This window comes from Numenius arquata, chromosome 3, assembly GCF_964106895.1.
Source record: "Numenius arquata chromosome 3, bNumArq3.hap1.1, whole genome shotgun sequence".
Taxonomy (NCBI): domain Eukaryota; kingdom Metazoa; phylum Chordata; class Aves; order Charadriiformes; family Scolopacidae; genus Numenius; species Numenius arquata.
The window spans coordinates 57200394-57272482 of NC_133578.1; the positions used below are offsets into that span (position 1 = coordinate 57200394).

At 38.8% G+C, this 72089-nt stretch overlaps 1 protein-coding gene across 1 annotated transcript; it reads right to left on the minus strand.

Annotated features, from left to right (window-relative positions):
• Positions 1 to 354: 354 nt before the first annotated feature.
• On the minus strand, positions 355 to 48524 carry LRP12 (LDL receptor related protein 12). The gene is made up of 7 exons (XM_074145299.1): positions 48446 to 48524; positions 21493 to 21549; positions 14241 to 14376; positions 12479 to 12681; positions 7887 to 8988; positions 7135 to 7267; positions 355 to 3572 (listed from the first exon to the last, which is right to left on the minus strand). The coding sequence occupies exons 1-7, from the start codon at positions 48522 to 48524 to the stop codon at positions 2709 to 2711; spliced, it is 2574 nt and encodes an 857-aa protein (XP_074001400.1). The 3' UTR covers positions 355 to 2708.
• Between the last annotated feature and the right edge of the window lie 23565 nt (positions 48525 to 72089).

Below are 72089 nucleotides of genomic sequence, written 5' to 3' on the forward strand. Positions count from 1 at the left end.
CAATAACCTACATTCCTCAAAGCTTTCAGATGAAAGTGATTTATTGCAGGAAGGTAATTCCACCGCGAATCATTCTGACTTTTCTTAAAAATGACCTAGCACTGTAGCACAGCTAAACCAAGAATCACCTAAATAAATCATTAACTTGAGTAGCTCCAAAATAAGAAATGAAGTAACACGACTCAATGGAAATCTCAGTAAAAAAAAAAAAAAAAAACAAACACCAAACAAAACCCAACACCCTCCCCTCCCCAAACCAACCAACCCACCCCAAAAATCCAAACAAAAGGAAACCTAACTTGATCACTCCCTTTAAATTCACTAAGAAAGAAATCACTGCAACAAATTAGCCTCATACAAATATGAATTTTATTTACAGTTTTCCAAATTCTCAATGAAATCCAACTTCTCAGTTAAACGTGTAGCATTTCTCCTTTAAAACAAATTAAACATTGTGTTCTTTTTACATCTGCAATATGGAGTCCATAGGTACATGCTATTTGGGGCATCTAACGGAACAAGGTTAGGTCACTTTATGTGTGTGTATATAACACCAAAGGTATTCTGTGACGACTCTTTCTTAAAAATGTATCTGCCTCCGGGACAAACATTTCCACAACCACTTTGTAATGATAATTAGTTAGGAAGGTTTAAAAACCCAGTATTTTATACCAGGACATACTGTTCACATATATTTCAGGGTGTGTTACCATGTTCATATTGCAAAGTTGCCTGCTCTATAAGCAATGCTACTGAAATCAGACTAAAGATTACCCACAGATTTAGATATTATTCAATGTGAATAAAAATGGCCATTGATGACTTCTACTTGGGTATATGTAATTATGGGCCAATCTGTACCTGATCTGGTACCAGTGTGATGTGATCGGTTCTGAAACTTAAAACCACATGGGTCATTATAATAAAATCTTTTACAACTGTATTGCACATAAGTTCCTCAAAAGCACAAATCTACATAACCATGTCCTGCACTCAGAATTTACCTGCTAACTCTCATGAATTAAATCAACCAGACGGTAAAATAGTTTTTCTCATCCCAGTGCCTGTGAAAGAAGAGGAGAGGGAGAAGGTATATACACTTTGGAATCCATTCAATTCTGCATGTGATTTGTACTTCAGAGATGAGGATTTTTAAAAAAGAAAAGAAAAAGCCAGACAGACCTTGGATTTATCTTTAAAAGTACCTCAAAAACATAACAAAAATTCAATTTAATTTTGATACATATTAAAACATTGTAGTCAGTTCTGCCCGACAGCATAACACGACAGAAATGCACAAGACTTTAAACATGCTTTAAAATGACATTCAACAAAGTATTTAAAATTTAATAAATAGCATACAATCACACACAAATACATTTCATACTGGATCTTTAAGCCTACTAAAAACAGACTGGCAAAGAATAAATAAAACAGTAGTTGACATTTTTGTTTTTAAAAGGTGTAGATTCTTGTTATCACGCTAGTAGCCACATATTAACCTGCTTATCACAAAATTGGAAGTTATGAGCTTTTTTCCCCCCCACTGGTCTTTTTTGCTCCACATGTAATATCACTAAAAAAATACACTGAAAGGGATTTTTTTTTTTTTAAACAACCAGTCTGCAACCAAGTAAACCAGTTTTTAAATACAACGAATAAATAGGGAATTAGTAAAGCAAATTCAATTGCAACAAAAATGCAACACCCCAAGAAAAGAGCCATGGAAATATATAGCCATTGCAATATTAGACAATAATAGTAATTAAAGTGATAGTGCTTGTGCACTAAGCTCATTAGAGACCTTAATATGATTTTAGTGCAAATCCCTTGAGTCCAAACAAGCTTTATACCCTACAGTATTAGGGAAAGATCTATTACCAGTTGGAACTTACTCTGTAGTGTATTTGTACATATCAGATATTTAAAGAACTAACAGGTATTGTAATATCTTCGGCCCTTTTTTATTTCAAATCGAAAAGACTAATGACTGGGGGTTTTTACACACTATTTGGCTGTACCATGTTAGATTGCAGTTTAGGAAAGTCAGTGCTATAAAAGCTTTTGCCATCAGTTTATCTATCCTATCTAAATTTCACAAATAATTGCATTTTGTACTTCTGATAAAAACAGAATGCTCCTGGAGTAAGTTTCTCCTCCCTTTAAATAAGTTCACATTATGATGAAATTCAAGAATATTTAGACAAAAGTGTTGTATAAACTCAAAGATAAGTACATATTTTACATTAACAATCCTTACCAGCATTTAGTATATTAAGTTACACGTATGTTGGCAATAATACAACAGAGTCAATTCCTAAAGGAAAATAATTCTGTACAAATTCACCTGTTAATATGGGGTTAAACAGGCAGTCAAATAAGTCTTGAGCAGCCATGTTTCTGGTTTGAACTACAGTACCAGGATAAACTAAATTTGAAACTAACTGGGATAACTTCAGTTTAAAGAGTAATCAGATTATACTGGACACACACATCAAGTATTCAGAGCCAATAAAATGTTCACTCTAATAGTTCCATAACGTCATCCAGTATAAGAAATGTTTAATCAACCACACAGGCTAAAACAGTTTTAACATAATCTTGTCCTGGATTTTTTTTAAAACTAAAAACTAGTTTTAATTGTGAAGTACAAAACAATGACAGATATTGCTCCAACTTGTACACAATCTTTCCTAAACAATCCGTACCTAGCAGAGTAATAATGCCTCATCGTCACTAGTTTCATTTTTCACTGTTGCTTCTAAGCAAGTGTCAGGTATCTGGGCAGTGTGTACGATGCCACAGCTCTCACAGGGGCCATCTCGGCTGCATGACCTTACACCGTGATGTGTTGCACTGTAAGGCTGTCTAAGCCCTGGTGCTTGATCTGAGCTGAGATCAAGTAGAGGTCTTGAACAGTCATTCATGTCAAAGTCTGATGCTACATCAGAGACTGGAATTAACATTTCAACATCATCATCCTCTTCTCTTCCACTTACCCCATTATCAAGCTGTCTCAAAGGACTTTGGTTCTGATTCACTGAGCTTGATCTCCCTAAAGTAAAGCGTACCCAGCGTAAGCCTTGAGTCATACGACTTAGAGCGCTAGAGAGCTGGTGACGTGCGGGACTTGTGCTTGGGGGCTCTACACTTGTCACTTCTCTTCCACTATCCGTGTTACCGCTACCGCCGCTCTGAGCAGAGGAACTCCCACACGCTCCCACTGTAGCTTCTATTGCTGTTGCAGGAGGGACTTTCTGAGGCAAGGTGGCAGCAACACCACCAACTGCTCCTGTTGTGTCTCTTCTTTCATTTTCTGTGTCTGTATCGTCAGATTCAACTGAAAACAGACTTCTGTGGGTATTATTTCTTTCAGCTTCTCTATTAGTACTTTGGCTGGCAACATCATCTCCATCCGCTGACACCAATGCCAATGATCCAGAATGACGTGACCTCGCAAAATTAAAAATCCTATTCCAAATGTTACTTGATCTGCCAGCAATAGGAAGTCTGATTGAGGTAAATCCAAGCTGAGATCGTACTGCCAGCCTCAGGTTTTCCAGAACTGAAGCCTAAATGAGGAGATAAGCAACAATCAAGTGTTAACAGTACATTGGCACTGTTCTAACAAAAGAACAACTATTGTGCAGAACGGCATATAACCACAAAGTTAAATGTAGAATCTTAAATATTAAAACAAATGTTGGATCTTTAATATTAAGGATCTGGTGTATGTAGCAATAGGCTATTTTAAAAACAAAGCACTGAAGTATACAAGATACATTTCTGCCAAAATCAAGGTCCTCTGAATAAAAGCAAGGTGAAAACCACTGCACTATTACCTGGATATGGAACACTGATTACGGAAAATGCACCTACAGACCCGGTGCAGACCCAGTACAGCAGGTGTGCAAGATCTGTTACATAAAATCTTACCCAGAAGATAAAGCAGTCACTGTGGATTTTAGAGTACAGTGTATAGAAACATGCCTCAAAAAGTTTAGGATTTAAAAAAAAACCTTCCAGAAAGATTTAGCAGAGGTGACCTTTCCTTATCCACTACCATGGGGCTGCCTAGAATAGAGACTAAATTAAATATCCTCTCTAGCAGAGGCTTGTAGTTTGATTTTTTCCCCATTCTGGCATAATAAGTTAATTCCAGTTTCAAAATGCTTTAATGCTCTGTTTAATTAAAATTATCTTATGTGTTCTGAACCATACATTTCCCAAATTCGGTATACATTTTCTAGTCATTCAGCTTTAAAACAATGCATGCCTCAATTTTTCTGCTTAAAACCTTGCATAATTTTTAAATTGTAAGGTAACAGAAACATATTAACACCTCTGACTTGGGGCTCCCTTACTCAAACTTACAGAAAACAGTGCCTCAGTTAAGTAGCTCAATTCTCAAATACTAGGGTAGAAGATCTGCCAGATGCCCACTATTCTGAAAATATTCACAGATGTGTTTAATTACAGGATGAAGACCGTATTTGCATCTTTTAATGAAGATTACGGCAAAAACGCAGAATAGCCTTTTTCCCCCTGTTAAACACCTAACATATACGCATATATTTCACTCTGTTTACAAACACCGAACTTCAGTGTTCTCATGTTGTTAACTCCAGCTCCTTTCCACAATCCTTCAGATGCCACAGGGCATACACAGCACAGTACCCACACAATACTTCATGCACAACCTACCTCTTCCCTTCCAATAGTTCACAGAATGATATCTGAATTCAAGCATACAAATACATGCGTTCAGTAGCCTTGCTTTCAAAAGCTACCGGAGAGATTGCTACCCACCCTTGAAAATCCAGCTCTGAAGGCACATATCAATTTCAGGTGGAAAGGATTACGTACTAACCAGAACCACCAAGATTCCTTTAGCTTGACACTACTAACTCCTAGGAAATCTCAATAGGTATCTTCAGTCTTACATAGATTTGCAATCTTGTGGTGTATACATTACTCAAAACAAAGCAAGCTGAACACATCCTGACTTAATACTGACTCCCTTCCCCCAACACTTAACCACATTAAAAATTTAATTTGAGCTTTATAATTTATAGAATACAACTTACATTGCCTCTTAAGCTTTTAGTCTTACTGATGTTCTCCCCTCTGGAAAACATTTTTTTTAAACAATGCAACTTGATTCACTAGAGTAAAAATTTTTTACCGTGGAAGTATCAATGCTCTAGGAATGACTTTTTCATTATTTTTGAAGGTGATGGCCTGCTCCTTACTATTTCTTAGTTAATTTCCCAGTATAGCCACTTAACTTCTTGAGGCCACAGTTCTTATCAGAAATAGTGATCTTCACAATGGGAATTTAATGACAGTCTTTCATTGTTCAAAGTTATTGTACATGCATCAGAGCATTATGGAGTATGAAATCATGGTTCCACAGAAAGATAATAACACAACCACATTTTGTTATATGTCACTACAAAAGACTGCCACTTTCAGCAAGTCTTTCAAATTCCACTATATTTTAGTTCTGAAAAATAATTTAGAATACATCCAAAGCAACAGTGTTTAATTCAAGTCAAACTGATGATAAAAAAATTTCAGCAGTTGCACAGCTTTTTAAAAGCTCCAGTACCAATCTCCAAGTGCAATCACTACATGGCTGAGTCTTCCAGAATTGTCCTCTCTATCAGGAGATTTCCTTTTAGTAAAAAAAGATCTTTAGGCCACCTTTGTGGGGTTTCATGATGAAAAATACGTCTGAGCAAGCTAAGTTTGTCTGACAATTGTAATGGTTCCTAAACATGTTCATGTGAACCAAACTGAAGTGTTCCATACGGGGTAGGGATGTGCAGGAAGCATTGGTTTGTTCCAAGTTACCCGTACCAGAGGACTTACACGTTTGGGCACGGCAACCGCCCTCTTACCACACTTTTTAAAGCTAACCCTACCTCAAAATGCTTGTGAGCACAGCTGCATCACAAACTGGTGAAGCTTAATTTTGGAAGAGAGGACAGCAAGCCAAAATTTTAAAAGTACAGAATTGTTTTTAAACAGAAACCTGTTGGTCTTTACTATAATCACGATAACCCATCCATTAAAAATGAGGGATTCTACAACGTTCATTATAGGCATTCATTAACAAGCTCATTAGTAAGTTTTAGCACTAATTTAGCTACTGAAAAATCTTCACAATGTCTTCTTTCTGATATGTTTTCGAAGTCTGTCATGCAAATTGCAACTTATTTTTCTCTTTTCCTTTGCAAAATCCTGTCCTGATCACAGCTGCTGCTTGTGAACGTCTGGGTGAAAGAATAAATGAAATCTATGGCAGAATAAGTGTAATGAAATCAGTACTGTTCAATAAAATAAAAAAACCCAAAACAATTCTCCTTCTCATGGTCTTGTATTTTTCTTATATGGCCTGCAATATTACAAGTAAACTTTGCTGTACTAATTGCAATATATAATACAGCTTAATGCCAACTTTAATACAACACCTCAGCAGAATTTCTAGACTAAGACTTCTGTTTCACAAAAGAGCACTATAAATGAAAGCAAATTTCTTTTTAAATGAAAAAAATGTTTTGATAGAAATTCACTCATAAACTAAGAACTGTGCTAATCATCCATTGGCTAGACATTATCATATTCCATTTACTAGTTTTTACTTTGTTACTCAGTCCTGTTAATTTTATATAATATTGCAGCCTTGCCTTTGCCATCATCTTTTCTATGCATAGTGGACATGATCATACCTAAAACACATATGTGCAGTGGATATGGACTACCATTTTGCATTAGAAGTCTCAATTCTTCTTTCCCAAATTTCAAAGTGTTATCTTGCAGTCTTAAAGTGTACATCATCATCAATACAGATCATACAACTAGATCTGCCAATCTATTACTTTTCAAGCAAGAGGGATTATAGTGTGCATTACTGGCATTCACTAACTAGAAAAAAAACCTGCAAAGAAAACTGTGTGGTGCTACAATATCATGATTTTACCCTATGGCTAATCCTTAGTATAATAGTATCGGCCTGAAAAGATGAAAAAGGAAATGCTCTAAAACAAAAAAATGCAGATGAAAGTTAAAGTATCTTTATTTCAGTCCCCTTGCATTTTAAGTGGTCTGCCTGCTATTTTGGAATCTTACCTGATTTGGTGAACAAACAGGAAAATCTTCAACTGGTGGAATTAAACCCTGGGCAATTAATTGTCCATAAGATGGAGGAGCTTCTCTTCTTAACAGTTCAGCCTCAACCCTTGACAAGTGAGTTTCAAATGATCTTTCAAAGAGAAAAAAAATTTCACAATACATAAGACTATGATGTATATATTTAAAAGTAAAACTACATCAGACTATTATAATCTGAAATAATAAATTTCTGCAGATGAAGTTTTATTATTTTATTGAAATTTAATTGACAAAGAATATATGTTAAGTCCTTGCAGTCATTCCAATGGGTCTGTTCAGCTGAGACAAGAACAAGAAAACCAACCCAACAATAAATTCCTAAAAACAAAGAAGCATAGGCTAATAAAAGGCACCACGAGAGATGCTTATATTACTTTATAAAAATTGAAGAACATGTAATCCTACTATGAGATAGTCTACAAGAGAAGAAATATCCTGCTAAATACAGAATTGAGATATTTAATTGCAAAAATGCAACTTTTCACACTTTTTCAGTAACAACGTCTGAAAGCTTAAGTCTCAATAGTTAAGTGATCAGAATACTTCTATCCCCTTTTAACTAACCTCTTTTTACTGTCAAAAAAGGGACAAAGCCTTTAAAAATCACATGCAACAATAACCATATGGTGATAAAAATTTTCAAGTATAACAATAAAAGATACACGAATATTTTAAAAATTTAAGTTCTCAAGGTGATCTGTTCTACTTACCTTCGCTCAAACATCCTGAGTGAGTACAATTTACAAGTACATCCCAGTGCAATGACAAGCAGCAATCCACAAATAAGACTCCCAATGACAGCTGCAGTTATTACTCTAGTGGGCACAATGACTGGGCAATTCTCTTCGTCGCTGCCATCACCACAGTCATCTTGAGAATCACAAACCCAGCTCTCAAACACGCAGCGGTTATTTTTACAATGAAAATTGCCTGGTTGACAGAAGAAACAATTTTTTTCATCTGAACCATTAGGGCAATGATTCTGGTAGTTGCAGCGATCTGAACGAGGGTAGCAAACACCATTTCGAGAGCAGGGAAACTCATCTCTTTGACACATGGTACAGTTGGTTTCATCCCTTCCGTTCGGGCAGTGCCAGTAGCCATCGCAGCGTTGCTGCTCTGTGTAGCAGCCCCAATTTCCACCGCATGGAATTTCCCAGGGCAAACAGAAGCCATCTACTTGATAGGTGGCATTGAATCCTCTTGCAGCATTCACTTTGTCAGCACAAAAATGCACTCTTATCTGTCCTGAGGATGAAACAACAGTGAGGGGAGCATGAGAGTCAAATGCTGTTAGCACGCGCAACAGCCTCCGTGGATTCTCCTCTAATCCATCATATATTTTGACATAGTCTCCATAACCTGTACCATCAAGTTTAAAATCGGTGAATCGCAAAATTACTTTGCGATGGTCACCAGTGTCTATCAGCCAGGTGCAGTTGCTTCCAGGTGGATAGAAGTCAGGATAGTTGGGAGAACTGAAAGTACCATAAAAGTATTTTAACCACTGCCCACATGTTGGCACATCACAGTCTATTTCGTCTCCTAGGTCAAGACAATCAATGTTACCATCACATTTTAAAGACTCTGGAAGGCAAGTGTAAAGCTTGGTGAAGCGAGAAAGACACTGGAACTGATTGTAAGCACAAGTTTGAAAGGAAGAAGCCGCCAGAGGATTAGCTTTGGCACAGATTTCTTCATCTGAGTTGTCTCCGCATTCATCCATGTTATTACATTTCCAGCTTTCTGGAATACACTTCCCATTAGCGCAATGAAACTGGTCACAATCACAATTTGGTTCATCAGATTTCCCTGAAAGAAAAAAAAAAGATATTATAAAAATATTATCTTTTTAGAATTTAGCACTTTATGGTTTGTGCCACATATTTATTTGCTGCACCAGGTAGTTCAGAATTGCAAAACAACTATTTAAACTCTCTGTAAGTCATCAAAACTTTCAGTAAGTTTCAAGATAAAACAGTTTTCTCAAGTTGAAATTCTGTCACCATATCAGCATGAGCCTCATCTGTAGCTGCTTTCCATCAAATAACTTTAACCCAAGCAAGAAAACAATGCTCATTTATAGTTATTAAAAAATCTGGCTTCTAAGGTACTAAAAGTAAATCAGAGAAGTACTGCTTCTCTCCTCTGTCTCTCGAAATACAGAAACATTTTGTCCTTCAGTACCAGTTAGATCCTCAAATTCTTTCTTGTAAAAGCAGTCAGACCTCTCTCCTGTTTTCATAGGTTCCTACTTTGTACGAAAGTATCTATGGCAAGAGAGAAGGTGACAGTTGAAGATTATCTATTACCACCAACCAACCAGAGAAACCTCTTCTGCTCACCTCCTCCCACTGTTTGCTCCTGTCTCTCCTCCAGCAATTAAAAGTAGAGTAGAGCAAATGCAGAAACGCATACTTAAAACATAAAAAACCATGCAAAATTATACTTTAAAGGTTAAAGATCCAAGTAGTGGTCCAGAAAACATGGAAGTGTGGGTTTTTTGGTTGGGTAGTTTGTTTTGTGGGATTTTGTTTTGTTGTTTTTTTTTTTAATTCTGAAAAAAGTGTCCAGACACCTTTATCTAAGAAAATGTGGTCTACTGCCTACTACTACACTTGTAACATCAAGAATATTTTTTTCAGGGATTCATTTATTAAATTTCTCACCACGTTAAACACTGAAGCTTACCTGGGAAGACAGCTAATTCAGCTCTGCAATGACTTAGCTGAGTGAAGTACCGCTGTATCATTAAAAATTACTGCAATTTCTAAAAACCATGGTACAGACAGTAAAATTGGCTATAAAACAAACCGCTGTAATCAATCCTCAAAAAAAATTTCAAAAAAATCTGCAATGCAGATGGTCCTACACGGCAGTAATTTGGGAACTGGATTAGGCAAATATATAATGAATCTAAATAACACTATACTTAGGTTTTTAAAAAAGACAGCATGATGAATCTTGCCAGAAGAAGCAGGTTCTACCTTGCTTACAATTCAGATTGGAAGGGATCTCTGGAGGTCACCTAATCAAATCATCTGCTCAAAGCAAAGTTTACTTGATTGGACAAGGCCTCAAACAACCCAACTCTAGTCTTTTCAAAGTTCCAGTGCTTAACCACACAAAGTGATAAAAGTCCTCATATCTAGCCTGAATTTCCCTTGCTGCAACTAATCTGCTGTGATAGGTCAAGTCATATCACACTTCTGTTCTTTTTGCCATTTTAGCATCTTAAAAAAAACTTTAAAAAGAAATACTCTACCTTGAAATATTTATTTTAAAAAAAAAAGGTGCAATGGCAGCGTTTTAGAAATTTCACAAATGGTAAGGTTTTTAACAAATCAATGCAGTAAAAAGTGAAACCAACAAGAGTGATAATTGTTATAAGCACTGCTAAAGAGTGTTTAAGTCAATAAATTTGCTGACAGTGAAAGGAGAGCAAAATGTATGCACTGCCAGCAGTTAAGTTTTAGAAAATATTTCACTAATAACAAAAGTAAGGAACAGATCTAGTATAAATGGTATCATTTTCTTGTTCTATTACGCATATATTTTTTTTATATATATATATTATACACTTACACACATCATTCATATGTTAGCATGGCAAATACTTAGTACAGGAACCTTGGCCTTGAATTTGAAACCTGTAAAAGTGAACTAATAGACTTGTTCTGTCTGCCTAAATTGAATGACTGTGCCCCGTAGGTGGTGGGCAATATAGTAGAATATGAGTAAGAAGAGTCATTGAACTTGCTCAAATACTGATTATACTCTAGCTCAATACTTCTACCTTGCAGAACCTGGAAAAGGGTTGAGTAGAAAGCTGTAACGTGGGACTATAAATATTAATGGCAATATTGTAGTACCAAACCAGGACACGATTTCAACCTAAGCTCTTCCATGGGCTTTAAACATCCCAGAAAAGAGCTGCCTACTTGATCCTGATTTAGCAGTTTTAATCACCAATCTTGAAGTCATTCTATCAGGAAAGTTTACATATGAATCAAAAATTAGAGTAGTAAAATAAGAGATATACAAAATAAGACTATCCTTGAGAGCTGTACCACAAAAGACTTCAAGATAGTACAAGTTCATTAGAAGAACCCATGTGCAGTTGTAGCCAAAGGATAAACTCAATCCTTTCAATGCATTTGCAGTGAACATAAAGCTCTGTACTTTTATTAACTCTATTTTCCACTCTACATCACCATTAGTAAACTCCATCCCATTTTGATACCCATAATTAAAGAGACTGATATATTAAATGGGGTGAGAAGAAGACAGGAAACAAAGGCAAGTGACAAAATTTACCTTCTAGTCAAGTATCCTTCCTAACTGTAATGCTTTTTGTTGTTGTTTTGCTTTTTTGAAATGAAATATCAATATTTACCTGGAAGATATTATTTACTTTAAACAAGAATTAATTCAAGCAATTCACTTGGCCTATCTTCCACATAACATTTTAAACATGGGGATCTCTAGTGGTCCCTTTTACACCTGTATTCTATATGGTTTCTATCATTCCAGCAGAAGTAGACCTAACTTGCACCCATGTAACTACAGTATTACTACTTGTTCCCCTTTTTCTAAGATCACGTGCCCCCTTTGAGAGTAGCCTTAACAACATTGAATTAAATAGTCCACTGAGGAGTTAAACTCAGCCTTACTACATGATATTAATGAGAAGAAATCAAACAACATAAAGGCACGGTTGAATGTATAGCAAAAATGTTGTTAGTACTTTGGGAGTCTCCTTTTCACAGTGGAAAGCAGAAACAACCAAATGATTATTAAAGCAGATTTGTCAACTCCTCTCCTATACACAGGTCAGTTTACAATATTAGAAGACTACTCTGATCACTGAAATGCTACACTTCCACCTCAAACATGAAACACTTCCTAAATATCATATCAAGCACAGAGACCAAGCTCAAAAAAAAGACAAAGAAACAATCACAAAAAAAAAGCACTAAAATTTTCTTTGAAAATACATTTAAAAACACTAGATGGAAGTCCTAAGTACTCTAAACTAAGTACCACTGCATGATAGTATTAATAGTGAACTTCCCCCACCCCCAATCATTCACTCTGCTTATTACTGTGAATACTAATCCCCGCTCTGAATAGCCAAGTTATACATAGGATCAAAATAATCTACACAATGTATACTGTCAATAATCCTTGAATCAACTACAGAAAATGCATATACTGTACACTGCTATGAGGAACTAGTTCTTGAAACAGGAAACAGAAAATGAAACCACAAAAACGGAACTAGGTATCATTTGAAACATACCAGCGAAGTAGGCTAATCTGAAGCCTTTTCTGGAGATGCTGTCATCTGAATGAAACCTGATCCAAACATGTTCCTGGGAAGAGATGTATGGTGAAGGAATGGAGGAGCCACATGCTCTGTAGCCTTCAATATTCTTGTAGCTTCCAATTGTTAACCAATCTGAGCTGCATCGCCGTGATCCCTGAACATCAAAATCTTGAAAGCTGGGAGGGGAAAAAAACAAACAAACAAAAAAACACAACAAAAAACCCAAAATCAAACAAAAAAAGAAAAAAAAAAGAAAAAAAAGAGAGGTCAAAACTGCTACTGAACTGGGTATTACACAACCAGGCTGATGAATTGCTACGCAGAAAAATAGAAATTAGCTTTAGGTACTTTTCTGGTCTGAAATACAAAGAGGTGCTTCTCTATCCATGTAAGAATAGGATTTAACCTCGTGGTGACACTTTTATTAAGACAGCAAGAATCCATTCTGTTAAGCAAAATACTGCAATACTCCACTACTCTTAAAGCAGCTCAGTTTTGCTATAAAAAACACATTAAGCCTTCATCTAAAAAAAAAAAAAATTCTGTTCATGAAACTGTCTTTATGAGTCTCATTTAATGACTTTTATATACTACTAAGTGGTTTTATTTAACCCAATTTCATCAGAACTTTAGCTAATGCAACACTTAACCAATGATATGACTCAACATTATAAATACAGCTAAATTGTTCAAAACTATGATTTCAGGCAAGATCTGCTCCCAGTGCACTACTTGGCTACCCAATGGGTATGTCATGGTATGACTACAGCTACATCAAGACATGCTGCCAGGTAATGAAGTGTGAAGGGGAGACAGTCTGGGCAGAACAGACAATGAAGCAGTAAACCAGAAATGAAATGTGAGATGTATGGGAGGTAGATGAGTGCAAGGAGACAACGTTGAGAGAAAAAAAAAAAAATGAATTTTCTGAGAAATAAACTGTGTGAAAAAGTTTAGAAAGCATTCTAGTAAATGAACAGCTCTTCCTACTTTACATTGCATTTATGCCAGTTTAATATTGAGTAGAAAGACTGTTTAAATTGAAAAGCAGTACTTTAAGAGAGTAACTGATGTCAAAGCAAGTACTTCATAATGAAGAGCTGCTTCTTAGGTCAGCAGGTCGTTCTGGAAACTGAAGAAAATCTGCAGCTAACGCAGTTTCATGATCAACCTGTGAAGCAGTACTAATTTGTATCTTGATGCTAAAACAAGCTTAGATTTCCCCTGAGGCAGTAATGGGGAATGAACTTATGAGAAACTGAACCTACGATACAGCTTTTTACATTACTTCTTTAGAAAAGTTATAAGGTACATGAAACCGTGAGGAGCTCTCTGTATCAAAATTCAGCATTTCCAAAACTGCAATCGTATCTATTCATTTACTATTTATACCCTGCCACTTTTAAGCACACCGTGAGCCTTCATAGCAGTGAAGCATTACAGAACTTCCCCTACACATTTTTTAATGCAAAATTCTTATATATCAGAGGCATTAAAACGAAATCAAATAAATGAACAAATGAACACTTTTTCTAATCACCAGCTCTCCAGTTGAAAATGAATGCTATGTGTCTATGTAAAAACAAATCAGATAAAAGGAAAGGCAGAAAACAACCAAAACAGAAATCCTACATTTACAGGAAGGAAGATGAAACTGGTACATACACAACTGGCAGTTAAAAATGTCTAGTCAGTACTTCTTCAATCTATGTAGTTAATACAGGAGCACTGTTACCTTATAGTAATGATCTCCCCTGGGTTTGCACGGATATACCAGCTACAGTTGATTCGGGCAGGATACTCAGAGGGCCACCCTGGACTTGTGATTGTCCCGCTTGGTGATCGAATTTGCTCTGGAATATCTCCACAAGCTAAAAAATACATATAGATCAAAATCAACTTGACTAATGCCATTTTTAAAAAAGCCAGTAGGACAAAAATCAATCAACACTTATCAGGGAAAATATCCCACTGAGTTGGATGAAGTAGCAATAAAAACAATGTCTAATGGACTTCATAGTGGACACGTCAGCCAAAAGATGTTTCCCAAAGTTGCCAGTGCAGAAATTTATACCAATGTCAATTAGTAATACAGATTAAGAAATAAAAGTCTATATAATCTAAATTTTATTTTTAGCCTTCACAAAAACTCAGTTCAATTTAATGATGCATTTACACCTTATACTGAGAAATGCAACAGAAGGTGAAAAATAAATTAAAGCAAAATAATCAAGTAGTTGAAATTTCCTGTCTTCGGAAGACCAAGTGCCTGGCCATCACTTAAACATCCCCTTTCCAGCCCTTAGCATGGAAATGATCTTCACAGACACGATTCCAATACTTGAAGGGCAAAGACCACTTGCTGCAGCACACTTCATTTATAGATATTAAAAGACTTGCAAAACTACATTTCTGATAGTGGACTAGAAAGCCTGTATTTATAGGACTAATTCTACGCAATTGAAGTAACTCAGCCATTTGTATTCTTACTTTATTACAGGTGTAGCTTTCTATCTTGGCCTTAATTCAGTTGCTTGTTCCTTTCACCAGAGTGTTCTCAGCTCCGCTGATTTTATTTCAAGTAATGTACTTACTACTTTTGTGGTTTTGTTTTGCTGGGTTGTTTCCCCCTCCTTAGCAGCCTTATATCCAACACCTGTCATACAGCATATTCACAACCTTCACATAGATAGGAAGGCCAGAATGCCATTGCTACAGAGCCTGAAATTATGAGGAAGTTTCAGAGGCCAGAAAACACATTAAAATTAATTGCCCTCTGTGCTTTTATTTTACAATTTCCTCACTGCTAGTCCAAAACTTATGCACAATCAGTTAAGCACAGTAGTTTAAACACAAGAACTATTACGAATGACAAGGCATTTTCATTGTTGTCTGACGAGCAAAAGCTTTTAGAACTTAAAATTTAGAATATGTATTTGGTAAAAATAAAAAAAATCCAAACTGATGCAATGAGCAAACATAATGAAGAATGAGCTGCATTTTTAATAGTGCAAAAGTTGTAATGATTTAATTTGTAAAGAGGTTATTAATTTTTTTCCATTTTTATCCACAATCAAGCTTTCAAGATCATTTTTCAAGATTACATGGACCTCAAATTACTGACTAGCTCTAATACAATAAAACTCTGTATTCTTAAATGACTATTTTTACTTAAAAATATTTCTATATGGCATAACAAATACATTTCTAAAAATAAGGTCAGAATTATTAAAAGACAAAAATGCTGGCATATGGCCACATTTTCTGTATTTGCTTAAATATAGAAATCTAGAAACAAAAAAATTACTGTTTTCACATACAGCTGTAAGAAAGCATTGCTTTAAATAGGTTTTCATGTGTTTCTTGCTAGACCTGCATTCATGCTGCACAGTTAAGTATTAACACGCCTTGGCTACAGAACATAGGACCTATCCTAATATCTAGGAAGGAAAAAGTCTCAAAATACAGAAAGTTATTATTTTATTTGCATATCCAATTAACTATGCCCTGGAAACGTTCTTGTTTTAATTTTGAGCAAACCCTATAGGTGGTGCTCTAACACCATGATATTTTGGAACACTACTCCTGTGTGAATGATCTGGATATACTTTACAACTGTTCAGACAAGAAATGGAAGGACTGGAAAGAATAACTGGTTATTTGCAAATAAATGCAGAAGTAAAATAACATTTTTAACTGGTACGAAACAAAAACATATGCAAAAACATAGAAGTATGTGTAAAACAAACATACCAAGCTTGCAGATGTTGGCAAGCATTACTTGATTGCTACTGAAATAGTGATCAGCTTAAAATGAGTTGCCTTCAGGTGAAATTTATACTATTATAATATTTCTCTGGTTTTAGATATTTAAAAACTGACATATGAGATTTTGTCACTGAACTTCTGAGGAAGCTTTTAAATTTGCCTGGCAAAGTAAAACCTTACACCAGAAGATAAAAAAAAAAAATCCATTAAACATATTCTTTAAGGTGCCTTCCAACCCAAACCATTCTATATTGATTCAATTTTACAAGGTTCACCTCCAAAAACTTAAGTATGCTATAAATACATGTACAGTCTGTGCCTGTTGAACAGGAACCTCCAAACACTGCTAGCAACTGTAAATTACTTTGCAATTAGCTTTGCAACTTCCTATGCTGGCACAGCACACCCTGACAACTACAATTTACTCGATCCAATCCCTGCAGTAGGTATAAGCAGTAACTTTTACTTGTAACACGAGTTTGAATGGAAGAAATTCCACATGGAAAGCCTATGTAACCAAGGTAGTATTTTCAGAGCACCCTGAAAACTTCCAGTTTTACTCAAATTCAGGTTTTTTTTAGCCTTTGTTTAATATACCAGCCATAACCCTATATTTTCTATATTCTTTTACTTAAGATGGCTTTTTCTCTGCTTCCACTAAAGCTAGCACTGAAGAGCTAAAGGCAAAATATGACCATTTCCAGCACTATCCAACATGGGAAGAAAGAAGCACATTAAGGAGGGCACGGGGAAGCAAGAATGATCACAGGCACTATAATACAGGGTGAACAATACTGTACTTCTGCTGTAGAACAGAGAAAAACCAAAATGAAGAAAGTGTGAATGTGACAAAATGGGGGCTCAAAAAATAAAAAGGAATGTACTTGAAAAAGGACTTTCCTTAACTTCAGGTTAGCTAGATAGGCTAAATGTATTTGCATATTTGGTACACATTCATGCACTGAAATCTCTTACTTCTAACTCTGGAGACAACAGAAATCTCCCATTTGCTTAAAAAGTGTATAAAGGTCAAGATCAACTGTGTAGAAGCTGCACTTCAGAAGCGCTGTCATTCTGAGAGAGAATAATTTCTCAGAAAGATTTTTAAAATCAAGGATAACCTTTTGAAAGAAAACAGTTTTAAAGAGAATCTACTTTACAAAGATAATAGTAAGCCTTTTGAAATCAATTCCTTACCCTCTGCTTAACTAGGATGCTTCCTCTAAAGCTTTTGAGGATATAATGTAACATACACTTTATTAATGTCTTTGCAAACACGGAGAATGCGAGCACATCAAGAAGGGCATGGGAATCAAAAAAATAATTCAAGTGACAGCACATAAAACGGACATGTATGAATAGAGGCAAATATCTTTTCACTAAATTGTGGAGAATTTGTAGTTCTGATTTCAATTGCTAATAGCCCTGCAGGCATTTGTCATAAAGGTCAGTTAAGTCTATAGGAACTTAAAATTACAGGAAACCTGACAAGGTTTGGAATAATTTATTAAAAGTATTAAAAATACATAAGAAAACAGCAGAATGAAAATTACAGGAGTCAGGAAAAAAGGAGATGAGTTTGTAACTGGGCAGAAGCACAAAACAAATTGAAAAGGTTGCACAGGGAAGCAAAGATACATAGTGATGCACGCCCAAGATACTTTCAAACCTTATGCTAGTGGCTGTAAGATTTTTGAGTGGGAAGAACTCCCTCCTGCACAACCATTGCACAACTATATGAGCGTTGTCTCTGCCTACATTCCTCTCAATTCCCCTGTACTCTTTGGTACAATTCTGCTCATCTGTCTCCTACCTGTTTCAAACTCTTACCTTTGTGAGCCTTTATTTTACTAACAATCTGTTTGCAATTCTGTTTGTACTTTGCTATAACTCTGTTCAGCACGTTGCAATACTGTAATTAGGACTCAAGATGTTTCACGAACTAAAGTGCAAAATAATGGTCAAAAAAACTGCTGAGAGGATAAACCGTGCACATGGTTTTCTGGTATGTATGGATTTTCTAGTAGACTTTTAAAAAAAATTTACAACAGCTTTCCTTATTCCCTTCTTCCTGAAATTTGTTCACCACCCCACATTACAGAACATGACTGAAAACTACCTATGGGATATTGACTAGTAAACAGAAGAGAGACAATGAAAACTTTACAGTACCAAATTAAACTTGTAATTATTTTCTTGTTATAACTTAAGAAACCTATGCAAAAATTCTGTAGCAAGATCTAGAGAAGTAAAGTACCTGTAGTAACAGTGAACAACATGTCAAGGAAAAAAGTCACTTCAGAAAAGCAGGGAGAGGGAGATTAGGGATTTATCTTCACAGTAATGCCAGGAGATTAGTTGAAAAGATAAAAGAATTAGCTTTCAATGTGAACCACAAGATGATAAGGTATGCATTATATTGGACATGGTAAGGACATGAATGCAGCTGGATAAATGATCTGAAGGTGTTTAAAACAGCTTAGAGTAAAAAGAGAATAATGTTGTGATAAAGTCTAAACCATGAATAGGGAGGATAATTATTGCATTTGTAACTCTCAGGAGCCACTGAAAGTCTTATTTGGAGAACTACAGGGGAAGAAGGTATAGGAATCTTTGCCTCCAGGTCAAGCTGAAAAGCTTTAATTTAAAATGCTTTTTGCTCTGCAATATCAAGACAGTCAGTAAAAAAGAATCATTATAATTTCTTTTTTTAATTATTGTGAAGAAGTGTTTTCACCAGTGTAGAAGTTCTTTATAACGTGGCGGGGGTGTGGGGTGGGTGGTTTTGCAGTTGTGACAATTATGGTGCAACATACCCCAAAGACAGACATGAAAATATCTCAATTTTTCAGATTTTAAAGGCACTTGTTTTAATGTTCAGATTTTAAAAAACACTTGTTCTCTAGTGATAGCTTATACACAAGAGACAACATTCCATTATTGCTGTTGGTAGAAAAAGTGTGCTCATATATTACAGGTGTACCTGTAACTTGGCAGATATAATATACAGCAGAAGCATAAATACCAAAGACCACAGAGGTCTGTGCTATTAAAACATAATTTAGTAAGGTAGGTCATGTAGCCTTACAGCAGCAGCATGGCAGGAAATCTACCATCAAGACAACCATTTCATTTTAAATCCCTTCTCAGTAGCAACTGTCCAAGAAAATCGCTTGCTTAGTTTCAACAACAAGTTAAAGTTGGATTTAGAAAGATTAAAGGCCAGATGTCTTTGGTTCTATTTCACAGAAGCTCTGCTTAAAATCATTCAGATAAATATAAAGCTGTCCAGGTATGCTTGATGAAATATATAATCTGCAAGTTCAAAAACATTTTTGGGAGACCCAGATTGTTTCAAAGGAAGTGAAAAATCATCTAAATCCACCCCCATCTTTTATACTTGGTCCATACACCTAACATTTAAGATGTACATACAAACAACAGTAAGAAAAATGCCATTGGGTCTGTCTACGTGCTTTCTTCAGGTTCTCATTAACAGACCACCCCCATCCCCATTGCCTCAAAATTCTACAGTGAGGAATTTTCACTTTATATTGAGACAAACTTTTAAGAGTATGATATTTATTATTCCTCAGCTGGAAAGCTATTTTAGAACACAGGACCTCCTTTTATATACATTATATATATATGTGTGTGTGTATGTAATTTCCCCCCCTTATTTTTAAATGGAAGTCCTCACTGGCTCTTTCTTCTCAGTAGTTAAAGGTCTGTCTACCAGCTGCTGTTATCTTGCGTAGAAAGAACATTGTGTTCTCCTCTTCTTGGCACTGCCTATTGAAGCAAGCTGGCCAAAGTACTGAAAGCAGAGTCAAAAATTCCATTCACCTCTTGCCCAGCAGATGCTTTTCTGCCTGTATTGTGACCTATGACACGACTGTTGCAGTAAACAAAGGGGTGAAGGGTTGTTAAAACATATCCTAAAAGCTGCATAGCTAGATTTTAGACTGTTTCTCTCCTACAATCCAGTTCCAGCAACAATTGTTTCAACAGTGGCAAGTACCTGTGCTGTTATTTATTATTTACAATGGGCTATAAATGTACTATACATGATACTTGGTGCATTATACTGTTGAAAAGCAACAACATTCTTCATGATGCAGCACAAGAATGGATAGCAAAGACCTTCTATAATCAGACTTTTGACAGTCTTTGAGTGGCAAACAATGAAAGGGAAAAAGAAGGTAGTATGGTGTAAGACAGCCCATCCGCTGACCGCACATTTATCCACAAACTTAACTCTGTGCACAAGTAGCAATCTAATGTTTGAAGCAATACTGCAAGGATAATTCCAGTGAGATGTGCAAGCTCTTATCAGAAACGACGAGTTTGCATTTTGGCTCTTATTTTAGGAGAAGGGTGTGAAAATCAGTTTGATTTCCAGGGATTAGTGGCAGCTTCCCTATGGAAAGAATCAGGCTTGTATTCTTCTACCCACTGAAGAAGAGTGCTTATCTCCCCATTTGCACATATACTGAGTATCTGTATTATAAAACACGAGCAGGAGCTTAGCTGTCACTGCTTAACATCTGAAGAACAAAGACTATGCACTGGTATTGCCTAATGCCCTAATGGACATACAGTCACATCACTAACACAGAATAGTCCCAACCACGGCTGCTGCCCAGACGAGGCCTAAAAGCAACTTCGTGGAAGAGAACATAGCGACCTCCGAGCAATGTGTGCTGCTTTTGTATCTCACATTCTCCCAGCATCTCATCAATTTCTCAGTTTCTAAAATTCTTTTTTTCTTGTATTAAGGAAACTGTGCAGTCAAGTGTACAGTAGTTTCAGTTACTGCTTCAATCTAATCAGGTGAAACGCATAACTCCTGGATTTATATTATTTGATAGTAGCAGTGTCCAAAATTACATTTCAATAAATTTCATTTCACAAAAACTTTACTGAGGAAAGAAAAATATCAATTCAACTTAAACCAACTTTTCTCTTAGTTCAATGTTTGTATGGAAAAATAATTAAGCAGTCCACTTAGAAAGGCATAATCTGTTCATGAGCATGCAGGTATCAATTTTATCTTATGAGAATTTTTCCATGTTCCAGTTGCTTCATTCCTTATTACATGCTGCAAAAGGCAGTAATAATTTTTATAGCCAAATATCTCTTCATAAGATACCAGGTGGCTTTCAATATTTACTATTTAAGTCATGCATGAAATTTAAACATTACAAAAAATGACTTACCCGTTGACACTCCTGAAATATGCACATTTTCAGAATGTTCTGCAAGAGCACCATTTCCTAAAATTAAACATAATGAATAAGCTAATTTCCAAGATAAAATTTGTAAAAATTCTTCAGATACCCTTTTACAGAACAGAAAGAACAAAACTGAAGTTATTTTAATTAATATTAAACATTAAAGGTCCTATGTTCATTTTATGATAGAACTTTGAGGAAAAACTAGAGAAAAAGTTACTATACAATGAAAATAAAAAGCAAGCATTGTTAGTGTACTAGAAACAAATAAACTAGAAAGTTAAGGAACGAGAGACTGATAGTGGTGAAGAGTTTTGAGAAACTTCAGTTATTTCAGATTGTAGACTTTGCATGATTTTGCATCAAATGCTATCTTCTTTTAATGAAGGGTTTATTTCAGTGCATCTTCCCCATCTCCTCCTGGATCAAGATTTGTAAGTAAATGCTATGCAAATAAAGACATCCACGGGAAGCCACCCATCCATTTGATAATGAATTGCAGCCCTTTATCCAGAAAGATGTTTCCGGTATAGCCAGGAACTAGCTACCTTCAAGAGTTAACTCCCCATCAACGTTCATTAAAACTAAGCATACTTGCAAAGATGAACAACAAGACCCATGCGGTCATCAAGAGTTAGAGCCTAGTTCTCATTCTACTTGGTACTCCTCCGAACTAAAAGAAGTCTGCTAAAGAGAATATGGCTGCTGACCGGTGGTAGCCCTGTTACATGATGTGACAGATCAAGCTGTATTTGTGCACATTTCTCCCACTGAACAGCTCTCATTCTCTACTCCTTTATTCAATTTTTTTTTTTTTTTTTTTACAATGTTTCTTTACAAGAAAATTTTGATAAGATCTTCCAGGCATTTCAGAAGGAGAGAGCTACTTTCATAAATAAGCTCCTTTGAACATAGGCAGTGAATCCAAACTGTAAATTACATCACTAAGCAAATTTTAAAACCACAACGCTTAATCCCTCAAAGTTTTGTAATATTGAAGATTTGCCATGTCACACAGACTTTCATACATGTGATATCAGTTGTTCCACCAGCACTGCAATGTAAGCGTGACATGTTTAGGTAACAAGAACCTTAAATACATGAAGAAAACTCAAATTTCTTTTATAACAAGCTGTTATAGACTGTTAGAGTTGACCTAGAACACACACCTAAGCGAGCATCTCAATGCTCCTCCATTGCAATGGTTACAATTAAAATGTTTCAAAAATTTCTCCCAGAGTTGACACCAAATGCACAAAGACTTTTTTTTTTAATCTCCTAAAGACACAATACAGCTAGAAAACTGATGATCAGAATTTGTAGAAAAATAGCAAGGCTAATTTTTCTTTTCTTAAAAAAAAAAAAAACCCACCAAATTCTTGGGCTTTTAGAAGTGATGCGTTCTCCCCCCATTTTAATGTACTAATTTCACTGCATATATTTACATACCAAGTTGCTTTTTCTCAATTTTAAAAAAATTCCACACTGTAACACTTTCCCTCTATGTTCAAAAGACAGAAGTATTTTAAAACAGAAACTACTTCAAATACTGCATTAGTGAGCAACTACTTTCCAATTAAACTATTTTCAAAAGTAAAACATACCTGGAAGTTTTAAAAGGTATTCTCCCAATAATTTCTCCATTTTGCATATAAATTGACAAGCTAAGGAGTGTTTGCCACTCTAATTTCATGTCTTCAGTAACACTTAGCTCTAAATTTACAAAATAAACACCATCTTTGCTGTAAAGTGATTTTACTTGTAAGTGATTCCACAGAAGCCTATTTCTGATTGTTGTGTTTCCTATTATCTCCATCAACCGGAAAACATTAACACACTTCAAGACCTCTTGTTTTAAGCTAAAAATAGCTTAATGGTATTTCATCTTTCAAATAACAGTAGGGATTATTCACTGGTCTTGTATTTTCAAAAAAGGGATTATAAGCAAATACAACTATATCTGTACTTACTACTGAAAATGAACAGCATGACAAAAAAGGAGTTCACAAACATTTAGAAATACGAAACCCCCTGAAGTAATGACACTGAAGACAGTCAATATCTGGGCACTCCACTGATGCCACCAGAACCTGAATTACAGACAAGCTGCCTATATATAAAACCAAGGAAAACAAAACCTCCATAATTTTAATGAAATCAGTTCTGATAAAAATACAACAAAACATTAAAATACTGACACTGAAGTGATGGAAAGAAAAGCAATATAGATATAAAAAATTGACAAAAACTACAAACCAGTAATAACAAGAAGTATACTAAAATGGGAACTCGCATCCAAATCCTGTACACATTGACTTAGAATTAATGGGTTAAATTAAGAAGAAAACTTAGTATCAGAAATTGGAATGCTTTAATATTTTTCATCTAAATATGCTTTATGATCTATTAATCTCTTGACAAAGTGATGTCACATTTATTGTTAAACTAACTTAAGTGCTTAGTCAGAAACAGCACTAATGTGAGATGATGAAGCCTCTATTCAGATACAAGAACTACAGCATCAAAATAAGGTGGGGTTTTTAAAAATTATTTCCTTCCCAATAATCCTTCATTACTTGAAAGATGAACCTTAGAAACCTCTCAGCTTATTGCTTCCTTGTTTTATTGGAAACTGTCACTGAAATAGACTGTGTTCAGATGCCATTTAAGCGTTACTAACTGCTGACACCTTTATGAAATTTTTAGGCAATGATCCTTATATGATCTCAACAGTTTTCACATGGTTCCTTATAAACTGAACCCACTAGAATATCAATGTACCACATAAAAGATCAGTAAATTCCATTAAGATACAGGAATATAATTATCTTTGAAATTTCTGTTAGCCTATTTAATACAGAAGAGTATGAGTACATAAAAAAAATAATTCTTAGGTCACCAGTTAGCTTTCATATTTCTTGATGTTTTAAAGAAATATTTACTACTCATTTCCATTTCAACCTGAAGTTTTAAACTGAAACAGGTGCCACCTAACAATCTGACACAAAGTTTGTCCACATCAGTCACCGGAGCTGGTTAAGTACATCTGACAGTACAGCGCTGGAAGACGCACACCGAGAAGCTGCTGCACGAATCCATTCGGCCTGCGAGAAACCAAGTTTGTTTTCCAAAAACTGACATCGTCCATCACGTTTTGGGGGTTGACTTCTTAAAAAAATAAAAAAAAAAAAATCACTTGTGTAACCAGAGCTATACCCATCTCTTTCATATCCTTTGATAAATACTTATGACAAATGGACCACTCATTTTAAGTGGTATTAAACAGACACATATGTTAACTTTAGACTTGCAGCTTAAGATATGGTCAGCATCTGCATTTAAGTTAAAAAAAATTAAATGGACAAGGTGTTTACTATATTTTTTCTCAAAAAAATAATCACAATAGAACCTTTGGTAAATAGGATACAATGTATGTTAACGTACTGGTAACCTTTAGGTTAAACAAAAGTATGGAAAGTGTTTTTGAAGGCTTTCTATTTAAGTGCACAGGAGTTTTTCGCCACCTCTGCTGGTAACAACTCTAAAGATTCCTTGACTGCAATAAAAGATAATTTAAAAAATCAGCCAATTGGTTATTAAATGAGTTAAAAGTCTTTATATAGAGTGTGTTTACAGTATGGAACAACCTCCAATTTCTGAGGTGCCTTTCTGTCTTGAATAACTATAAAAATCTCATAAATGTTCAAAATTTGGTTATGGTCAAAGTTGGTCTCTGATTCTAATCAGCTCATCATAAAATTTTATTTTCACAGCCCCTTTGGCCTTCGTCAGTTTTTTCTATCCCACTCAAATCCTGCGGGTTGAGATGCTGTCTTGTCTTAGGAGCAGGCAGAAAGAGACAAACAAGTAGTTCCACAAACACTTGAATTAATTCCTTTTGATTTGTGTCTCACAGCTGACTGACCACAGAAGCAGGCAAGACAACACTACGTTTGCCTTCAGGTTTTCCAGCAGTTGGGGCATTTCTTCCCTGTAAGTCTATATGAAACTATGTTAAACACCTCCCACCCCACTCCAAAAAACCCAGCACCCTCACAGCATCACTTCTGAACATCCTGGTCCAAGAACTGTGAGCCCTATACTCCCTATATGGCATATAGAGAGGAGAATAAAACTATGTTCTCCTCACCAAAAAACACCATAGCCCTGGAAGGCATTAGACTCACTGACAGCTTCTGAGTTTCATTACAGATTGGAAAATAAACACAGGCCAGACGCGTGGGGCTGGCAACGAGGAAAATGTCGTAGCAGCAAAACCCCAACCAAACTGCAGAAGCAAACTATAAGGGGAAAGCGTGGAGAAACCAATGCTTTCACATTTGAAAACCATAAGATGTTTGGAAAAATAGTTGCCAAGTTCTACATATCTGAAACTCGGAGAGTGGCAGCGCTGCTCAGACTAATGTGGAGGCCCAACTGCAAGGCAGCAGCCTTCATTTTAGGGTGCTACCCCCCTTCACCCCTCCTTCCCCACAGCCTACGCAGCACAGCTCGCTCTCAAACCAGGATCAACATCAGACCCAAAGGATTATCTGCCTGTAACTTCAGAGCATACAACTAAGCCTACAGCCCTGCAATGTGCTTCTCCTTTAAGTTTTACTCAAATTCATGCAGTTTTCAAAAAGCATAGCCAAACGGACACCCCCAATAATTAAGTGTCCCTCTTAGTCAAAACATTCAGATTAAACAACCCAAGCTTCTGCATTCCAGATATATGAACTCGGAGGTTACAGACAATGAACAAGAAGTTTATCTAAATACCGATGTATCTGAGATCGCAAATAATGACTCTTAGATGAAAACCCCATTTAAATTTCAATTTGACTAAAACTAGTAATATGAATGCACAGTGATGAATATTGTAAAAGTGCACACAAAAAAATTGGTACACTTTGTTCACCATGATTGTAAAATCAAATTCTGTAACTTCAGTTTGGAAGAACATCACGTATCCTGGGTCTCAGTTAAATCCAGACTGTTTTACAGAGAAATTAACTTGACTGGTGAAATGAAAACTGATTAAAAAAAATCCATAGTTGCAAATAACACATTTAAGTTACCTTCATTTTTGGTGCTAGACCAAGTAGTTACTGTCTACAAATTAGCCATGCACACATATCTCAATTGAAGCTAAATTCTTCTATATCAAGACTAAGCCTCTGCCATTAGCTTTAACAGCCAAATTACAACCCCCCTATAAATAGAACTGTATAAATTGAGGAACTGCTGTAACTGAATGGCTACAGAGAGAGTGCTTTTTCTAAACTACCTTGAGTTAAAACGTACTGTGGTGCATAACAAATGCTACATAAGCAGACCAGGCAGGATATTTCTCTTGAACCACAATTACCAGGGACAAGAGATCAACACCACTTCCTGTACATCATGCGTTTCCAAACACCCTTAATCATGGTACGTGTTCAACTTGCTTTACTTTAGACAATGTACTTCATGACCAAACTTCCTTTCCTCATCCTACTCCCAAAATTCCTGCCCGCTCCGTACCTTACAAAGAGCAAGTTCAAACTTGTTTACGCTGCCTCTTGGCAGCCAAAGTTACCTTACATTAATCTGCACCAAGTTTTGCTTCTAACTGACCAAGAGTGGATGATGCCACCAAAACCTTAACTGCACACTTCCATGAATGGTTTGGTGCTGCCTTACATATCACCCCACTAAAAAGCCACTTAGCAACGCTCCTACGATGCCCTAGGCAAAAAATAGCAATGTACTTCTCGATCTAGAGATAGAGGAGCTGGAAACATCCATGATGCCTCCGTAATATTCCAGCACGCTTCTTGGAAGCGACCCCTTTCGCTAGCACATTTTGTGACAGTCCCAGCAAGCGGCCATCCCTGCCCCCTGCCCCTACTCTTCCTCCAAATATCTAAGCAGGGTTGTGCAGAAACAAGCTCCACCTGAAGATGCCGTCACGCTCATCTGCCATGGGAGAAGAGTGCAAAGGCAACTGCCCGCCCTTCACACCCGCGGCTAAATTAAGGCTGAGATATTGCAGCTCAGAGCAGGGCACGTGGGACACCAACAGAAAAACCAGCACCTCCTCCAATAAACTAGATGATTTTTGAAGGTCCCTTCCAACTCAAGCTATTCTATGATAAAAACACTTGTTCAGTATGTAACCCAAAATACTACACTGAATTATTTACGTGTAGGTCACATGCAGTTAACGAGCCAAAAAAATTAGGTAGGATGCTCTTCAGTCTTTTGGTTCATCATCATCTCCTGAACACTTTGCACCTGTATTTGCTAAACTACTGTGCATTTAGAATTAAACACATTAGCTGCAGGGATTAAATGCTGTGACAACAGCAAAGAGGTACCTCTCCATAGGTAAATGGCCATACTGCTGCCAAACTCCCCCGTACTGCAGACACAGAACACACTAAATTGAGATTATGCAACTGGGAAAAAAAACACTTTCTATGATCTAAAATGAACATGAGGGTAAGAAAGGGACTTGACTTGTTTTTTCATCCTTTGTAACTTAGAAAAGTCTCTGAGAATATGGTTTCTCCTGTACTTTCTCTTTTATCTGTGCAAAATGTGTTCTCCTACCACTGCTAAACCCTATTACAGAAATTCAGACTTTGCCCTCCTCAGAAGACAGGAACAGAGCTGCATGTGCAACTTCAACATTACAAGAGACAAGGAACTGAAAGTGGAGCCAACAGAAATAAAAAAAAAAAAAAAAAAATAAAAAAATAAAAAGGCAGGCTAAGCATTTGAAACTTAGCCTCCCAGAACAGTTCACGAAATAAACAGTGTTATTGCTACAGGGAATGCTTCAAATTAAGGTGCGGCAGAGCTGAGAGTACACAGTCCACTGAAGCCAGGCAACATTTGTTACGTCTCTATAACGAAGCAAAGCAGCAGTGTCATTCCCAGATTCCTACAGAAAACAGTCACAGCCTCTACAGGTGACACCATTTTATTACTGCCTGCCTTCTAATGGCTTAGTTTGTAATCACTTCATCCTTTTGATTACAGATATGCATGGAACCAAATTAACACATTTGTGCACCAATATGCATTCGGATTAACTACTCAAGATTCACAATCCACAATCATCTTTTATTTTCATGTCTTTATTGTTCTTTTTTATATAGCGCCTTGCATCTTTGACCAGAAGCTTTTGTCCTACACCCAACTGCTGTTTACTTTCCTGACAAAGAGCAACACATGTTTTTGCGTAAGTTCATATATTTCATGACAAAGGTAATTAAAGCATCATGAGAAGTGACAGTATTGACTTTTAGGCATTAACTGATCAATAATCTCCAGTTTGGCTGTAGAATCTTTCCAAGAGTTACTGACAAATTTTGTATTATTTATTTTTAAAGCAAAAGTTTGGTGTTAACTAGTTAATGTGCAGTTCTTTTCCATATTTCCTTAGGGTTAAGTACTGGAATCAATGGAATTTCAGGTGGTCATTTGTAAAACAGCATTAAGCTGTGCAGCAAGATGTAAATTATCTTTCAGGTAAGATAAGGATTAAATAACCATTTCTTTTACTATGAAATTACATACGCAATACAGAAACATTGAGAGAAAGCCTTACTGTCGTGCAGACATCAGTCAGAATTCTCTACTAAAGGCAAGCTGAGCAAGATTTATTCCAAAACCCTGTAACAGAAGAACATCTGCTAAGAAGAAGATACAGTAAATATATCTAAAATTTCAAACAGTGAAAGCTAATGTTTACGCAAAATAAGAAATTGTTGTATACTCAGATACTACAATGGCATAATTAATTTCTTTAGTTAAGTAAAAATGACTAGCAGATGAAACTACACTGAAATAGTGGCTTATTTAAATGTTTATGATACAAAAGCAGGAAATAAGCACATAAAATTTCACTGTAAAAACAGATAAAGCACTGAAGTTGTTTACTAAATGCTGTTATTTTATGTAGTGTCATTTTTATTTTAGACCAACTGTGATGTAGTTTTATTTAGAAAACTAAGACAAGAACTAGAGAATCAATTCTGCAATGGAATTGTTAATGCAGGTTTTAGTTTTTTTACTATTTACAACAACCATTTTACATACATACCATTTCATGCTTAGAAAATTATTTCTTGGGTATAAAACAATGGGTTTGGTGCTGTCGAAAGTCAGCACTCATTTTACTCCACAAACCTGTTCCTGCCAGGCCGTGGGATGTGCCGATGCAGAGACACCCCCAGCTACCCAACATCCCAGGAGTTCTCTCTGCCCATTGCAGCTCCAGTGGTGCCAGGGAGCCTCCAGCTCAACTTCAGGTGTGTCAGTCTCCAGTCATTTAGCGTGAGCAACACAAGTTCCCTTTCTGGATTCATTAAGCACTGCATATGTTATTCGCTAATATACCAATTGTGAATACTGTTACAGCACACAAAAGAAAATTTACAGAATTCCATACAAACCATAGTCAGATGCTAGCTTAATGCAAATTGCATATAAATGCTACCAGCCAGATGATGCTGGAACATCCAAACAGCCCTCAGCACCACTGGGATACATCAAGCAAACTGAAAGAGGGAAGATTTCAATTAGATTTTAGGAAGAAATTATTTACTGTGATAGTGGTGAGGCACTGGAACAGGTTGCCCAGAGAAACTGTGGATGTCCCATCCCTGGAAGTGTTCAAGGCCAGGTTGGATGGGGCTTTGAGCAACCTGGTCTAGTGGGAGGTGTCCCTGGCCAGGGCAGGGGGGTTTGGACTCAATGATCTTTAAGGTCCCTTCCAACCCAAACCATTCTATGATTCTACGATTCAAAAGATGCTGCAGTTTACAGTGTGAGTTCTTGCATTCATGTTCTGTAACTGTGAGTTCTCAGTCACTTTCCACCCTTCCTTCTCCAGGAGGGGACAACTCTTCCTTATGGCCAAACAGACAAAGCAACCAGCAGTTCTGTACTTGGCTGCTTTAATGCAGCACAAACCTTTCTCTGTGGGTACAGGCAGGAGAGACTCTCAGAAGAGAGAGAACAGGAAATACTTTTGAAAGAGATCTTGGCACACCAAATTAGCAAGATAACCAGAGGTTCCTTTATCCTAGGTTGCAAAAAGAGAAGCTGGAGTAGTAACTATAGCAACCCTGATTTAATGCTGCAGGTGGAAAAAAACCCATCTGGCCACACCTGTAAATCCCACAAGACCATTGTTAATTGAGGCTATTGTTATTAAAATACAAACTTTTAAATTAATAATAACTAAAATAACTTGGCTTAGGAGAAGGATTTTTTGTGTGAAAGTTTTAGCAAAAAAACAGTTAAAGCTTCTCAGTTGTAGTTTAAGGTGGGGACAGAAATTAACCTGACTTTTTTTTATTCTCTCTCAAAAATTCCACAAACTATTTATAGACAGCTCTAATATACTTGGCAGCAAGCAGTGGAAATTGGAAATCTAGCAGAGACACTGGCTCAGCTTCAACAAGATTCCTGATTTTAAGCACATAAGTAGTTCTATTCATGTCAAACCCTATATGTCTACCCAGCCAGGTATAAGGGAAATTACTTGACTGACCAATGCCTGCAAGTTGTCTGTGTTCTCAGCTGGTAATCTAGTGCAGTAGTTTGGATTAGATAGAGAGTAGGAAAAAACCAAGATTACTAAAACCAATTAAACAGTTCAAACAGTGAGTACAGACTTCTAAATTACAGCTAAATCTCAAATAACTTTAAAATAAAGATAAAGAAATCAGAGGAAAAAGGAGTAGACCAGAAACCGGGGGGGGGGGGGGGAGGGAGGGAAACAAGAGAGGCTATACTGCCTACCCATCCTTAGAGATGAACTATCTCCTTCATAAGGCTTAGGTGCCTATTCTTAACTGATTAGACCCTATCATGAATGCAAACCTAACAATTTGCCCTCCTGTTTGAAAACATTCCACTGCTCCACTGTTTGAAAACATACCTACAAACCTAGAAAAAGTCGAAGTTTCTAGCTATTTTAAACAGCTATGTTTAAAATAATAAAACTCAATTATTTTAACAAAGAACTGTTCAGAGCCTTTGTACATGTTCAACTGCAGTAACTATTCTTTTCTTCTGAAATTCCATTTCAGATGCTGAAAGTATTTCACATATGAGAAGTGCCAGACTACGGGAAGATTTCAATGTGTGGGCTGCAGGGTGCTTATAAAGTAGGGGGAAGAGTGTTTCAGATTTGATTCATACTCTTCACATGCTTCATACTTTCATCTACTACAGTTTCTTTAAATCACTGTTGCAGTAAAAAAAAAAAACCAAACCAGTTTTGGTTTTGCTCCATGCAGGTTTAGATTGATTTCCCTTCTTAGTTCCTTATTACTCCAGGAACAAATGGCACTAGGCAACAGTCTACATAAAGCTGGTATATTATATTTTCAAAAAATCAAAACAAACTCAAACATCTACAGTCAACCAGAAGACTTCAGGCCTCTATCAGAAGTTAGATGGTAAAAGCTGGGCTTCAGATCATACATTCCTAAGATACAATACTGCTGGTTATCCTGTTTTCTTCAATGATTTGATTCCATTCCATTTTGAAAAAGCGCTAACAGAAGAAACAAAATCATTATTCATAAACTAGTAACTGCAGTCATCATAAATCTATTATAAGCTTGCAGAAATGAAAATATTATCTGCTATAACCTCATGAATCCCTACCAGGAACCCTCAAAACATCCAAGCTTCTAGTTCCAAATGACAGCATGACTCAGACTTACAACTGATTTTTTTCCAAAAAAGACTTAAGTAGTGTAGGAGTACTTGGTATTAGGGGGTGGGGGAGAATCACGAGGATTTCTGAAAAGGAAAACACTGCTCCACTGCTGCATCTTTATTACAAAGCCTACACCTCGTGTGACCAACAACTCGAAACAGAAAACACTAGTCATATTAGAAAGAAAAAAAAATAAAAAAATAACCACCACCTAAGATACATCCAGATAATAATGATTTCAAAACCCAGAAAGCTCATTGGAGTTCTAAAATCAAATTACAAAATCTATTTAAGCCTTTATTCAACAGATGGGCTAAGATGTTACATTCAGGCAGAACTCAAGGAGGACATTTCATACTTCTGACAGGAGCAAAAGCAGGGGATTGAGAAATCTAATCATAATTTCCACATTTGCTAGATTGTTTCTGGTACATTGGCCTAAGCAAACCAGGGGATCTGGAGTCAAGAGTATACACCCACAGAGCTTCAACTCTGCCTTCCTGAAGGTAACAACAATAAATTAGAATTAACTGCAAAGCATCCCAGCTGCATTCACTGTAATGACATAACTGAATTGAATGCAAGCCATTTACTGGAAAGGGTGGTGAAGCAGCAGTATATTTGCATACACATTTTGCACATACATCAAATATAAAATTAATAAAAGCATAGCATGTTTATTGCATCTAGGAAAAATATCCTCATTTGAAAGATAAAACTCTGTTTTCTTCCCTTCTTGCTACTTATTACCAGAAATAAAACTTTGATTTTGACAACCTTTTATACTCTTTAATGTGTTTTGGTTTCTTTCTGATAGAATTAAAAAGCACTGCAGCGTTCTCAAGAAAGCTTGTTTTCTTTAATTTACAAGAAAAGTTCACAGAAACCACAGACCTTGCAAATACTTGTGCAGACTTGCTTATGCAAAGTCTGGCAACCGGCATTTTTAGACCCCTAGCACCTATTCAGACTGAAACTGAACTTACACAAAATGTCATGCAGTCTGCCCAGCTATCTTCCAGTAATATAGGACAGAGCCTCTGTCCCTTATTAATGCTGCACTGAACTAATTAAAGTGTAGAAGTAACCTTGCACAGCGTAACTCAGCACACCATCCTTCATAGGGGCTGCAATGACAGTTAAAAGCACAGCCAAAGGAGGGAAGAGCTCCTAAGGCAACGTGCTTCTTGCCTGTGCCTTCAACGTCTGTAAAACAATGCTTTTTGTTAATCTCATGCAAACACCCACGTGCAAAATTAATTTCATTATTTATTATGAATAATTTGATCTGCTCTAGTTATAGCAGACAGAAGCGGAGATGTCACCGAGTTTTGAGGGAAGCACAACATGTAGATGCTTCCATTCTCACTATTAAAAAGACATTCAATTCACATAGCTCTTACTCTACTGTTACTTGTTGGCTTCAAAATTTCAATCACTACGATAGCAAAGGCTATTAATTAGCTACACTAATTTTCTAGACTTGACTAAACTATGCTGTTTATTAAATATCCTGAGGACTTAGGAAGAATAAGAGATGAACTTGCTATAACTTGCCAGTCATAACATACTGCATTCCTCAAAATGCACTGTGAATTGCTTCTATTCAAAAAGACAGACATTAATAGAAGACAGATTGCCTGCAAGACATGAAATTGATTTTACTCAGATTAATAACTTATTTAATTAAGAATCATATCTTAAAATAGCCAAGGCATACTCCTGGTACGAACATGTGTGCACACATACTTGCGTGAGTACACTCAGCACCCATGTAAGAATTCTGTGCCTGGCAGCCTTGCTACTTTCACATTCTTTTGTTCAAACAATTTAGTTTCATCAAAGCAAACAAATGATAAGGGAAGTATCCAGTAAAATTTCTAATCCAGTAAAACTTATTTTCTCTCCAGTGTTTTACCCAAGACCTGTGCACACTTTGAGAAAATTCTGCAACAGCTACTGCATCGACTCAAGTCATTGATTCTAAAATAGGAAACTTCAGGAAGCCCCAGGGGTATTTTTAAAGGTCTAGAAGTAGTCTATATGTACTTATATAATAAAAAACAATAGACAAACAGGTGTAAATCTCTACAATCCAAACTGCTATTTCTTTCCCTCTCTCTGGAAAGCATTTTTTTTTTTTTTTCTACACACACACACATAAACACTCTCTCTAGGACACAGTTCCTACGACAGAAGCAAAACAGGAAGAGAGGTTTAAACATAATGAGAGGAATGAACACCTTGGAGAAGAGAATGCAATCTAGCAGGTATTTCCAAAATCCTTATCACCATTTACCTTGACATTCATATTTATAATTACCTTCCAGTGTGCTATCCCTACACCTAGTACACCTTAACACTGCTTTTGCCTTGACACAGGCTCTTCCAGCTCTTCTTCTCATCTATTCCTTTCTTGACCAAAAGACCTACTCACTACACATGCTTACACGAGCCATTAACTGCCTTCCTGAGAACAGTTTTAACAACTAACTTCTTTTTTCCACACTCTGACTTCTTAAAAAACCTTATTAAATATATGGAATACTATACCAAAGCATGTTTCGACTCTTCCTCTGAGGAAATCTCTACCAGGAGTCATTCAGATCAACACCAGATGACTGAAGGCCAAGTCACATAATTACCGCCCACCCCTTTGTCCATCCAGTTCACAACCTGATACTCCAAAAGCCATGTCAGTTGTTTGGTTTGCGCATATTCACTTTTATCTGGCAATTTGAATATCAACTTGAGCCTAGTTTCCCATGGATCACACAGCATTAAGAGCAGTTGTACACATCAGTACATTCCCCACAGCTTCCAAATACTTTGGACTATTTCTACCACATTTGGCAGAAAAGTAACAGTCCTAAATATCCAGTGAATAAGAATTTCAAGAAAAAATTATCCATTTCCACCTGTGTTCCAACATAAAGGTTTCATTGTAAAGCTCCTTGTTACCAAATGTAAGAGTTTCCACACAGAATACAATAACCCATGATGAAAAATGTTCTACCTGTCTGCTTCCGATGAAAGATAGCTCGTCTGAAGGAGCTCTCTAAGTGGCAGCAGCAGATCATCACTAAACCTTTTAAAGCAGTCTGCATCCATTCACTTCAGAAACAATAGCCAAAATATACAATGGACTGTGTTTCTTATGAGCAGAAGAGGACTGGCATTTTGAGGATGAGAGAAATTACTTGGTAGTCACATTTGTGAAAACAGACAAGGACAGGAGTTGGAGCTTTAAACAAAATAGAACAGACACACTGGTTTCTAAGTAGCCTGTTTCCAGTTCCACAATGAAAACTCAACAACTGCATCATTCCCAAAAGGGTACTATTTGCATTTAAATACTTTAGGACCACTCTTCCTCCTTTATCGTCCCTCTGAGCGGCAGACTAGACGGCCTATATCAAGAATTGAGAGACTCCTCTGAAGAGCAGTTCAGATCAGTAAGTCACATTCCTGTCGCCTCTCATCCTTCTAACAAGCCTGCCTTTTCCCACACCGACTCTGCCTTAGTTAAGTCAAACCAAGACTCCCCACTTCACACTTACCACAAAATCAGCACAGGACCAGAACTGCAGAGTAACAAACTATTCATGCACTACCATGGAGCAACTATTTCTTTTCTGTGCTTCAGCCTCTACCCTGCAAACAACAATATTTTCCAGGAATACTGACAGCGTGAGGGGTTATTAGTCTATCTTAATATTTAAACGTCAGACAATAAAGAGCTTTTAAGCAACTACACAAAAAACATTTTAAAAGAAAAATGTTAATTGAAAGTTTGTTTCCAAGCATGTCACATTAGTAAAGCACAGTAAATTTAGATGTGAGTTAAGTTTATAGTATTCTTTTGGTATTTTAAGAAGAAACCTCAGTACCAGCAAGTCACCGCTTGATACACAAGTGTTCTTTTACCTTCTACATGGCATCTCTTTGTAACAGTCAACTAGGGAAAGAAACTCAAACAGCAGCTATTTACTGGGACACTCAGATTCAACCTGTGTATGAATGAAACAAAATGATTTTTTGAAGAAAGGGCTGAAGAATGCTTTGGAAAAATAGCTATGTGAAAAAGATACTAGTTTTTGCATTAATACCATTTACCAAACTTGACAGGCAGTTGTATTCTTTTGGATGTAGCTTCTTTTCAATTTGTATGAAAAGCATTGTTACACTTGTGCATTGATGAAAGCAGATTACATCCCCTGCAATTCCTTACTGGCAACTCTGCCTAATGAATAATAATAATAAGCCACAGTTAAGGGCATTGGTTTTGCTGTGTCTTGGCTATTCAAAAAAGGAAGAGTATCTCACTGCAAAAGGTATAGCTCTGGGAAAGAAGTATAAAGGAAGTCTGGAATATTTCATGGTATCAGAGTTTTCCATTCCTCATCTTTTATTGATAGTATATACATATACTACTTTCTAAAATTAGGAAGTACTTTCAAGTTGATATAGAATGCAAAACTGAAGAGCAAGGCTTACTTGTGATAAAGTAGATACTGTGAAGACAAAATACTTACAAATTTTTGCGCTGTTTATACTTCATCAACTGATTGTTATCCACTTGACTATTTACCTGATTTTCCTCTCTGGATCATCTGCAGAAGTACTCAGGGGCTCAGCACTGACATTACAAGACAACTTTTACGTGGATTCAGTCACTACCAGTGCTGGGGCACCAAGACATTGTGATTTCTTAAGAGATCTGTGTATTCACTCTTGAAGTACTTCAGCCGGTTCAGTCCCCAGAAGGTAACTGTTAGGCCTGCTGTGGCTAAAAGTGATGGTACAGATGGCACCCCTGCTGGGCTTTGTCCTCTCAAAGCAAAACAAACTATACAGGTTTCTAATGTGGACTACCCACAACAGTGATAAATGTCCTAAACAATCCTGAGTGGGTAAAACTTTCAAATGCAGCATTTTATAAAGATAATTTTGAACTAATGAACATTCCACTGAAAGTTCTAAGGTCTAAAGTTAATTTCACTGCTTATAATTATCAAACTGCGGGTAACAACTTTACTATCTTTTTTAAAAGCAATTCATTTTGATTTGACTTCGATCTTATTGATGCCAGCAGTAAAATCTAAACTGATCACAACAAAGCACAGCAAAGTAAAGGCTGAGCATGGATTAAAATTCCACACCCTCCCCCTTCCAAATATAAATATAAGTATTCAAAGCAACCATAGGACTTAACAGTACTTACACAAAATCATATGCACGTTGGAAAACCAAAGATTTACCTCGATTTTGTCAACTTCTGCACTTCTGCTGACACAGAATTATGAATGAAGTCAATGACAGACTTCACTGAGGTAGGACTAAGGCAACAGTCAACAAAACTAATAGGAGACAACCTTAAGCACAGAAAAAGTTAGTTTCAGCTAGGAAACAAAGTTACACACTAATGACAGAGCCTGCCCTACGCAAACATGCAAATACTAGCTCTTGAGAACTTTAACTGAAGAACACAGTACTTGGTAATATTTTTTTTTTTAATAATCATGACCATGTTACAACAGGGGATGCTTCACTTTATACTGCTACAGAAAGGTTCTAAGGCTCAAATAGCTATGGGTTTCCTTTTTAAGGAATGTAGGTTGAAGAGGAAAATGGGTAAATTAGGCTTCAATGCACTAATTCAGCTGTAAAATTAAGGGTAAAAAATAACATATACAGGCAGATATTCCACTTTATTAAAAGCCAACCTGCTAACAAAATTCAGCACTTGCTCCTACACCCTTTTTAAAGGGAGGCACTGAATTCTAAAATAGCAAAAAATGTGACATAGCATGGTGACAAGTACAAGATCAATGTCAGACATGATGCCTACATGTTCAAATTTCTATTTATCTGCTTTTATGTAATGAAGTATATCACTCATTTAACTACACATCCTTCCTTTTTAATAGCAGATTTCCATATATAGGGAAAAAGTAGACCCAGAACCATAGAACCCCATAAACTGCAAAACACATACTCTGATTACATTTCTAAATACATTAAAAAATCTTCAGACACTTCAAAAATACACCAAAGTACACAGTATTTCAGTATCGGCACAGAAGTAGCTTAATGTCATAAACCTTACATTCATAGCAATAATTTATAAACTATGTTCAACAACTCACAAGTTTAAAGCTAGTTCAGACCTCCATCCCATCAGAGTAACTCATCTCCCTTAAAAAAATCTGTTCAGTGTGATCATTTTGCTTGAATAACACACCCACACCTGAGAAACTGTGCACAGTTATTTCAAATTTGGTGCTTTGAGTACTTTATTGTCTCCCAAATGTGCAGTATGGTAAGCAAGCGGCATCTCAGATTAAAAATTTAAATTCGGCTTTATTGTGGTCATCAATAATTTCTGAAAGCTATTGCATTTTATACTCAATTCCTTCATGTTCAACGCTCTAAAAGGTTATATCCAGAGTCCAGATCCACCTCCTGTGTAAAGCCACAAACTAGGGACAGTTCCAGAAAACTGGTGAAAGAGGTTCAAATGTAGACTTACTCACTTGATTCCCACACACATCTTCCTGGCTTCCATGCTTTTAATTAACATTTTAAGACAGATGTACAGCTGAACATTTTATGATATTCCTTCCAAAACCTCACTATCAAGCACTACTAGAACTTTCTGTTAGTTAGGAGTGCAGAGGGGGTTCTCTCAACTCCCCAGCCATGACCTTTTCACTCTGTGCAGCCAAGCAAGGAAATCATCCCTAGTAGATGTCATTGCATAGGACAGTTTGCAGCACTGCTGTTGCTCTAATCTACACATTTAGAACAGAGGATCTCTTATTCCTGGAAAACTCCTCAAGGACCCCAAAGGCACCACACACAAGCTGTGTTGTTCCAACAGACAGTGGGGGAAAGCAGACTGTGTTCCTCACTGAGGCAAGAGGATAAAGGCATAGTCCTTCTCCCAAGCCTTATTCATCCCCAGTGTAAAGGCAAAAGGGCTGTAAGAACAGTACTGTCCCAGGTTGCCACAATGGATGAAAAAAAACAGGGGACCTAAGAAGAGACCAGTAACATTATCACTGGATTGCCTTTTACATGAGAACTGTGATACCACTGAAGCTTTGTTCCAGTGTGCACAGATGACAGACACAAAAATCAGGGACTGGAGGGAGACAAGCTAGGCAACATCTAGGCAACAGGCACTGGAAACAGCGTTAGCTGGATCAGCAGCAACAGGGCGGTCAGTAGTAACTGGACTCTGGAAACATACAGCTCCCAGGGACATCCAGCAGTAAAGCTGCTAAAGGGCGCACAATTGCCAAATGCCAGTATCAGCCAGAAAGAGGAACACACAGCAGAGCCACAAAAAAGGATGTTTCAAAACATTGACGAAAGCCATACGTCAAGTTACAAAATGTTCAAAAAACCTCTATTAGTTCATCTGCTTATTTGCTAAAGCACAGGTAAAACACAAGAACCTAATGTTTCTGTAACATCCCCCTGCCTGAGAGCGAGACCTCATGCGATTTCTGAGCTCCTCCTGCACTCAAACCCCTTTTCTTGCTTGCTGATAACTCGTAAGAGTAACCTCATAGACTGAGATTAGATGCTCACTCAGCCACCACGACAGAATCACAGAATGATATGGGGTTAAAAGGGACCTCTGGAGATCATCTAGTCGAACTGCCCTGCCAAAGCCGGTCTACCTAGATCAGGTTGCACAAGAAACACCCCTTAAAATAAAAGGGGGCTGGTTCCCTTCCTCCCTTCCACTTGCACAGCCTCAAACAGTAGCTGCTCTCCCAGACGGCTTGCCTTCCTCTTCCACACTGAAGAACAGTTCCGCCACCTTTAGCCGTGAACCTGTCTTCCCAAGACATCCCAATCTTTCCCTCCCTTGCCATCCCAGCTCTCCAGTCTTCATGGATATCTCTAACCACAGACACTAGCTGAGCTTTAGCCATGGAACTAGCTGCTCTTTCAGTACCTTTAGATAGGAAACAAACAATCAAGGTGCTCTGATGAGGGAAGCTACTTCTGCTAATTACACGACTACTTAAATCCATCCCAGTCAGTACCTCCAGCTGCAGGTCTCTCTGATCAAGAGATATGTGACTGATGATTTTATCATTCACCTTCCTGACTCACCAACAGGCATCTCTTTCAGAATATTTAAACTGATGTTTACATCATGGAAAGGAGAAATGTTCTGTCTCCATACTTTCAAAAAATTATCAACTGTGGAAAAAATGAAGTATGTACTCTCTCAAGTCCAGTTACAAGTATTTCCATACGGTTTAGAAACACATTTTGAATTAAATCCCTGTGCACTGTCTCTGAGCACTTCCTTAGAAGAGAGCAAATGGAAAAACGTAATTGCTTAGTAGTATGAAGAGCAGACTGGAGTAAACACAACAATATTATGAATAAAACAGCATGCTAATTAGGACCCTAGAATCATTCTATCTTTGAAAATTACTCTGTTGAGCTCTATGTGCAGGAAAAAAAGGAGAGGAAGGTTAAAGCCTCCTCTTAAAATCATACGATAAGAGGAACACTTACATATATGAATTTGTTTACTGTATGTGACCTATTAATTATCTGTCTTGGTTCCGGTTAGTACAATATCCCTAACTGAAGCTCTTACTTTCTTTCACTTGAGATACTCAAAATACAATTTCATAGAAGGAAAGCACCCTATCAGCATATACTAATTCACTGGATTCTAATACACTTTGAAAAATGTAGAAAAAAAAAAAGGTGCTAACCAAAGTCTTATGAAAATTCATATACAGCTAAAATCTAGAAGCCAGAGCAGATGAATGGAAGCAGATGCCATCCCTCTCCAAGATGCATCAACAAGACTTCCATTTTCTGTTCTGAACTGCTCACCTTCAGTGACTAAAAAGTTCTTTCTAAAGGAGCAGTTCCTTAAACGAGTAAGATCATTGGATTTTTAAGCGACATCGTCTAGAACAAACTTATTACCAGTAACACTGTATAAATTAGAGGAAAAACAGAATCCCTTTTTTTTTTTCCCCATCAAAGAACTATTCTCACAATCTGTACTTTGAGGGACCTATCTACGTCCGCCCATAGGTTCAGACAAAGCCAGAGTCACAAAACCAAGTTACAGGAACCTCTGTCACAGTCATTTTTTTTCCTACCTTTTAAACACAAGCTGCTTCATTATAGGCTTCTACCCCATGCCAAAGTATGCTCACACTGCTTGTGAGGATCACTCTACTGTTTTCTGGCTGCAGCTGACTTTAAAATTTAGTCTGCTCTGATCTACCCAGTCAGTCCCAGGGGTCAGTCAGTCCACTTAGCAGAGGAAACATCTCAGAGGTTAAGGTAAGGGTAGTCATGAATTTTAGGCACGATGGGTGAAAACATGTAGTTCACATCCTAACACATAGGTCAAGTGTACTTTCCACTTACAGAGAAACACAACTAGTTCACTTTCACTGCTTTGCGGAAAGCCTATAGTTCACTAAGAGCGAGCAAGTTCAGCTCTCTTGCACATAAAAAAATTCCACAACTGATTAAATGTATCTGGGAAAGCACTGATGAATCAAAAGATGCTTAAATGAAGAGAGAGATCACTTTATGACAATTCAAGCTACTAAACCAAATGTTGTTGTGTGAATTCCTCACCCCCTCCAAAAAAAATATGGTCTACTTGCAAACTTGCTTAAATTTTTGGGGACTCTTACTCTTGCCTGCTAATTTACTTCCAGGAACCAGTAAGTCAGGAGGGGGGGGGGAGGGAAGGGAGAGGGAAGGGAATTCTAAACTTTTTTTTTTTCTTATTAGTTCCAGAAAATTGTTCCTTGCAAGACAGATGAGAAACTTACACAGGAATTCCCTCAAAACATAGAATTCATACTGTCCAGTAGAATAGCAGGGGAAAAAAAAACAACTAGCAGATAGCTACTAAACATGCTGGTTTTGCTAAAAACACATCATCAACATGTTAACAATGTAGCAAAAGTTACAGTATATCCAAATATAAAGCATCTGTTCAGAGAAACAAGTCAGAACTACAATTTTGAATAGTGCTTTCGAAAGTATTTGCACTCACCTGTCAATTATGCTAAATTTAGTACTTTAAGCCTAGATACTCACAAGAATCAATACTATATATTTCAATGCAACTGTAAACCTTCATGTAATAAAGCATTAGTAAAGTAACAACTGCAACAAAAAATCAAGTGTAGAAAACAAAACAAAACAAAAAATTAAGTCAGAACAACACAATTCTTCAGGGTGTGTTACCATATCATAGATGGAATCATAGAAGAGTTTGTGTTGGAAGGGACGTTTAAAGCTTATCTAGTCCAACCTCCCTGGCAATGAGCAAGGACATCTTCCACTAAATCCGGTTGCTCAGAGCCCCATCCAACCTGACCTTGAATGTTTCCAGGGATGGTGCATCTACCACCTCTCTCTGGGAAACCTGTGCCAGTGTTTCACCACCCTCATTGTAAAAAATTTCTTCCTTCTATGTAGTCTAAATCTTCCCTCTCTTAGTTTAAAGCCATTACCCCTTGTCCTATCACAACAGGCCCTACTAAAAAGTTTTTCCCCCGTCTTTTCTGTAGGCCCCCCTTCCGTACTGAAACGCTGCAATAAGGTCTCCCCGGAGCTTTTTCTTCTCCAACTCTCTCAGCCTGTTCTCATAGGAGAGGTGCTCTAGCCCTCTGATCATTTTTGTGGCCCTCCTCTGGACCCCCTCCAACAGGCCCATGTGTTTCCTGTGCTAAGGGCTCCAGAGCTGGATGCAATACTCCAAGTGGGGTCTCACCAGAGGACAGCAGGGGGGCCAAATCACCTCCTTCAACCTGCTGGCCATGCTTCTTTTGATGCAGCCCGGGATACAGTTGGCTTTCTGGGCTCCAAGCGCACATTGCCAGGTCATGTCCAGCTTTTCATCCATCAGTACCCCCAGCATTTATTTCTACTGAGGGGTAAACACAGGAACTCGGATCTAGAACCAAGTTCCATAGTATCAAAGGCAGTGGTACCCAGTGTTTTCTTACAACCAGGTAAACTAAATAGGCTGAATCTTGCTGACCAACTGACACCTCAGTAATAATTGGTCATGCAAAATGTTACAGCTAGTAATTCTGAAGTGAAAAAAATCCCAGGCTGTTGACAAATCACACTCTTTCAATTAATGCCTACCTAGGTATCTCAGCTGTTCCAGTATTTAGCATCATTAAATATCCGGGATGATATAAATGGAACATTAAAACTGGAAAATGCAGAGATATCTAGGAAAGCAAAACCACACTATTTACACAGTACAAACAGTACTCATGAATTTAAAAAAAAAAAAAACTGTAAGGAAATTAGCAAATTATACTTAATAAGTGTGAAAATAATGTCTACAGCTTGGGAAACTGAGGCGTATGGTAAAAGATAATTGATGCGTGGAGGAATGTACCTAACATACCAAAGATACTAGGAGTAAAAATTTGAGATCTGTTAACGAACCACAAGACCGATCACAATTGCAAGTTTTAGCCAGGACAAATATAAAACAATACATTAGGGCTTAGTTGAAAATAATACCCACACAGTTTACATCTATTTGACACTAAAATAGAAATGACTAAAGCAAAGGAGTCAAACAGATTCACCTGTAGGGCCCTTCCAACACTAACCCAGCAGAGCTCTTCCTCTCCTAGCAATGACAGAAACAGTTGAAAAAGCCATGCTAATTATATGCTTTGCTCTGATGACAGGAATGGAGTCAGGTGGCTTCTGCCCTGATTCCGGTTACAAGTACCTCTCTGCTCTTCCTCTAGCTGACAATGTTGTCATTTAGTGCATAATAACAATCACACCAACTACCTTAGATTAAATTTTCAACTCTTTTTGCTACAAGGTTGTCTAGGATGTGATTTTTTTCTTCTTGCCTCAAGTGAACACTGCATTAAATATTGTCCATGTGACCTCATAGATACTTTGACTACAGACCTAACTGTGGCTCTGACCAGCCAGTGGATTATATATGTACTTGCACAACTTGACATAAGATCAACTTCTTAGACAAAATAAATTTCTATGGCATTAAAATTAGGACATTTTCACTTCAAGGACTACAAAACCATTCTAATAAATTAAATGCAGCACTTTTGCCAATAATATGATTTACAGTTTAGCAAAATATAACCATTCAGTATATAACAAAAGTATCGCTAAAGAGTGACATTCAAGAGTCTAAGGTACAATAATTTATTAAGCCAAGACATTCCTTTAGGACAGTCTGTTCTGGCTTTATAGTTCAACTTCTTCAGAAAATTAAATAAACCGACTGGCTGGCAGACTATTTGCTTACATGATTCAGGCTATTCTTTCAAACAAGGTGAATGAACCTGAAGAACTATTTATTCTTCCTCATACTATCATTAGCAAACTGACACGTAAGTAAAATTTGGGTCCTGACCAGTGAACTTTTATGACAATTCTACCCGCCTTATCTTAAAGCCAAATGAACAATGAATTATATATACGTCTCATTGTAAACTCAAGCAACATTTGTACCACAGAAACCTGGAATGGTTCTAACCCAAAACTAAGTGCTTATGTAAGTGCAATATGTCTTTCTTTAATGGGCTAGAATAATGTCAATAGCATTGCAGTCTCAGTAGTAACATACAACATTGATTCAACTACAATTTTTGGCAATAATAATTTTCTGATCTCCGCTCATCGGTCCTTCAAAAAGTACTCACTAAAGCCAAACCTATCCTGGAGATAAGGAGAATTAAGACGGATCTCTACCTGTCCCCACTTCTACCTTCAAACTGGTTTAGTCTCACTGTCCTACTACTGTAAATATTTTTCTTTTATACTCATTACATCTGGTGAAGCCAGAAACAGGGAAATTTGCCTAATGTACTACTGCATTGACTACTACCAACTGTAAAGAACACTATAAAAGTTCCCTGTAGTCTTCTGTTTGGTGGGACAGAAATTCAAATCGATACATTGGGGTGACAAGTATAGTTAAGACTATAAAAAATTCAACTTTCCAGAAATCTGAAGAAGCCAAGCACCCATGCTTCTGGACTCCATTCCAAAGGAAGGCATGTCCTAACTTTTGCACTGCACCACTTCAGAGACTTTTCATAACTCAACCTCTGCTCTGGAACACCAATCCCTCCCAAACTGGTCCTAAAAATGCTGCATCACAGTACCAGTATGATATGAACCATCATCCTGCCAAGGGTTAAATAAAAATAAAACAAAATGGTAACATTAGAAATTCAGTTCTCTAACCTAAGCCTGTGTTTTAACAGGAAAACAAGTAAGATTCATTTGATATCCAGTTGATAAATCATCAAACTTTGATTTGAAAAATACTGCCCGCAAGAACAGGACCAATTTCTCAAATGACATTTTCCCCCAAAAGAAACTACCTTGAACCACATACAGTTGTTTTGAACTCAGGCAACAGTTCGGGCCTTTGAGATATGTAGAAATGTCTTCATATTGTCCCAGTAACAGCCATGCCAGCATTATATAGAGACACACACAAACAATTATTCCTTGGATATAAAACTCTCAAGCCAACAGGAAGGCCAGACATATTAAAAACAAATACCATTGCCCAACACCCCACCAACTTATAATTCTCGTTAGCCTGTGCTATTCCAATATTTCACTCATCAGTATTCCTCCTTCTCAAATTTTTATAATTATAGTCATCATCAGAAGGAAGGTTTGAAAAATCCACTAACTACAGGGAAACAGAGAAACATTCTCTGGAGAGCTCAATGCCCACGTATCAACCTTGGTGAATTTAGTACTTTAATTAGTGGAAAATTCTAGATATTACAGCTGTGCAACTGCATAAGGGGAGACAACCAAAGTGATGCACTACTGCTTTTCCAAGCATGCATTTATCTTGAGTACTGACTACTGTATTTGAAGCCTTAACACGCAGTAACATAATGATACCTACAAGGTTCTGCTCAGGATCAACATCACTGTCCAGAGCTCTGCTGTCAGCAGTGCTTTTATCAAATTCATGCTGATATTGAATTAGTTTGGTTTGGAAGAGCTAAAAGTAGTTGTACAGGAAGGTAAAATTCTTTAGTAGAGAATAGTTCCCACTCCCACTTCCTTCTCCCAAAAGAAACAAACAGGAGAAACCAAATGAGGCTCGAGATAGGGCTCCACTACACAGCGAACACTTGCTTTCGTTTTAGATGCTCTAGCCTGGGGAGGAGAAAGTTCCTTTCCTTTGAGCAGTGAAACTGGTCAGAACTTCAGACATCTGTAATAAAAACTGTTAAGAGAAACTAATCCCTCATGGGAATAAGGCTGCACACACTGATCGAAATTGGAAGCAGCTTCTCCTTTCCAGCAGTGGCGATAATGGATGGTGATGTGTTTCTCAGAAAGGCAAAATAAACTTATGAAGCCTTTATTCATGGTTGAACTTTGGAAAGCCTCGATTAAAGGCCTATGAAAAATGTTACCTAGCAAGAATTTTATTTGGTTGTTTTCTCTCTCGCTAATGATTGTGCTTGCGGTTTAAATTTTTATAGTGGTTAGGCTGACAGTACTGCCTAAGTTACAGCACCACAGTCCGAATCTATCTACTGAAGTCAGGCTGATAAAGTACATCACAACAATTATAATTTTTACTTTTTATTTCAATCCTGTCAAGAGTATAATAAACTAATACAGAGTTTGTTAAAAACCTTCGCACAGAACTTAAATTTCTCAAGTACGTTAAGTATGCAAACATAAGGACGGCTTAATATATCCAGACTTGAGATTTGCCAGTTCCTGCTCTACCATAAACCAACTCCTTTCCAGTTATGCTTTTCACTTTAGCTTTTGACCTATCAAATTTTTAATATAGATATTAAAACTCTTTTCCTTGACTTGGTGTGCATTTAAAAGACCAGTCAGTACCTTTCTTAGCTCATGCAAGTAGGCTCCCTCAAAAATTAACTTACAGCACTGTAACTGCTCAGTTACAAGTACTGGTGTAACTGTAGTTCTGAAGAACCCTACCTTCCACTCATGTAAATACAAAAGGGCAACGTTCTTACAAATTTATGTGGCACATGTACACTTAAGAGCTTGCACTGATCTTTGCAGCACTGACAAACCTGAAATATCTTGATGTTCCAGACTCAAGCTTGTTTTCCCAGCCAGTAAAAGAGATTCCAATTTCACAGGCTCAATCACACATTTAAAGCAAGGCATCTACTTCAGTAGCTGCTAAGCCAGGGCCCCTGTTGCTGTCCTGCTCCCTGCAGGGCACATGCCCAGCGCCGTGCCAGAGGCTGCTTCTCGCCTCGGGGGCCCACGGACACAACCTGCGCTCCAGTTCGCAAAACAAACACAACTCCGTCAGAAAACATGTGACAACTCTCTTTGTCAAGTATCTGCGTTTTGATCTATTGTGTACTACCGGGCCACTTACGTGCTGTAAGAGCCGACATAAGCACATTCCCCAGCACATTTACACAGGTATTTTCCATGAGCAGTTCTGTTCAAAGATGGGTTTATAACCATAAATGAAATGCCACCTGGGTACGAACTGAAAGCAGGCTGAGCAGAAGCAAAGGTCCCTGGAAGGGCTTCAAGGCCTGTGCTGATGTGTCACCAACCCGTCGCACGGCGCCAGCCCCCACCGTGTGTGTCCCCCGGTCCCTGCACCCCATCGGCCCTCCCAGGGGTTCCTCCCGGCCCCGACAGCCCGGCCGGACGCGGGACGTCTCCCAAGCATCCCCGTGATCCACAGACAGCGATTATTCGTGACTCAGAGGATTTGGGGCTGGTTTGTTTGCGCGGCCCCACGCCAACTCCGGAGTTCCCGGCAACGCACATCTGCCGGAGCGAGAGCCGAGGGCTGCTGGGCCGAATCCCAGCCGCAGTTTTAAGGACTTCCCTGAGGAGATTTCCGCCCACCCCCACAGATAGGAAAAAAGCTCGCAGCGACTCCAGGCGTAGCCGAGCACGAAGGGGAGGTCGGGGATGGGGGCGGGGGACACCGGCTGGGCTGCCACGGGCGGGGAAGGCGGCGGCGGTCCCGGGAGGCGCCAGGGCCCGGGGCGGGCCGGGGGACCCCGCCGCCGGCGGCCGGCCGGGAGAAAGGCCGCTTTGTTCCCCCTCCGCCGCGGCGGGCGGCCGCCTCCCGGCCCGGGAGAGGGAGACGGAGGGGTGGCGTCACCGCCCCCCCCCGGTACCTACCGCAGCAGGAGACGACGAGGAGCAGGAGCTGCGCTGACCTCCAAGCCGGGGAGCCTTCTGCGCTCCCCCAAGGGGCCATAACACCAGCCCGCAGGGAGGCGACGAGGAGCCGGACCTGCCACCGCCGCGCCCCCGACACGGAGCCGGGAGCCGCCGCCGCCGCAAGAGGGGCCGGCCGGCCGGCCGCACCTCGCCCCCTCGCCCACCGGAGCTGCGGCCTCGGGGAGCGCTAGCGGCCCGCACACCCGCGCCTCATCCGCTCGCCCGCCCGCGGAGCCATGAGCCACCTCCGCCGGCCTCGGCCTCCTTCCCCTCGCGCCGCGCCGCTTCCTCCTCCCCGGCTGGGCTCCGCCGCGGCTGCGCACTGGCGGCCCGAGCGCATGGAGTCGCTGCCGGCAGCGGCGGGCCGGGCGGGCGAGCGGGGCGGAGCAGCAGCCCCCAGACGGCGGGGGAGGGCCCGGGCCGCCACGCTCCGGCGCGGCGCCGCCCCGCCCCCTCCCTCTCCTCCTCCGTCGCCGCCGTCAGGTTTCGTCCCGCCCTTGGCAGCGCTCCGCCCGCCCCGGCCCGGGAACCGCTGCCGTCCCCCCCTCAGCCGAGGCCGCGTCCCCGAGGGCTGGGCCCCGCCGGCCGGCCTGACTCCCCTGGGCCGCGGCGCTGGTCGGCCTCTGAGGAGAAGGGTTGAAACGGGAAGGGAGGGTGAATGTTCCCGTCGCTGCGGCGGCAGAGCGGGCCGGGTTCCCGGCTGAGAAGCGAAACAACCAGCGGGTGTTTGGGTGCCCCGACTCTCCGCCCCGGGGAGAAACTGAAACCGAACCCGGTCTGTAAAGCCCAGAGGAGCAGCGGCAGCTGGCGGCCGCCGTGTGTCTGGCCTCCAAATGTGCGTTTCACCGGTGAGACCGGAGAACTGCCGTGGGAGCAAAAAAGCGTAACTGCTGCAGGAACGTAGCGCCCAACTGACGGACCCCACAGAAGCTCCTCGTGACGCTTCCAGTTCAATGGCGCTCGCCCGTCGTTCCCCCGTGAATGACACCATGTCACCGCTGCGCAGTTGTCTATCGCACTCCATCGTTTGACCGAGTGTCAAAAGCAAGGGGGATTCACAGCACAACTTCTATATTTAGCTTGAATTTTGCAGTGCCTGTTGCAGACGGGGAGAAGTGTTTATTGCCTCTGTTCGACTAGACCAACTGATCTACTTGGAAAAACAAAATATTACCATTCCTGAGAAAAACAAACTTACATTCATAGGGTTTCGTAGCTACACCATGAAAACAGATGGGTTGGATCAGACCCGAGTTCTTGCTCCACGAATGGTGATTGCTATGGGGAGTCCTCTATGCTATTTCCCCTTATTCTTCTCTCTTTTTTTTTTGTGGAATCATAGAATCATTTAGGTTGGAAAAGACCTTTAAGACATTAAGTCCAACTGTAAACCTAACACTGCCAAGTCCACCACTAAAATATATCCTGAAGTGCCACATCTGCATGTCTTTTTAACACCTCCAGGGACAGTGACCCAATCGCTTCCCTGGGCAGCCTGTTCCAATGCTTGACAACCCTTTCAGTGAAGAAATTTTTCCTAATATCCAATCTAAACCTCCCCTGGCACAACTTGAGGCCGTTTCGTTTCATTTGTTGTTCTCTGATTTCTCCCACATTTATTTCCCAGTCCCCACCTATTTGGGAAGGAAGAGAAGTATATTGGGGGGATGTCTTTTTGGGGAGGGAGGAGAAGTTTGTTTAAGGGTGAGCATGTGGATGAAGGTGCAGTATTAATAATAGTCACCAAAGAAGGAAGGTAAACCAGGCAAGCATGAATGCTCTCCAGCTCTCTGAGAAGTTGTGGCTCAGGAACACCCTGTACTAGAGATGGTATCATTGAGTTTTAATAATCCTCAGTGGATTAGTCTTCAGTAAATTTGCCAAGTAAATTTGCCCAGTCACAGTTTGAAAGTATGAGGAATGTGACTGTTTACCTCTCAGAAGCCATGAGTATGCATACAAAATTAACACTTTAAGGGAGAAGAAAACACAACCTTTATTCATAGGTTTAAACAAGTAAGTAAAGCATTCACAGCACCTCAGCCAACAACTTTTTGGTTCCTTTCTACTTGCAAGCGAAACCAACTTCTCCAGTGAAACCTCAGATGTCGTATTTTCCACCTAGTGTATCCCATTCCTCTTTTTGTTTTTAATTACTAATAACGGGGCACTGGATGTTCAGGAAATCTGGTCTTTAGCCACGGAGAGAGACATTACAGCTTTTATGAGCAGACACCACACAGAGCCTATGAACACACAGGGACTTCTAACCCTCCCACAGTAATTACAGCTGTACATGCTGCGTGCAAGTCTGTACTGGAACCTGTTAAACTCTCTGCCATAGGGATAGGTCAACATTAAACAACTCAGCACATGATCCATAGCCTTCGTCCACTCCTCCCAAAGTTATTTTTGTCTGTCTAGTTCAACCCAGTTTCTACCACCCAGTTGCATGCTACTGAGATGTGATATGATTCTCTTTCCATAGATTTTAGTTGCATAATAAAGAAGACAACAGTAATTACCTTTTCAGATTAAACGCTCTTTCAAACAACCCAAATATCTCTCTCGGCAAAACTGCTTTCAGTCACTTGCACAAACAAGTGGTTACCCTTTACCGTGTACCCAGGCTGATCGTCCATGGCAGCAGAAAGCAAAGCATCACCCCCTGGAATCGTGCTTAATTTCAACATTGTTCTCAAAGTTGCAGAGTGAAGGATGATACGAATCCTGCCTCAATACCAAATGAGCTTGGCAAGTAAAAGGCGAGATACTGAGGTAATGATCTAGAGAAAAAAACCTCTGCAGGAGCAGTTTGCCTGCATATGAGATGAGCTGGATCTTGTAAGTCCAGGGAAGAGAATGTGTTACTAGACCAGATAAGACACAGGATGTCAAGCAACATTTTTCCATGCCACACCTTTAGGAAGTTCACCAAATCTATGAACTTTAAAGTATTTGAAAAGACTTCTTTCCTAGCAAAGTTATCTAAGTAAAAAGTCTTACTGCTTTTTTTTTCTGCTCCTTCCATTGGCTTCTGCCGAGAGCTGTCTGTCTTAATCTCTTTGATGTTTGGGGAGAAGAATATAGTGTCTCCTATGCCTGAAAAATACGTAGTAAATCACAGCCATAACTTATATACATGAAATTCTAATCATGACTGCATTTTTTTGTTTGCTTTTTTTTTTTAACTCTTATCTGAGGATGACTAATAAAAGTTTATCAACAGGCATCATTTTAAGCCAGCACAGAAGTTGACACCATCTTTGTTTTTTATTTGAAGGCAGGTGGGTATAAAACATCCTGAAAGTGCAGACATGGTTCACCTTGAACCAAACCAAGATTGTTTTAACAGGCAGTCATTCTTCTGTTTGAACCTAAAGGTTGGCACATGAACCTAATGAAGCAGCCCCAGCAAGAATTATCAGGCACCTACTGATGATATAAGCATATGATTTTTTTTCCCCTGTAGTTTTACTTTCAACACTGTTTTCTTTTTAACGATTGGTTGTTTTACAGTCACTTCAGCTTCACTTCACTTCACATGCTCTTCCTTTTCACTGTCCTCTCTTTTTTAATTCATACTCCTTCTTCATCAGTCTCCCTTTCTTTTGTCCCTTCAGACTATGCTGTTAGCAAATGCCACCCACAGATTTAACAGCAGTTTTGTGACCCACTGTAAAAGTTATCCTGAGTTCATTCCTTTTTCTCTGTTCCTGCTCTGGCTGTCTGTAAAATGGTAGGAGACAATCTTACAGTATGTCTCTCTAATGCCAAGTCCTGGTTGGGACCTCTTGGCACCATTTTAATACACACTAAGAATGGGGACAATTTAAGATGTTGACTATATCTCAGATAAATGAAGTAGTAGTAGTTTTCCTTTACCAATCTCACTACTTTCTGTCCCATAACCTCCCTTCAGGTGAGGTCATAAGAAATGTTGGCATATTCAGTACCAGTGTTTAATTTTTGGTGAGACCTCTGGCACATCTGAATTTTTCTTCACCTGTTTTTTGCAGAAGAACTCCAAGTACTTTATCATAAAAAGGACATCAATGGAATACTAAATATTCTGATTTTTTGATATTAGTTTTCCCAAAACAATTATTCATAAAGTATGAAAAAGTAGGCAGCAGAGAGAAAGTGGATTTCTCTCCCAGACTTGCATTTGTTTTGACATACGCAGCACAGCATATGAAGACTGGGGCAAAAAATATTTGTTCCATCTATTCAGTGATTTATTTACTATTTTTTTAACAAACAGTTGTTTGCACAGCAGTTGTCTAAAGAGTGCTAATAACATAGATTTTTATTCTGCATTACTTTTAGTACTAGACCACAGATACCTCAAATCTAGAGTACCCTACATAACTTCACTGCAAAGTGATGGAAGACACTACAAGATGGTGCCAGAAATGTCTGGATCAAGTCCATTGTGTTAAAAATACATAGCATACATCAGAATCTGCTTGTGTTGTGCTGGTGTATGTATTAGTATTGCTGTTGCGTTCTGGAGGAAATATATCAAATGTGTTAAGTGATCATTTATTTTCCTGGTATTTATTATTAGTATCACCATGCAATCTAGAGGCCAATCAAGAGTAGGGTCCCATTATGCTAAGGACTGTACAAACGTAGGACATGCTGTACGTTGTGCAGTGGAAAACAGTCCAAATATAGCTCAGTTGCAAGGAACTGCAAATGAAGTATATCTGGAGCCAGTGACAGTGCAGTTGCATCCCTGTAGCTTGCACCCAAGCTAATTTTGTAGGGCTTATTAGTTTAAGCATCATGGTCCACTAACTGCTTCTGGGATTCACGTTGGTTTCTTCAAACCACTGCAGTGCACTTGGAGTAAGTCAGTGCTATTTTTCCATGTTTTATCACCTGGGGACTGTAGAGTTGTACACAGTTTGTAAGCTCTTTGCCTAGAATCTGAGCAAAGTAACAGGAGAAAGGGATTTGTGTACAAGCATGTTTTAAGAACTGCCTACAAAATTTGTTACCTCAGTTAAAAGTAATCCATGTCCCCAGTGTAATAGTAGTTATTTTTCCTTATTAGTCATCTGAATCTGGACTGTCTCTCTTACATGTATCGGATATTATGCTTTAAATATTATTACAACTATTTTATGTTCAACTGACTGTTCAGATTAAATCATGAGTTGCAGTCACAGGCTCTGTAGTTTCCCTGACAATAATAGCACTTCTGTCATATGCTGCATGAATTGCTATTGACTAATTCTGTAGTTTAAGACATTTCTGGAAATGTTGCCCAAGCTTGTTCATTTATTAAAGTACATTGCTGCTACTGCTGCAAGGACAATCAAACAAAAGGAACTACAATTTGGAATAAGCCATGTGACAAAGCGTGACCTAATTCAGCCTGCAATTACACCGTGTAACATAATGCTTAGGTGAGTACCTACAACATGATAACACCACTGGTGTTAAAACTGCTTTTGTTCTTTCCTTACTGTTAACTAAAGCAGCTTAACTTTTACTGTGGCAATGCGGACCTAGATGGCACGCAAAGAACAACAGGTATGGTGATACCTTCATTCCTCTGCCTGCATCCTTAGTAACAGCCCCAGAAGTGGCTTAAGAACCACTGTATTCACATCATTTTACTACAGGATTTCCAGTGCACTAGAGAAGCATCAGTGGTTATCTAAAGTATAGCATCAGAAGATAGGAGAGAATCTGAGTCCATAGTCACGTCACATCTTAGAAGATCTAGTCCTTCACTCCAGTCATGAGAGTTAAGGCTGCTCTTAGCAGCCATTCTCTTACCTTTGGATTTAGCTTCTCAGGATCTGCTAGCCGATACCCGGGAGAAACTTCTGTCACTACAATCTCTTTTGAAAACCTATGTGCTTTTTACATATGTATGCACATTACTCTACAAAACGTTATAATAAACCCACAAGAAAAACCTGAGTTTAAAGTCTAGTCAAAACAATCAATTTACAGGCAAAGATATTTGTATAAAACTTTCAAATAATTTTGAATAATTATCCAATCACAGAAAGAGCACAACTGTTCAGCTGATTCATGGATAGAATGAAGAACTAAACTATTAATATGATTTTAATTTTAATTTTAGAGCAGACAAACTCAAAGACCAAGGGGAAAAAAAGGCAAAAAACCTGAATATGCCAAAGGAAAGAAAAAGCCAAGACAAAAGACTTCATGATTGCAGAGAAAACCAAAAAAATCTCTTCAGTGCTAACAGAACATTTCATTGCAGTTTTCAAAACCAAAGAGGCTAATTAGCTAGTGTGGAATGAGCAATTTAAAAGCCTACAGGTTTTTTTGTGGAATTTTTCATTTTCTGAATTCAATTCATTTTTTCTTACACACAATTTTTGAAGCAATTATCTTTTCTAGCTCTGTACTGACACTGGTAATATTCTTGATTTTTAATTAGGTTAAATTAGAACTTCCTTCATCTGGCCTGCACATGCACATGTCCCCACTGGTCATTAAGGCAGAAACAGCATCAAATCTGAAGCAGTGAACTGCTTCTAAAGTATAGTCCAAAGTTCAAAGAAGCAGAATGAACTCTAGTTTTATAGCGATAATCATGTTCTGCGTGCTGACAGGGCTGGAAGAAAATGCAACCAACGTGATGTATTTTGCCCAAACAGATTTTTTTTTTTATCTTGTTGCGTGCAGTTAATCTTTAGCCGCAATTCCAGATCATCTATCTGTCATGTGCACCCATAACCTCCAAGTGGAGGACTTTGAGTCAGAGGGCAGGATCTCAGCCAGAAGAGCTCTGCAGCCCTTAAGCGCATTCAGGAACTTAAGCCAGTCTCCTTCCCTGATATGTGCTAAAACTGATTTCAACAATTCTCCAGGACCAAGACTGAAGTGCTTTGGTTTTCTTACACAATAGCAGTTGAAATGCTGCTGGTTTAAAATTCTTAACAGATTTCCTTTGGCATAACCATACCAAATGCCATTTTGTAGATATGAGTTGCACTTTGAAGAAAACCGTGGGGTGTAAACTTGTCAAGGTGGGCATGAGCACTCTGTAGGAGAGCTGCTGGCTTGAAAGGAAGGAGCCCTTACAGGAGCTAGATGTTTAGAGAAGGATTACATTACTTCAGTGTTACTCTTCCTTTCCATTGTCCCATCCAGTGGAAGCTATCCTTCGAAACCATAATTTGGCTCTTAATGCATGACTGAACCGGATTTAGCAAGAGGAACTCCAGTCTTAGATCTGAAAGCAATGATATCTCTTAGGTGAAGGTTCATGAGAACCATGGATCAGATCATCTAATGAACTGTAGTGACACCTTAACAGAAGGTTAGCCAAGGTTAGAGGAGAAGGCTTCTAAGAGCTTCTGTCAGGCTGTGAAATACAGACAAGTTAACTGGCAGCTACTGGCTTGAGCAAAAGCATTCCAAGGAGTACTACACTTTTCCGCCTAAACTTCTGAACATGACAGTTATTCTGTCAAAGGTCCAAAATGATAGTAGACACACACGCATACACACACAGACATGTGTGTGTGTATATATATATATTATATTCTTATACATTGTTATACCTTTGACACTTATCTAGGTACCTTAATCATAATAGAACCTATTCCAAGCAGTCTAGGAGTCATTCTAGGTCTTGTCTTCCCTTGCCCCAAATCACAAGTTTATTAAAAAATCGTAAGACTCTCAATAAGACTTTGCATATGACTTGACTCAAAACTTGGCAATACCGTCATATGCTCACCCATTCAAGCTAAGTCAAAACCTGTGTGGTAACACAGTAAGAGTGCCAGGGATTTGCAAGGCTTTGCAAGTGCCCCACATGAACATGAACTTTTTAGTTGTGAAGTGTGTGCAAAATACACACACGTAAATTAGAACTCAAAGCAGTTATTTTTTGTTTAGTTTGTTCCCATTTACAAAGGTATTTTATAGACCATCCTAGTCTACTCTGACAAAACTACCTTTATTTGTAATCTAATTTACAAAATTACCTTTATTTGTAAAATCAAACCTATATGAAACACAAGAAGACAGAGTAAGTGCCTATTCCTAAAGATGTACCTTAGTATATTCAAGAACAATGTTCAGCCATATAAATGAAAATAAAATGTCTTGAGTTTAATAATTCAATATTTTAATTGGACCTTGTGGTAGCGTGATATCTTGTAGTGAAGAAAGATGTCCTACTTTCCTTTTTTTTTTTTTTGCATTTCTCCACCTTTTAATTAAAATACAAGAAAATGTGAAAGGAAGATTAAGATTATGACATTCACATTCTGTCACCTATTCTTCAGAGAACATACCAACAGTACATTTTACATCTAGTCGTTAGAGCTACACAGGTAAATTAAGGTCTGGGTGTCTAAATCCCATTTGCATTTTCAGTGCATCTACTGTGACTGAGAGTGGGAGATCCACAGCAGAAGAGACTGCCTTGTATTCCCCATTCCCCTGTAGCCACAGAAATCATGAGGTACAATTAGCACGATCATTTGTAGAAAAGTTTCAATATACTACAAAATGCCTTTAGGACAAGACTCAGTTTTTTACATTTTAGTTTTCCACTGTGCCAGACAGTTTTGCACTTCATTTTTCCCTTTCAAGCTTTAGTCGTATTATGTTATGCTGCTTATTTATTGAAATGATGTTTTCAATATATTCCTGTCAGGCTTGTAGAAGTCTTTGACACACTCCAAGTGAGCAGAGCAGTAGCACAATAAAACTGAAATATTTTCAGTGATAATAACATCAGCAATATTTAGAGATTTTAGACCTACAGGCTGTCTCATGAGCTTCAGGAATTAGTGTTGTTCCTCAAACTAAATGAAGCTCCACTAATATCAGGTTTTCCTGAAATCACACTTGGATCAAGCTCCACATTTTCCGTTTGTAAAAAGTTCAGCCATTTGATGAAGTTTCGCTTGTCTGCAAACAGACAGCTGGCTTTTTTTTCCCACTGGAAAAAAGTGATAACGGCTAATAGACAAAGGCTTTTGTTTGTTTGCTACAAAACAGCTGCTTCTAATCCACCTTGGGCTCGCACTGGTATTGCAGTATCAAGGAGGATGTAAGCAAACAAACAAGAGGACAATGAGATCCTGAAGGGCAGATTTCCAGCACCAGAAAACCCACTAGTAGTGGATTCAGATGCAATCTGATGCAATAGCAATGTAGTTCACTGCAGTCATTTATTATATTGTCCTTTAGCTCCAAATGTGCAGAATAGTTTTCTACTGAGCCTGCATAATTGCATTGCAGGAGATATCTGGGACTCCTGGAAATGCTGGCAGCTGGGATCGTTTTCTTCTGAACTAGCACGTGAGGCTCTTGAAATTCAGAAAGGCATTTTTTTATTTTTCACAGTGTTCAGATTTTACTTGTTTATTCATGACTGTCCAGGGCAAAAGTGTAAAGACAAAGGCTCCGTCAGTAATAAACCCTCCATCACTATCTGCAATCCTGTCCCTGATGACGGGGCTGTGTCACAGAAACCCAGCTAGCTGACACTGCAGCACCCGTCTCTCATTTCAGTCCCCTGTCTGCCCTCCTCCCCCTCCTTATTCATCACAGATCTAGAGCTGGAAGGATAGAAATTGAGGGGAATCCAATATTTCCTCACACTTAATCTGTGTGTCCAGAGACAGTATACACTCTGGCCATGCTGTTAATCTCTAAATCCTCTAAACAGATAAAGCTTTCTAGAGAAGCTGCTGTAGACACTGAGGAGAAGATAAAACTCACTTGGTTGCTTCCTTGGAAGACTTCAACTTCCTAGCCTGAATGTAGACATAAAGTGCAGGAACAAATCCTGGTCTTGGTCTGGCAATTTCCTCCTGTAGGAGGAGATAAAACCTTCTGAAAATAGGGGCAGAACTATAAAACTTCATTCCAACAGCCTGGGACATCAAGAAACCTATCAAGACAACCTCCAGCTCGGCTGCTGTTTGCAGCAAACATGACGGCTTCTCCCGGCCAGACTCAGTACAGACATGACGCTTGTCCTTGACAAAGGAAAAGGTCACTGAAAGCTCCACATATTGCTGCAACTTTTCTGCAGACTTTAAAGCTCTGCCCATTACTGACTAAATTCTCGCTCTTCCAACCAGTAGCACAGAGAAGTGGAACGCACCACATACATTTCAGTTTGCTGCCTTCCTGAACTACCCATTAAATGGACCCAGACTGAAGTCTCACTTTCAGTACAGACAATTCTGCATAGGATAATCTAGCCTAGCTGCAAGATCTAGTCTGCTCTGAGACAATTTGTGACATTTAGGCTTTGCCAGAAAAGAAGAAAAGGAAGGTCAAGAATAATACAAGATTGGAGCGCTGCTGACAGGACTTCTATGGTAGCTGGCACAAACTGGCACTAAATCAAGAGATAAATTTTGACTCTGCCATGATTATCCTCAGTGACCTTGAGAAAAACCAAAGCCTTTCTGAGTCTCAGTATCCAAAGTAAAGAATAAGGTAATGCCCCTTTGCCCACCATTTCCATTTAAATATTTTTATGGTGGATGTCTCATTGCATGAATGCACAGTGCCCATAGTTCAAGGATTCTGATTTCAACTATGCATGTATATGTGTATAGTATGTATTTACGTGTATAGTAAACTGAATTAAAGAACTGCCTCTGTGAAGGAAAAGTGCATTCATGAAATGTATGTTTGGAAATTCAGTAGGCTCTTAGTGTAACTCATTAGTAGAAAGCCTGTTCGTCTGCTTTCTTTTCAAAAAAACAAGGACTGTGCAAAAGCAAAAGATGCATCCATGGAGTAAAGATTCACAGAGAGTAGGGATGCAAATATCCTGCATCAAGATAAGGCCTCTGATTCATTTTACTGCTGCCATTAAATTTCATTTCTTCGGAAATGCTCCCCATGTATAGATGTGCACCAGCACCTGGAAATCTCTTGAGTGAAATTTATAGCTGCTAGTGCAAATTGCTTGCAAATTAGGTTTCATTGGAATTTCAAGCTCCCCCCTCCCCCTTTATCTTCCTCCCTCCAAGAAACCCCCTGCCCCCATAAAGAACATACAAACGTTTTTGATATACATATACCTACATGCATGATTTATATGTTAAGGGAAAAAGTACTTTAAACTCTTTAAACTGCAGTGCATTCAAAAATGAATAAATGTTAGCAATGGATGCATGTAAGAGCCTCCATTCTGTCTTTATGCTTGTTCATTAGATAGCATTCTCCAAATAATAAATGGGTATTTATTCTCCTACTGTTCTTCTTAGGTGACTAGCAGATAATATTCCCAGTGCCAAATGCTTTATTTTTTAAACTTGTTGCGAATCTGTTCAACAGACTGCTCGGAAGCTATATGTCTGGGGTAGAAACCCCTTGACTAATAATTATAATTAAGTAATGAAGATTATGTCACTATATCTGGTGATCTGGCAGGTAAGGGAATACATGAAGAAACAGAATATATAAAGATGAGCCAGTCTAGAAGATATGCATCCCATAGTCTTCAGGGTATTCACTAATAAAATTACTGAATGACTTGTAATTATATTTTGTAAGTTAAGGGAGAACCAGAATCATATCTAAGGAATTGGAAATGAAAAGATGGACTGATTAATTTTTTTGTTATATATAAAGAAATACTAGTAATTACAATTTGCTAAACATATCTTGAACTAGAGTAAACTTAAGATAATAAATAAGAAAATCTATATGTATCTACACCAGTGAGGACTAATAACAAGAAATCAAAGGATGCAGATGCAAAGGCATATGATACCTTATTATTTTAGTTAAGAATTTGATCAGATAGCTATTAGATACAGCTATAAAACCATATAGGACTTCAGGAGTCATGGAGAGAGGAGTAATTCCATAGTCAACAAGAAAATGAATTTGAGATCCCTCTCCAGTGAGACAGTACAATGATAAACAGTAAAATCCAAGCTTGTCTAGTTAAATATGGAGAAAGCCTTCAGTATAAAAAAAAAAAAAATAGAAAAAAAAATTTTATTCAAAATGTGATAGAAATTTTCAAGAAAATTTTCCAATTAGCTTGAAATGGCATGGGTGGAATTTTACATGAATTTACATGTCAACAACAAAATACCCATGAACTCCTGTGGGAGCAGACTTTAATTCTATTCTGTTCAACATACATTTTTACACTGTGTTTATTGCTGTGGTCTCTGAGTATCTTGCAGGGGATTAGGAAGACAACTACCGTCTGTCACACACGGTTGCTCAGCTGCTCCCCTGGGGCAGAAGTGAATCTGTGCTGGGTGGTGTGCTTTGCTCCAGAGATGACATGGAAATATCCTGCCAGGTAACTCCAGTGCTGCTTTACCAAAAACCTGCAGTGCATGTGGATGCAGGAGGTTAAGTATATCTGGAATTGGGCACATATGCCATGTGGCTACCACACAGATTTTCCCACTGTAAGGAGCTCTATAATGATGCCAATGTACAGAGGCTGCCAGGAAAAAGGTATGATCCCATACCCGTACCTCTCCTCACCAGCTTGGCTGTCCATGTTCTTATCCCAAGGTCTGAGCAGTGCTAGCAATGAGCAGCTGCAAGGAGAAGGGAATTTACCATCACATTTTACTTTCATAGCATTACACTGCCAGTCTTTCATCTGGGGGGTTATCTGACCTATATTTCATCCGCTCCAAAGTAGCTTAACTTGTAAGAATCTTCCACTTTGTGCATTTTTAATTCAGAAGAGTAGCTTGTACTGATTATACTACAGGACCTCTGAGTTTTACCACAGGTGGAATGACTACCTACATTTATTTAGCTTGCTTAGCAAACAGTCCTTTAAGAGTAATTAGTGACAAATTTAAAAAGTCAAGTTAACTTGCAGAAATACAAAGGGATCACACAGTGTCTTAATCAGAAAAATACAGTTTGAAACAAGACATCATCAAAGACTGGTAAATTGAAAAACGTAAAACATCTGTTAAATAACCCATTTACCATTTGATCTACTGTCATAGTTCTTAAAAAAATCTCAACCCAAAATGCTACTGTAGCTGCTCACTGGTGGAATACAGAAGATAGAATTCCAGCAATCAGGTGATACAAAATGATGGAAATAAAAAAAGAAAAAGCCCATTTCTTAATTTCAGTAGACTCTAAAGGTATCCAAATGAAAAACTCTGAAAATACTTCTTTCTAGTAAATATTCAGTTTAAGTCGTGTGCTTAGAGATTATATTGCTAGCTCTGCAGAGCAGCAAAATAACAGATCAGTCATCTTATATTTTATAAATTTGAAAAGTACTGATGATGGATCTGATGTAGCATTTCCTCAAATGCTGTTCTTCATTGATCTGAATACAAAGAAAGCAGGTGTGATTTTTTTCCAGTGTAGCAGGCAACATTTTATAAAAGCATTCGAGACTAAACAGTTAACAAAGTCTCATTACAAATGCAGGAAAATTAAACACCATCATATTTTGTTGTTACAATTATGAAAACATTCAGCTTGTGTGTCATGCACTCCCTGCAGGGAAAACCAAGTTCAGCATTATGTAAACAACAGCAGTATCCTTAACAGTGGGAAATCTAGGCAAATTCACACCATGAAAATTTTCAGTGTAAACGAACTAGTGAGGTTGTCTCCTCCACTTCATTCATACCTTGTATTTTAAAAGTCAGCATTTTTCATACTGGCAGCTACAGTGAAATCTTAGTTACTATATTAAATAATAAATAACTACACTATCACAGATATAGCTCAGTCTGTTGACTACTATTAAATATTGATATTTTCTTTGTGAAATAAAAAGTCTGGTTTTCTTTGGATAGCTCTTCCAATTGGAAAATTTTCTATTCATTATAGATGCACATGATGGCAACAATCTCAGAAGTAAAATACTATTGAAATGACACCACAGCTAGGATTTTAAGTTAAATTCTTTAACTTAAATTCTTTGACTACTTTCTGTAAACAGTAATAGGTTATATACTAGCAGCTTAAAAGTTATAAAACCAAATGTTTATAAGTATAGGTCATTGATATTATTACCAAGACATTAACTCAAGTTCTCCTGTTGAAGTTTTTCCATATTCTGATCAGCAGAAGTCTCTTTCCTTCCCTAAGGAAGCTTCACATTCACACTTGCTTTAAACTTTGCAGTATTTTCTCTTAAGTGATCCAATTGTGCTTTTTAAAAATCTAGATCTATAAGTCTGTTGTGTAAAATTAAATAGCCTGCACTGCTATTTTTTTGTATCCTGGGGAATTCAGAGCTGTTAGCTTTTCTTATACTTTCTGCAGGTGCTAGCTGTAACATGCACAAAAAGAAACAAGTATTCCCAATATTGAAGTTACGGAATTTTAGGAGGAAGCCATTTGTGCTGGGGAAGCCAGTGTTTGTCATGAGCAGACCAGCTGGCTGGAGTCCGTGGGCAGGCAGGGTGGTCTTGGTTCCTGCAAAATGCAGGAGCAGCTGAACCTGAAGCTAAAGGCCAGAAGGTAGAATGGCACGGCCAGAGCCCCCAGCAGACGCACTGACAGCAGATATGTGCATCTTTGGTCCCTTTGCAAAAGGGCACAAGGAAGGGAGGACAGAGTCGTCACCCTAAGGAGCCCTGTTTGCAGGGGAAGGAGTGGACCGAGCTCCGGAGGTGAAACTCACTGGAAGGGACAGCTTGGAAAACATGAGGAAATGAACTGCCTGCTGCTATTTGGTCTTAGTATGTCCACACAAGCAGGACACTGTGTAGATTTCTTTGTAAATAAACTGAATTTCGCTAAAGAAAGACTTTATTGTAAAAATCAATTTCCCCTACCAGCAGGGTAATTGGGCGCAGCTCTGAATACTGGCTAAGCACTTGAGTCAAAAAGCAACAAGATAAAGCTTTGAGCCTGGTAGAAAGGTTACTAAAAGAATCTTTTCAAGCCTATTCTGGAATGTTACAAAACTGATTTCTTCTCCAGCCTTATCCCCAACGCTCACTGCCACCGTTCTCAGAGGTTTCTTTCTTGCTGCCAGTATGTGAAAAGCATAAACACTAGAAACAGTCTGCCTTCCTACAGCAGATTTCTTTCATGCCTGTTCAGGTTTCAGAGCAAAGTCGAAATACAGATGATGTGGGAAAATCACCCCTAACAAATGGGAAATTGGTGGCAAATAAATGGGAGGAGGTATAACAGGAATGCTTATCTTTTACCAAGGTTTATTTATCTTTGCATCAGTGTGGAAATCATACTTGTCCTGACTGTTTTTAAAGGGGAGGTATTTGAAGGCCTGTGTGGGCACAGAAGGGTGAAGAATCAGGAGGGATTCCTGATAAGCTGGGCTCATTAACAACTTGCTTCCTCCAGCTCACAAACCACCCAGATTGACCCTCCATAGCTACTGTCACAACACAAAAGCATATCAATTCTCTTTTCTAACACCCCAATACAAAATTAACCTGGGGAACTGAGAAGATGTATGTATGTGTATGTGCCTTTTTGATAAAGCCCTATATTCAGAATACATCACTAAAGACATTATTCAATAAGCCCATGTTTCCTGGTGCTTTATTCTGAGGTTAAGCAGACTATCATGCAACAGTCAAAAGAGTACAGTATCCCTGAATACATGGGGATTTAATAGGAACAAAAGATCTCCCTCATACAGTTATAAACACTAAGAAACTTCACCAACTGTGATGAAATTACTCTCTGTAACCTAGGGCAGTTTATATTCTTAGGTGTTTAAAACTATGGATGTGTCTTCAGTCTTGAGGCAATCAGTCAGTAAAATAAAACTTTATATGTATTGCATGTGATTCATTTGTTTACATGAAAGTACATTTCTTTAATGAAAGGATTCTTTTTTTTTAGAAAGACTTATATGTTGAGTTTGGTGAAGTTGGTAAATAATAGATTCTATGTGCAAACTAAATAAAAGTAACATTTACACTGTGAATTATTTTCTTTTCCCTTTTGTTGGAAACATTGTTCCCTCCCTTCCTGCTAGTAACCATAAATCTTTTTCTGTAATGCTCTGTTAGCTTTAATAAGTACAGCACAGTAGCCAGTGCTGGCTCTCACTTACTGTAGCTGAATGTTAAGCAGTGTTGCAAAAACGTTAAGTTGCAAGATAACTGACTAGTTTTCTTAAGACTTTTTAGGGAGATTGAGAATTAACAATGCTTCTCACCTCCCTCTTCACACTCCAATAGGAAAATGCTAATTTATTATTAACCTCGTCACAGCTGTCTCACATTCCATTTTCTCCATTTCACAATTCAGACAGGAACATATGTGCTGGCACCATGCATCTTTGATGGAAAAGCAGTTGGGATTCCTTTCAGCAAAGATTCTGCTCACAAAACTTCATGCAAAAGAGAGAGAAAACTTGTGATATTTAGGGCATAAACCCCATATATTGGAATGACAGTGCTTTCTCATAAGGTCTGGTTGATAATGTCCTGATGCTCTGTGGCTAAATTCCTTACTAGAGTTATCTGTCACCTGACTCCTGAAAAACAAAATATGGCTTTAGTTCCCTTAATACTGACAACAGCAATATGTACTGAGAGGCTGTGTTTATGCTGTCGGACTGAATTTCTTGCAGGAGTCCTGGTCTGCAGTCCTTACTGCCTATATGTTGACACGTCTGTGAGGAAATGTTTGGAGTTTCACAGCATCCGCAGATGGTCCCAGCACATCACTGGATTCCAGTTTGCCTGCCTGCCATCCCCTGAGGTATCCTGCCCCTCCTCACTCTGTGGTGCCAGGCACAGGCACCGTGCCTGTGCCCTATGCTGGGACATGTGCTGCTGGACGGAGCAGCTCTCACCTTCTCACGTCTGCTGTAACAGCAGCAGAGTTGGTGAGGATGAACAGAAGTTTCCCATTGGTGATGGTTTGGTCACAGTGGATCTGTCCCAGGCCTGGTATGCACAGATCAGGAAAGCATTTCACTTCAAAATAAATCTCCGGTGTGGAACATGTTCATTCCCCTGGTAAAAACCTCCAGTCTGGACCACTGCAGCAGATTTACCCTTACCACCACAAGCTGGGCAAGATCCTTTACAAAGCGGCTATGACTGAGCCAGACCACCCATCATGTCTATACTAGTTTCCAAGACAGGAGACAGACTGTTTCTTTCCCAAGCCCAACCTGTGGCCAGAGCAGTGACACTTTTCATCCTTTCCAGGGTAAGTCAAGGTTAATCTGCCCAACCCAGCCAGCTCTGCAGCATTGCTGTGTGAGTGTGCTGGTGCGGGTATGGTGAGGCTAAACCACAACATGCTGCCGGGGAGGGGAGGAAGGCTGAAGGGAAGACAATGTCATCTTTAGGAAGGGGACGTGCTCTGCACACCTCTGTTTATGGAGGGCATACTGGCAGCAAATGGGCAGACCTGAGTGCCTGGGGCTAGGAAGGCTCTCCAAAAGACTCCCTGCTCTCCCAGTCACCTCCACTTACGCATCTTTGATGTTGTCCCTTCATCCACCCAGCAGTAAAGCAGTAAAGGGGTATACACTCTACTAGTCACACTCACAGCTCCTCAGACCTGTACTGCAAATCTAGTCCCCACCTGTCAGCCCTGTAAATAGGCAAATTTCAAGCCCTGATAGTTGCAGGCTGTGGTCAACAGCCTGTAGTAGTTATAACACTCCAGACTAGACTACTTTCGTGGTCCAGTGTGGGTCAATGTGGCATTAAGCAGATGTACTGTAACCATAGCACACCGTCGCTCCACCAATCTCAAATGCCCATTTTACTTTCCAAGGACATGTGAAGAAGCCACCAGGTTCTCTGTCCACATAGATGTAGGTCAAGCATCTAAGACAGACAGCAGGGTGCCATCATCAAGGATACAACTATCTCTGACAGCTGCCCAGGTGTTGCCACCTGGGGCCAGAGATCTTCTCCAGGCAATTCTCTTGGGTCAAGGTCTGCAGAGAAATGAGCCCAGCCTTGCAAAGGGATTTGAGTAGTGATCTGGCAGGAGCCTGATTTCTATTGTAGAGTCTGTCCTCTCCTCTTTTCCAGCATATTGGGAGACAGAGGAGAATGAAGATTTACCCCTGGGAGACTTCTTTGAGGCTCCCAGTACAGGTTCAAACTGGCAGTATAAGGCCATGAAATACGAGACATGAAAAATATGAACATTAGTGCCAAGTTGCTGTCCCTGATTTTTGCCTGTTCCTGTTAAACTTCCCATAATCAGAGAAGATGTGTTACAGCATGTTCATGGCTTCTGTAGCCCCTAGCCACAATGCCCATGCAGCAGTCTGCATCAGGGAGAGCTCCCATACCCAAAGGATGTGGAGGAACAGAGCATCTGGACCTTTTTAAGATCTGAAAGAGTAACAGGCCACACTAAGCATATGTTCTGAAAATCACGGGCATGATTTCCAGAGGGAATATTTTAAAAGATTTCCAGGCCAAGAAGGAGAGAAAAGGATAATGAGATTTTTGCCTTTCGGGTACAGGTATCTCAAAAAGGACAGTTAAAAAGCACAGGTCCCTGTGGATAGGTCTGTTCTCCTAAGAGGGACAGATACATCTTCTCAGTCGTGTAAAAGACAGCTTCTTCTTTGGCTTTTAATTAGGCAGAGTTGCCCTGTTTTGTAGGGGAGCCGACTCCTGGCAGAAAGAAGAAAGGACACTTTCCTCCTCTGTAGGTTTTGTGCACACCATGGGCTGTGTCAGATGTGGCAGGACAAGTCTCACTAGTGCATTTTGGTTTCCCTATTCTAAGACTGCCAAGAGCAGGTGGGACACTGGGCTGTCCGTGACTGGAGACTTTGGCGAAATACTTCTTAAACTGTATTTGCTTGCAGAACTGTAAAATACCTTAGGACTGTTCCAAAGTCAAACAGCATCAATATAAGGTGACAGAACAAGTCAAAGCCTATATGTGCCTGTCCATTCATTGCGTGAGCTAGGTGGCCAGTAACGTTGCAGCAATAGCAAAAAAAAAAAAAAAAAAAAAAAAAAAAAGATACAGATGCTGACATTTATATGCAGAGGGGAAAACATTCTTTAACAATCTGATGGTATGCATTCAGTTCTGCTGCCTGTGTAGTCAGAATCCAAAAACAAAAAAAAAAAGCTAATATATAATGGTGGTTGTTCCTGATGTACACGACTGAGTGGTTGAGTACTTGGTCCTAGCAGCAACTGGGTATCTCATTACCTAGGGGCTGTTCCACCCAGGGATGGCTCTCCAGAGCTGCTGACTGTGTAGGATGGGCAGAAGCAGGTTACCAGGTGGCATAATCTGCATTAATTCCCTTTGATATTGAGGAAAAGGTAAGTCTAGGTGAGCTGGAAGTAGACATTATATGGCTTTCCAGTTCCAGGTCTCATGTAACTTGCTGTCAGCCATGGGAGCACTAGGCAGCATGGTCATGCAGTCATTTAACAGTCTGATGAAGGGCCAGATAATTTGATTTCTGGTGTCTGTGGGCTATGGGATGCAGGTGGAGGTGTGAAAGTGGGAAAGTGTGTACTAGGTGGGCCTGCAAGGCTTCAAGGTTTGTACGACCCAAAAAAGCATCTCAGTGTGTCCCAACTGATGTGACCAGTATAGAAAGCTGAGGTTCCAGAAATGAGTGTGTGACAAAGATGAAAGGTTAGACTAGAGAACTCGTATTACCACCAAAGACATAGCCCACACTCTTGTAACTTAATTTTCAGGCTGTATACATAGCGGTCCCACTGTCTCCAAAAGCCAATGGACATTTAATTCAAGTAATGCTTGAATAGAAATGGAGTAATGCTTCTAGATTGTGGGCAAATACCAAATAGCATCTCTGCCTCCCTTCCCCACCCCCCCAACATAATTGCTTCCTCTTACACATAGAAGAAATACAGGCTGAATCTTAGCAGGCTTTAACAGCCTCGTTTATAACATCACATTTCCTCAGATACAATAGGTAATTTCACTGGGATTCAGGCTTTCCTGGTGCAAAGGAAACATTTAATTCCTCACAAGTATTTTAATGGTTCTGTTAGTAACTGGCAACTCCATTAATGTCAGAATACTATAAAGACATAAAAAACAATTTTACAAGAAATCGTTAGTCATTAAAATGTGCAAAGACCATTTTCTAAAGCACAAATGGAAGTTTTCAATTTTCTGAAAATCCCAAACTGCACCAGCTTACAAGACTATTTTAGTGAGCTTAAAAATATTAATTCCATTAAAACAAATGAAACTTGATTTGATGACTTAGAGACAACTTGTCAGTGCTCATATTTTTCCTGTGTTAAACGCTGAAATCATGTGTTAATCATGTTTCCCATATTACCATCTTTATCGTATTGTTTTATTTAAAATGCTTACTTTAAATATTTTGGATTGCTAGATCACTAAAACCAAACAATAACTTTTAAGCAAAAATCAAAATAATTTTAAGAATGCAATGAGAAACAAATGAAATTACAGCAGGACTTCTGCTGTGGCTGTAATTCAATTTCTCACTGAGCGTGAACAGCTCTTCCTCTCTTGGCAAGGAGTGCGACAGACCGAACCTGCCACCCACGCTGTGAACAGATGTAGGGCTGTGTATTGGGTTTGCAAGGCAAGGTTTTGGTAGTGTGGGGGCTACAGGGGTGGTTTCTGTGAGAAGCTGCCAGAAGCTTCCCCTGTGTCCAATAAAGCCAATGCCAGACAGCTCCAAGACAGACCGGCCACTGGCCAAGGCTGAGTCCATCAGGTAGCGCCTCTGGGATAACATATTTAAGAAGGAAAAAAAACCACCCTGCACAACAGAAATTGCAGTGGGAGAGAGGAGTGAGAACATGTGAGAGAAACAACTCTGCAGACACCAAGGTCAGTGTTTGTGAGCATAAAATTCACAAACAGTACTTGAAAAGATGCAGCCTTACAATAGGCTACATCTTGGTGACTGAGCTTGGCAGGAAAATTTTCTTCTGTTAAAATGTAGCTTCTACTTCATAAAACATACTTCAGTGATATCAGTTTGGATTTTCTTGACTTCATAGAAGATAGGAGTATTCAGAAGACATTCTAGGCACAGAGGGCAACGTGATATAAGATGTGACAGGTGTTGTACCTGGAAGCCTGCCTCAGAAACACAATCAATGGGATGATGCAAAACGATGTAAGGTAAACAGAGAATTTGTTAGGAAAAGGAAACTCAGAGTGATAGGATGAAAAGTGAGTCCAGGTTCAGATGGATGCGGAGGTGACTTGCATTTAGTCTGTGCCAGAGGGAAGTCATTTAAGGCTCAAGAAGGTCAAGCTGTAGCAAAACTACCACAGTCAGGATGGGAGATTATGAGCACCTATAAATAAGTTATGATCTAAGAACTGCCTAATAGGATGTGAAGGGTGAAGTGAGGGCTTGATTTCAATTCAGTTGGAAAAATTTAAGATTGCAGTAATAACTCCAAAATCCACTTCATAACTGTAGTGCAAATGGAGCAATACATTATTCATTTCCCTCTTTTTCTGTATTTCTCTTTTTTTCCACTGTGCTGCCAGTGTCTGTGAGTTGACTTTCGATGCATCCTTCTCTTCCAGCAACGATTCTTCTTTTTCCATCCTCTTTCCTCCTCTCTAATTTTCCCAGGCTCTTTCCTCCTCCTTTTTTTCTAGCTTCCTGCCAATAATTTTAATCTACTGTTCCCTATTCCTTTGCTTAGTCCCACGTCCATTTTTACCAGCTCAATTCTAGTGATTGCTTACAGTTAAAAACCATATGTTAGATTCACCACTGACTACTCTTGCTTTTAAATGCAACTCCTCTGATTTCAGCAGCCAACAGCTTTTCATTGGCATGGAGCTAGAATAGCAACACAGGTGGGGAAGGGAATTGGACTCCCATATTTACAGTGGTTAAAATCACAGGCACAGTAAGGCTCAAAAGGAGTTGAAGCTCTGCATCATGCCCTTACACATGTAGAGGTGTCTCCCTTCTCCCTCCCTCCAACATATGGAGTTTGAGGTGCAGGAAGAAAGCTGAGCTTGCAGCTAGGAGGACATGTACGGCATCAAGAGACATCTCTTTAAGAGTGACTGACTTTGTTTCCCATAACACTTGGTAAGTTGCAGCACTGCACTAGAATCAGGGGATAAATCAGGATACCCTTGTCTGTGAGCAAAGCTACCAAATGTGTGGGTTTTGCCCAGACTTGTCTTTTTTTCCAGCCCTCAAAATATTTCTGGGTGAATGTCTGACATATGAAAGCCCTTTGATGATGAAATTGTTGGCTCTATTATACTTTGTTGTCACAAAGGAACATTGAGCTGAGGCTTCTCCTCGTGGCTGTTACACAGCAAAAAGGTCACGTCCTCTATGTTTGGCAGCAGAAATCCTAATCCTGATCCTGACAACTGTCTGTCAAAATTCTACCTTTGCCAAAAGGCCAAGAGTTGAATGCAGTGGCTAACAAAGAGGAAAACAACAACGGTCTGGCTGTAAACTGGGAATGAGTATACTGCTGGCCCAAGGATGATGCCAGCCTAGTATTTGGATTATCCAACAGTGTCAGGTAGTGCCACAACCCTGCCTCAAGTTGTATGATGTGGCCTTGCTGCAGGGATAACCCTCAAACTCCTCTTAAGCTAAATGCTGTTAATCAGAAACTAACATTTTCATGGATGGTCCAAGTGATAAAAGCACTAAAATGATGATGTGTGGCCTGCACAGTGACAGCACTCCTACGAACATGAAGGAAAGAGGACATGGTTAGCCACTCCAAACACAGAGACTGCCTAAGACACAGTCACTAGCTGTTTGTGGCACAAAGGGTCACCGAGTGGCAAGGGACAGCTACATAGCTGGGAACTATGTCATGCAGTCACATGAACAGGAAACCCTTGAAAAATCTAAAATACAGCCAGCAAAATAGATTAAGTTATATAATTTTTTTTTAGCTATCGGCGTATTTTCTTTGGTTGCATTGCAAGCTAGTTTCTTGGAATTTTTAGTACGATGACTGTAAGGCAGCATGTGCCAATACACATGTCCTTATACAGTAAGTACTGCTGATAAAAATAGTTTCTACATAAATGCTTCCTCTGGAAAAAGGGGTGATTTCTTCCTCTCACTTTGTTATGATCATTTGTACCAACTGTTAACAACATTTTTTAAAACATCAGTCTTGTGTATGTTGTCCTACACATGACACTGTCAAAAAAATGTGCTTAAATTAGGCTCCCTACTTTCAAATCCAGCTCCTTAAACGTAAATAAAACTGTGGTCAGAGAAACTTCTCACTGGTGCCAGTCAATTAGCATCAGTGACGATGAGAAGTATCAGTTCTCTAGAAAATTAAGGCTCCATCAAAATCATCCAGATTTGGCACTAATTAAAAATGCCAATAGCTGTTTTAATGATTTATTTTGCTATCTAAATGTTAAAAGCAACATAAATGAGACATTTGCAGAACTAATACTCAGTACCTAATGAACACTCAACTGCTGTCCATCAGTTTATTAATAATTACCACATGCATAATTAGAGTTAAAAATTTATCTGTAGATTTTCAGCTTTAGCTTGGGCTTGATAAACTGATTTACAAAAGGCCTGTAGCATATCATCAGTGTAAAAGCCTCCTTTGCCCTGAGCTCAGTAAGATTATTTTTAAATCCCTGAGAGCTTTTGTTGGTTAGCTGTTAGAGCATGTGGGAGGACAGG

What these genes read in the sequence shown, in the direction of transcription:
- LRP12 (XM_074145299.1), bottom strand. Translation starts at nt 48,524, where the DNA reads ATGGCCCCTTGGGGGAGCGCAGAAGGCTCCCCGGCTTGGAGGTCAGCG. An exon ending in TATTTCAGGAGTGTCAACGG is followed by an intron (nt 14,377 to 21,492) that starts GTAAGTCATTTT and finishes TGTATTTTTTAG; the next exon opens with CTTGTGGAGATATTCCAGAG. An exon ending in GGGGAGATCATTACTATAAG is followed by an intron (nt 12,682 to 14,240) that starts GTAACAGTGCTC and finishes TTCCCCTCCCAG; the next exon opens with CTTTCAAGATTTTGATGTTC.